General features: G+C 43.7%; 1 protein-coding gene across 1 annotated transcript; it reads right to left on the reverse strand.

The window, feature by feature from the left end:
- Window positions 1–4,852: 4,852 nt before the first annotated feature.
- Window positions 4,853–42,678, reverse strand: LOC110521416 (NUAK family SNF1-like kinase 1). Its single transcript, XM_021598948.2, has 7 exons — window positions 41,366–42,678; window positions 33,508–33,628; window positions 21,941–22,092; window positions 19,284–19,349; window positions 18,935–19,054; window positions 10,147–10,279; window positions 4,853–9,640 (listed from the first exon to the last, which is right to left on the reverse strand). The coding sequence occupies exons 1-7, from the start codon at window positions 41,654–41,656 to the stop codon at window positions 8,556–8,558; spliced, it is 1,968 nt and encodes a 655-aa protein (XP_021454623.2). The 5' UTR covers window positions 41,657–42,678; the 3' UTR covers window positions 4,853–8,555.
- Between the last annotated feature and the right edge of the window lie 13,453 nt (window positions 42,679–56,131).

The raw sequence follows: 56,131 nt of genomic DNA on the forward strand, positions 1-56,131 counted from the left end.
TAGCAGGCCACACCCCTGGACTGGTCACATCAATCATCATCATGACAGTTTGAAGATGTGCAGTCTGTCTTGATAAGGGCATGTAACAACAGCCATTTTTTCAGGAACAAGATGGCAAAGCGTGAGAAAGAGCGTCAGGGATGGAGGATGGAGGATATGACAGTACAGTACTGTACATTATCACATACCTGATCCTGGTATGACTAAAATCCTATAAATCAACGTAAATTGTGCTATGGAATCTCTATTATGATAACTACAACATTAACAAAGCTGGCACTTTTAGACTTGTTTCTGATCTCCTCTACCTTCTAATGAGCACATTCCCAAGCAGAAGTGTTGCAGGTCTATCCTTTGTTGTTATCCTGTATTTCAGGCCTAGTATCGTGAGTGGAGTTTCCTTCTCCAGTTTTGAGACTTAAACTTCAGCTGAAAAATTGCGTGTCAGAAAGGAAAATGTCAGTGAATGGAAAGAGGGGAAAATAGACTTTAATCACAGAAACACAGACCCAGAAAAAAGGAGAGGCAGACACAAGTGGAAACCAGAGGAATGCTAGCCAGCTGGGGGATGCATCTAGCCCATCTAGCCCATTCTGCTGCATTTTATTGGGAGGCAGGAGTGAGCTAGAGGATGGTGGTGGGGGGAAGGGAAAGGTCCCGAAACAAAAGCCAATTTGAAGGATGAGCTAAAACCAGCACAGCTAAAACCCTGTGGCCAGGACTGGGTCCCAGAGGTGCAGAGCTGCAAGCAGGTCGGCCGCACATCTCTGGGCCCTGGTCAAGACTCCTTTCCCTTTCTCAGCCTTCCCTCTGTTCTTCACACCCTAGGGAGGGGAGGATAGGAGAGAGGAGAGGAAAGGTGAGGAGAGAGGAAAGGAGAGGAGACTAGGGGAGATAGGAAAGGAGAGGAGACGAGGGGAGAGAGGAAAGGAGAGGAGAGGAGGGGAAAGGAAAGGAGAGGAGAGAGGAAAGGAGAGGAAAGGAGAGGAGATTAGAGGAGGTGAGGGGAGGGGAGAAAGGACAGAAAAGGAAAGGAAATGAGATGAGGGGATGGGAAAGGAGAGGAGAGGCAGATGGCAGGGCTGTTTAGTTACCTAACTGGCCCATCCAGCCGGCAGGATCGGCCACAGCAGCGTCTGTCTGACAGGCTTCCTCCCTTCTGGCCCGGGCCGGCCGGTCTCCACGGCCTAGCTGCATACTGGAGCTAACCCACATCCTCTTCTGCACTGGGAGCCAGGCCCACTGGGACACACATTGAAGGCTACATGCTAACAGAGCAGACTGTTCACATTTCATGCTCTCTTACTGTATGCACACACTATGTTAAGAGGAATATGGATGGGATTGAGAAAATAAACGCTTTCTTTTTCTCATCAGCTTGAGCATGCATAGGCTTACAATGCACAGTATTTAATTGACACTGCTATTCCAATTAAATAGTTATTTGCTGCTGTGCTCTTCCATTGTCATCTCCAGAAGAACTGAAAGGCTCCAGGTAGCACTGCTTTATGAGCTTGGCTGTCAGTCAAGCTACTGGTCATGCCCAAACCCCTTGCCCTTGGGAGGAATCCCTTCCCTTCTCAAACCGGATGAACTTTCGGGGACATTCTGAAGGGCTGGTCGATGGCATTGAGCATGTGTGAGAGGTATGTCCTAGGCTTTTCATTTGGCCTGAAGGAGAGAGATTCTACAAAACTGTTATCTGTCATGTTGAAACTCCCCACTGGGCAAAAACTGGTTGAATCAGCATGGTTTCCACGTCATTTCAACCAAATCGTTCTGTATGATTATGTTGAATCAATGTGGAAAGCGTATTGTATTTGAAAAAGGTAATCAGGGAATTTTGTCAATTTTTCACCCAACTTTTAACCTAAATCCAAAGACATGGTGACATATTTGTTTGATTTCACGTTGAATTTGCACTATTTGACAATTCAACCAATTGACTTCAATCGACTGCTGTATATTTATGTTTCTTGCAAAGTTCCCTTCAAACAACTGACATACTGTACACAAAAGTTCTGTTTGGTCAATCAATTAGTCAATGCTGCTCTACATTGACTGTTCTTGCAGAGTTCCCCAGCATTGTAGAGCATGTTCCTCTATGGTTTACTAGCCGCGTGGAAGAGATTTGGTCCACTGATGTAGCTGAGTGACATACAGTGTGTCTCTCTGCACAGAGACAAGCTACAGCGGATCTAAGCGATCCTGAACAACAGGTGGGCTGGATGTCTTTACTTCCACTGCAAACAATTTTCTTTGAAACTGAAAAGCTGATCCAAGACAGGAAGAATGTCACATTAGTGCTGCTTATTTTCTTTCATGGACCACACACACACGGCACACACACACGCACGCACACACGCGCACACACACGCACACACACACTCACACGCATGTGTACATACACATGCACACACACACACACACACACACATACACATGCGGCACATCCTCTTCGGAAGTCAATCATAAACAACATGAAATCATACAAGCATGAGTTTCCTCAAAAACATACAAACACTGGATCCAGAGACAGAAAAATAGACACATATGCACTTCTCCTTTTATTTTCTTCTGGGTCTGTAGCTCTGCGCTGGTGGAGAGGAAAGAGAAGGCGAGCAGAGCAGAGCGAGGGTCTGTAATCAGAGCCCCGGGCCGTTCGCCCTGCGCTGCGGCTCTGTAGTGGTTTGAGAGCAGGCCAGACATTCCTGAAGAGATCGCCGCCCAGACATCCAGCAGCAGCCAGTCAGCATCAAATTCCAGAATAGCAGCGCCGTCACTAAAAATAGTCCTCTGGCCAGGAGAGCCAGGGAGGGAGCGGGACGAGTGCAGGATAGGGGGAACAAAAGATGAGAGAGGATAGGAGGAGAGCAGAGGGAATGGAAAAGGGATTGAGGCTTATTCCACCTCCATTCACAATGTTATCACAGCAGCTCAGAGGAAAAGGAGTGCCGGGGAGATCTGAATGTGACCGGCGTGTATGTACAGTGGCCTTCACTCACAGCCCCTAGCTCCTTTTAAAACAATATGTGTCAGCTATCTGAGGAACACACGCTTCCCTGTACCCAGGCCTGCTCTAGGCCCTGCACTGTGTTTATTTTTCCTGCCATGAACGGGCAGCTCCGTTTACAACACCCAGCCTAAACCCTCAATGTTCCTGCCAGCTGCCTGCAACAGCAGCCAAACGCGGCAAATGGCATATCTGGATATGCCAGATCTCAACTGCTGTTTTTGCTCTATAGGTAGAAATGCTCCTCACTTGACCTCATTCAAAACCCTTTTTCTTCAGCAAAAGACTGGTAAACTTAACTGAAGTATTAATTAAACGTTATAGATTCTTTATATTCTAAAATCCTCTCTATGGGATGTCTTTTGTCCTTTACATTTCAGTTAAATAGAGTGGGAAAAGCAGTGGCCTCTGTAGAGTGGACCCTCCAAGGCAAGCTGAAGTAGGATCAAGCCCCTAATGTGTAGTTAGTGTGCCAACTTCCATCTCTCCAAGGCAGACTCAGGGTCAAAGTAAAGGACCGGATGGGGGTTTGAGTCTGGATACTCACAGGCTTACCTAAACAGCAAGGGGAGTAGTTCAGAAAGTTTGCCAGCTTCATTTTATTTGAGGGTGAAAAAGTGAACCTGATGTTTCTGAAGAATCCAGAAGGGAAGAAAATCCCTTTGAAACTCAGGTCAATATCATGTCAAGGGTGTAGTTACTGTGTGCAGTCCTGATTTGAAAATTGCCGTTTTAATCCATGCCATCACTGACTGCCTGCATTCTCTTACATAGATGACAGACATCCAATGTATTACACAATGCTTTATTATGCCTTTGTACTCTAAGTACCTAGCTACAGTGTTTTGTAACTTCCTATCTCTGTTCTGACCTGCCGTTCATTTCGGAAACCATTGGCTGAAAATTGCTCTTAGTGCACTGAGGTAAAGATGGCTCTAAGCCACAGGAGGTTGGTGGAACCTTAATTGGGGAGGACGGGCTTGTGTTTATGGCTGAGCGGAATGAGTGGAATGGTATCAAATGGTTTCCATGTGTTTGATGCCATTCCATTTGCTCCGTTTCAGCCATTATCATGAGCCGTCTTCCCCTCAACTGCTCACTCTGCTCTTGTTCATTCACCTCTTATTTTCCCTCTGAGGCTTTCCCAAACACATATTAGGTAAACCAGGAATCTCCACAACTAGAAACATATTAAAAAGACTGATTCATAGTGGTGTTTAATGAATGTTTGACTTTCTTACACTGTTTTCTGGGCACCGAAGGCTACAGTATACGAGGCACGAAACATAAATTCAACTATGTGAGAGGAATAACTACAGTACCTCTTTCTGTAGATATAATCTCACGTGACAGATTATACCCTGTTTAGAAATAAAGTTAGCTATCTACCTAGAATGAGATTTGGTTAGGGGTTCCTAGATCAGTGTAGATAAACCAAGTTTCTCTTCCTGGGCCTTTTGCCCTGTCTGGTCTGGACAACATGAGGCAGGTGTGCCATCTCACATATTAACACCGAAGCCCCAAAGACTCCTTACCTATGGCCAGATCAGCCAGCCAGCCAGCCACTCCCCCTAAAAGTAAATGTGGATCAAATTAGCCTAACAGCAGCAATGTTCTCTCTTGACTACCAACCACTTGTCTCTGTTCTGCTCTCAAAAACAGACTATTCTTTCTCCCCAAGACAGACAGACACGCTTACTCAATTTCCTGTCTCTGAAGTTTCTCTGAGATATTTTTCCAATTCTCAAAAGTAGATTACAGTAGGAGTTAAATGCCAATAAAAGCAAGAAAGATAGAAACTGAACAACACTGAATACACAAAGTCAGACAGGAAACAACTTCTTTAACGTGATCCATTTATTTGACTTGGTCCAGTACTACAGAAGCATGGTTTGAAGTAGAGGGATCAATGACGTTTGGTTCCTTCCAAGAACATTTCTTAAGACTTAGTCATATATAATGAAATCTGATTGGTATACTTGACCATGATATATTGACCAACGCTTTCACAATGAAATGTCATCTTCACTCCCTCAATGCTATACACATTGAAACAATGATATCTCTCCATTTATGCAGTCAACACACCCACAAGCAGGCCAAATCATGAACAGAGTAGCTTTATACGTCAAATGAAAATGGCTTAATCACCAATAAATACAAGTATAAAAAACACCTTGATAATAATTCTCATTCTCATAAAATTAAACATGATCATAAAAGATAGCAACGCCACTAAACTTAAACCACCTTAGCAGTCCAGGTTCATCAACTGATACCAAAACAAAATCATAACCGTGGCAAAAGCCAACAAAAATAATACTTAAATAACATAATAATACTATTATTACTGTCTTAATAACAATATCCAGTCAAGTTTTCCTATGCTTAGACTTTCTGCTACTAACTAATGTATATGCACCAGTTATTTCCAGTTTGGCAGATAGAGAGTTTAATCAGATTTTCTCCATTGTTTTCTCCTGATGTCATTCCTTCGTTTCGGATCTCCTTGCTTTGGTACAGATGGACTCTGACTACTTCTTTGGGATCAAACAAGGGGTTGTCAATGTGATAGCACATACATGTACGTGTTTATCTCTGTGTTGCTTAATATGTGTTATCATTTTAGAAAGATTACTATCATAATAACAACCCATGGATTTCCCCTTTGGGTGGTGTCAATGGGCACCTCTTTCTTTGGGAGGGGGTAGGTTTAAATGCCCTGTTCTCTGGGGTTGGGCCACCAGGCTGTATTAGTAAGTTGACTCTTGATTTGATATAAGTTCACAGGTAAACACTCTGCAACATGACTGAACTCAGGTCAGCTGCTCTGACCCCTCAGGTGTACCAAAAACAGGGGAAACACTGAGATCTCACTGACATCAGATCAGACCCCTGATCTCTTACGACCAAACTCAGGGAAGAAATACTTTCTGCCATAACATAAAGCAATATAAAGTTTCTATATTTTGGAGAATCAAAAACAGAAGCGTAATAAAACAAAATACTAACATAGTATAATTTCATCACTGTAAATCCAGTTGACAATAAAAGGCAATACAAAGGGCAATAAAATGCAATATAATACAGAACGGGTCTGTCGTTTCAATCAATAACCAGAACTTTGCACTAGCGGACCTTTGAAATCATTCAACATGTTAATTCTGTTGCTTGGGGGTTGCTATGGTTTTCCATACACATATTCTGATGATACAGTATAATAAATGTATCAGTCACAGATCTCCCTCTCCATCCCAGTTTAAAAGGCCATTCTAAACACACTCCATCGAACACACTCAGCCCATGACACAAGTTGCTTTGCCAGCCTCTAGCTTTTGGCCTAAAACAATCTCTTAACAAAAAAGTGACAGCATAATAAAAGCCTGTCAGGCTATTATTGTTGCAAAAATGAATTCATTTTCAGATGGGGTTTCCCAGCTATCATAAAGGTTCCAGGGGCACATACAGTACCCAATCCATTTCACCCCCTGCATCAATGAAGCTTCTTCTCATATTTGGTAAAAAATTAAATACAATACTTTCCATTTCCTTCCCTTCTACTCAGAACTCACTTTCTCTGTTACTTTCTCTAGTCTACATCACTGTTTCCTTCAACTCAGCAACTAAAGTCTTTCACCCTTTCCGAAAGGCTTCTCAAATCTCACCTTCACTAAGAACATTCTCTTTCACTCAAACACTTGTTTCCCTCTAAAATCTCTACTACTCTCTACCATTATTATGTTTCTCTCTACTACACTATACCGCCCTCTTATAAAAACAATAGCTGGCTAATGGTGCTTATTTGACAAAATGGCCCTGTACACACAGCTGGAAACCTGACAGCACAGACCACAGAACCCACCTGACCGGTGCGGATAACATCTCCCGCACCAACACGTCTCCAGCCATTGTCTGTGGAATGTGCAGTGTCATCAGAGCACTGAAACAAATCCTTCTACTAAGCCCTTTGTGGAGTTGGGGGATGGTTTAAACAAATTAAACTAGGCTATAACAATATCCACAGATAACAACCTGAGCATTGTGTACACGACTTGTATGGTTTCTCTGCCATTTCCAGCTGGTAGGACTCTGTAGCCAAGTTATGCCAATTGAGTGAGAAGGCCTCAGCAGAGGTAACTCCAGCACTGCACTACAGGCATACAGACAAAACAACCACAGACATGGCTGTTTATTTGCCAGGAACATTCCGGGACTATGAGAGGGTGTCTGGGCCATCTACCTTCTAAGGTGAGCAGCTCCAGACCCCTCGAGCTGGCCTGACCAGGCCTTGTGTTTAACCAAATCATCAAACTGCAGACACATCAAGCAAGAAAGCACTGCACGAAAAGCCTAATTGTTTAAGACTCTGTCATCTCTCTGGGCTTGGTTCTTGTTCCTGACAGTGTGTATTTTGGGATGGAGACGGGACTGATTCATCTCAACTGCTGTTTAATGTCTGTGTGACCCCTGACTTGTGACTGTGTAAGGCTATAGGCCATTGTGTGACCCCTGACCTGTGACTATGTAATGCAATAGACCACAGTGTGTTCCGTTAAGGTCCTGGGTCTCTCTCTCTCTCACCACATTCACATGTATAAGAATCAAAACAGCACAAATGGTGACAGGTTGGCCTGCATCCATCCTGCTCTACTTTCAGGAAATGACTTACATCATTTAATTTAGATCCTAAAAGGCACTTCCTACATATTCCCTAATATCATATGCTCATATATAGGACATACGCTTTGATGGTGATATACATAGCCACATTTTTTACATATGCAGCCATATTAATATATCATGTATACATGTTTCACTTCCTTGGGTAACATAACAATTATATATGTCAGTTCCACAATCCACACAAAGGGTTGGAGACATTGAGCTTTGGACTATTCCAGTACTGCCAGAACCCACCAGTTTTGTATTCATACTAAATCTACGCAAATATTAATAAATAGTTAACATCGTCAGTTATTATGGAGCAAGACCCTGGTTTGTTTTTTACATGAAGTAAAAGATCACAAAAACATGTGCTCTGTGTGAGTTTTAAGGTGCTTTTGTAAACTCAAACTCAATTCATGGTTCGCTTTGAGAGCCAACCAGTTTCTGGTTGCTGCGTATGTGATTCTAACTTGCCTTTTGCTGAACATGTAAACATTTGAACACAGCAAAGTCTACGGGCGGATGGAGGAGGAAGGCTGGGCGGCATTCTCTCATGCCAGTTGTTTATTCACTCCACTCACGTCGTTTGAAAACCCTGCTAACTGAATGTCCTTTGGCCTGAGAAGTGCATAATAGTCATGTATTGTATGTATGAGTGTGTGTATAATATAGTTTCCAACAAGGATTTGAACCCCAGTGAGAAAACTATAACCTTCCAAAAGGTTTAGGTAGGCTATCTCAGCAACATACGGGTCACTGGTCGTCAATGACATACACATACATGTACACACATACACACAGACACACACACACCAACAGAGACAGATGTTATAGCCTCAGCCTGGCCACCTGGCTGCCTCCTCTATCCCCTCCTCGGCTAGGTGAGGTTGCTGCTGATGTCCAGGGCTTGCTGGTACACCTGAGTCATGTCGTCCAGGTCCCCCAGCAGGGAGAAGCTGCCGTTGTCCCCCGGGGACCCCCGCAGTCTGGGGGTCCGACTGAACTTTGACCCGTGGAGCAGAGGGGCTGCCTGGAAGCCCTTGAAACTGGCCAGCTGCAGCAGGTTTTCGGCTGACACACAAGCCCTGATGTTGGGGCGGTGGGGGGCGGTGGGGGGCCAGTCGGGGGACAGCCTGGGGGATACGACGCCATCCTCCAACACCATGCTGGATGGACGGCTCTGGCTACGGGACAGGCCAGAGTCGCCCTGGGAGGGGTCCCCGAGAGCACCAGCTGAGGGAGGGCCGCTGTAGGTGGAATACTTCCCGTTGCGCTTCAAGATGCCCTTCCTCCCCACCACTCTCCTGGGCGGGGAGCTGCAGGCAGCAACCAGGGACATGGTGGCACCCACTAGCAGCTCGGAGGACTCACTGCGCTCCGGGGAGGAGTAGTACCCTGATTCCCGTTGTTGGTTGTTCTTCAGGATGCCCTTCCTGGGAAGGGTGGGCACCATCTTGGCCGGCGAGCCCCCTGCCAGGGCGGGCTCCTCCTCTTCCTCCTCTCTGTCGGGGCTAGAGCAGCCTGGTTCTCTCTCGGCTGGCCTGAGGCCGATCCTCGCTCCACCACTCCCCAGCTCCACCTCCTCCAGGCTGGGCGAATGCTGCTTCTCCATCAGCCGGGTCTTCAGGATCCCCTTGGGCCTCTTCAGCCCGGGCTTCTCCCCCTCCCCTCCACCGTGGGGCCCATCTCCCACCTCGTTCTCTTTCTTGGACTTCTTGGGGCGCTGGCGGAGGACCAGGGGCAGCAGGGCGGTGGGTTTGCCCGGCCAGGGCTCTGTGCGGTTCTGCCAGTCAATGAAGCGGGCAAGCATGGGAGAGGAGGTGCCATTGTCCCGCTGGGTCTCGCAGTCGCACACACTGCTCTTCCAGCCCCAGTTGACCCACCAGTGGTTGGCGATGTCTTCCACCGTTGCCCGCCGCTCTGGGTTCACCATCAACATCCAACGGATCAGACCACGGGCATCTGGGAGGGCAAACAGGAGGGGAGCATAGTTTAACATTCTGGATTTGAGCACAACAGGGGGTATGTAGGAGCTGGGTTACACTTCACTGTTGTTTTTTGCTGCAGAGCATTTATTATCTAATAATCATTATATTTAGTGTGTAGAGGGAAACTAGATCTTAGACCAGGGTTTCCCAATAGGCGTCCCGCCAAAATCTTTAAAAAAAAAGAATAGTTGTTGGACATAAAAGACTGTAAAATCACCAGAAAATCAGCTCAAAGTGATTTTAATTGAGGGATTCTGTTCCCAAGTATTCCCACGCATAAATAGAGAGGCATATGTGATCCCAATGGAATCAAGGTTTGAAATGATTCTGTTTGGGATTCTTGCACTCAATTTGCAGTGTACAAATGATTTATAACAATGTTGTGGCCCCCAACCATCCGCTCAAGGAAACTTCGGCCCACAGAGGAATGTAATTGGGTATCCCTGTCTCAAACTGTAGGTAGAGGGTCTTGATCTGTACCTGAGGACTGGGTGGGCTCTCTGTACTCTCCGTTGCTGATCTGGCGGATGAGGTTCTTGTGGTCTCCTCCATCGAACGGCATGGTCCCATAGACCAGGGTGTATAGGAGCACCCCCAGAGCCCAGCTGTCCACCTATAACAACAAAACACACACGGGTAACTACACAGATCAGGATCACGATCAGATAGACTGAATGTGAGAGATCAGTCAGTAAAATCCGTCACTGGAGACGCAGTTGAAAAAAATTGGAATCTCTCATTTCCCTTTTCCAATTCCCAGTAACTGGTAAATGAGGCTCAATGCCATTACTGGGTTAGCAACAGATCATTAAAACTTTAACAAGGAGCGTACTGTATCTGAACTGGAACGACATATGTTGTAGCGACAGCTGAAACAGTGTAAGCACTGCACAGCTATACACTCTAGAAAGGGTTCTACATGGAACACAAAAGGGTTCTACCTGCAACCAAAAAGGGTTCTACCTGCAACCAAAAAGGGTTCTTCAAAGGGTTCTCCTATGTGGAAAGCCGAAGAAACTTTTAAGGTTCTAGATAGCACCTTTTTCTTTCTAAGAGTGTACCATATTGCTCTACAACATAATATCATAGGAAATCTTCATTTTGGCACATTTTTGCAAAAAGACAAAAGGTTACTGTAATCTGATATTTTTTTCAACACATTGCAGTCAATTTGAAAAGATGAGTCTCTCTCTCCTTCCCTCTCTCTCTCCCACCTACTTTCCCTCCCTCCCTCCCCCTCCCTCTTTATCTCCCCTTCCCTCACTCTCCCCTTCTCTCTCCCTCCTCCCCCATTCTCTCTCCCTCCTTTCCCTGCCTCTCTTTCCTCTCATCTCTCTCTCTCTCCCTTTCCCTCTTCTATCTCCCTCCTCTCACCCACCTCTGTCTGTCTGTTGACTCTCTCTCTACTCTCTCCCCTTTCTCCCCCTCCCTCCCTCCCTCACTCCCCCAATTCTCTCTCCCCCACTTCTATATGTCTGTTGACTCTCTCTCCCCTCTCTCATCCCCCCTCCCTCATTCCCTCTCTTCTCTCTCCCACCTCCCTCTCCATTCACTCAGGTAGGCTGAGAGACAGAGTCAGACAAACAAACGGACACAAACAGGCAGACAGGCAGGCAAGTAGACAGACAGACAGACAGACAGACAGACAGACAGACAGGCAGACAGGCAGACAGGCAGACAGGCAGGCAGGCAGGCAGGCAGGCAGGCAGGCAGGCAGGCAGACAGGCAGACAGGCAGACAGGCAGGCAGGCAGGCAGGCAGGCAGGCAGGCAGGCAGGCAGGCAGGCAGGCAGGCAGGCAGGCAGGCAGGCAGGCAGGCAGGCAGGCAGGCTGGCAGGCAGGAAGGCCGAGAGAATGAAGGACCATGTTGAGGATTAAAGGGTTATTTCAGGATTTTGACAATGAGAGTCCGATGAACTCGTGGATACAATTTTATGTCTCTGCCAAAATCCCAAAGTAGCCCTTTAATTAAGACTCTTCCTGTTTCCACAAGAATCTGAACCTCAACCCAGGGCATCCCTACAAGGTTGTGTGCATGTCACGATCATTTAGAGATGGATTAGACCAAGGAGCAGCGTGGTAGGAGTACATTTTACTTGTATTTAAATGACACAGAAAAAAACGTCAAAATACAACAAAAAAACGAATGTAAAGCTACATGCAGTGCAGAAAGTAAAGGTGCAGAAACTAAAGGTGGAAAAAAGGCTGCCTAAGTATGATCCCCAATCAGAGACAACGATAGACTCTGATTGGGAACCATACACGCCCAACAAAGAAATAGAAAAACTAGAATGCCCACTCAAATCACACCCTGACCTAAACAAATAGAGAAATAAAGAGAGAAATAAAAAGTCTCTCTAAGTCTCTCTAAGGTCAGGGAGTGACAGTGCAAGGATGGATAGCTAGATCAATCACAGTCAATCACAGTCAACAGGGGCGTGGTTAATAGAGGGCTGTAGGTAATGCTTTTCTATGGAAGAAAGGCCTTGTTCTCTGTGGGACCAAGTTTTCACTGTTCATTTCTCATGGTCAGATGTAGGTTTGGGTTCATCTAAAGCGTCTGTTGAACGATTCCATACATTTAGTTTGTTCTGTTGATGTCACTCAAAAGCACACTAACTTTAGGTCAGGCTTCAAGGCCTACCTTTCTGCAATGTAGTGGAGGGAGGGGCAAATTAAATCATTGTTAATTGGATTCAGGTTTGGATTATGTCTTGAGGCCCTAACCCTAGCTTCATATCAACTCCCAGCTCAACCCCAACTCCAAGAGCCAAGAAGTGGAGGGCTAGGAATAGGGTTAGGGTTATGGCTAGGGTTGAGCTGGGATGTGGGCATGTTTATAGGTCTGTCTGTCCGTCCGTCTGCCCGTGTCTTTCACCAATTTACCCATTGTAGCTTTATCACCAATGTTTTTGCCTTGACTGCAATGTATAGACTTAGTATGTGCCAATAACCTTGATGCATATCATCAATATCCTGTCTGTGGAGGTGGGAAAGTTGAGAGAGATGGAGGTAGGAGAAAAAGGAGGTAGAGAGAGGAGTAAGATAAATAGTATAGAGGGGGGGTAGGGACATAGAATGGAGGGGGAGAAGGGGAGAGTAAGAGAAGGTGAAGAAGGGAGAAAGAGAGAAGAGAGAGAGGGAGGGAGAGAGAGAGCCATCGCCGCTCTATTTCTCATATATCCATTTGTTTTGTCTTGTTTCATACACACCTGGTTTTCATTCCATAATCACACTGCATGTACTTAGTCCTCTGTTCCCTTCCATGTCTTTGTGTGTAATTGTTTATTGTGAATGGTGTATGTTCACGCGCTATACTTTTGTATTCATGTTCCGTGTTTTTTGGGCACTTAGATGTCATGTTGTGACTATTTTATGACGGGAATAAAAGTGTGCCTGTTTACTCTACTCTGCTCTCATGCACCTGACTTCGCCTGCCTTACACAGCTTTAACAGAGCGAGGGAGGTGTCATGCCTGTGATGACAACTACAAATACTTAGGTGTCTGGTTAACTGTAAACTCTCCTTCCAGACTCTCCTTCCAGACCCATATCAAACATCTCCAATCCAAAGTTAAATCTAGAATTGGCTTCCTATTTTGCAACAAAGCATCCTTCACTCATGCTGCCAAACATACCCTTGTAAAACTGACCATCCTACCAATTCTCGACTTTGGCAATGTCATTTACAAAATAGCCTCCAATACCCTACTCAACAAATTGGATGCAGTCTATCACAGTGCAATCCGTTTTGTCACCAAAGCCCCATATACTACCCACCATTGCGACCTGTACGCTCTCGTTGGCTGGCCCTCGCTTCATACTCGTCGCCAAACCCACTGGCTCCATGTCATCTACAAGACCCTGCTAGGTAAAGTCCCCCCTTATCTCAGCTCGCTGGTCACCATAGCATCTCCCACCTGTAGCACACGCTCCCGCAGGTATATCTCTCTAGTCACCCCCAAAACCAATTCTTTCTTTGGTCGCCTCTCTTTCCAGTTCTCTGCTGCCAATGACTGGAACGAACTACAAAAATCTCTGAAACTGGAAACACTTATCTCCCTCACTAGCTTTAAGCACCAACTGTCAGAGCAGCTCACAGATTACTGCACCTGTACATAGCCCACCTATAATTTAGCCCAAACAACTACCCCTTTCCCAACTGTATTTAATTTATTCATTTATTTTGCTCCTTTGCACCCCATTATTTTTATTTCTACTTTGGACATTCTTCCATTGCAAAACTACCATTCCAGTGTTTTACTTGCTATATTGTATTTACCTTGCCACCATGGCCTTTTTTGCCTTTACCTCCCTTCTCACCTCATTTGCTCACATTGTATATAGACTTGTTTATACTGTATTATTGACTGTATGTTTGTTTTACTCCATGTGTAACTCTGTGTCGTTGTATGTCGAACTGCTTTGCTTTATCTTGGCCAGGTCGCAATTGTAAATGAGAACTTGTTCTCAACTTGCCTACCTGGTTAAATAAAGGTAAAATAAATAAATAAAAATAAATAAATATCTCCATATTGTGACGAAGGTCTTCCCCCATTGAAAGCAATTTATTCACTTAGGTCTCAACCCTGTGACACTCATTTTTTCCCCATTGACTGCAATTAATTGACATAAGATTAAATTGGTTAAAGCTCATCTTTTCCCTTTGATGGCTATGTATTGAGAAAAACATCAACCCTGTGACACATATTTTCCCCTTGACTGCAATGTATTAAGAAAAACGTCAGCTGCTGTTACATTTGACCTTTTTGCAAAAATGTGCCAGGATGACGTTTTCAGGCTGATAATGGGCTGTGCTCTAAGCCCTGATTTCCACTTCCATCCTCTCAGCCATAGAACCAGAGTCTGGAGTGTGTCAGTCTTTCTCTATGTGTCAACCTGCGCTTTGTGACCACTAATCTAATGCAATGTGACTGTCTCAGTAAATGGGTTATGCAAGACCAGTGTCTGGGGAATGTAGGGGGCAGGAGGGGGGACAGAGGGGTGGAGAGGGGTGTAATGAATTCAGCAGAGGTGGCAGAGCTGTGAGGCCCTGACAGATCTCAGGAGACACAATGCCGGTCACTGATTAGCCAGATGTCAGGCTTTGGAAGAGGAGGACTTCTGGAGGAATGTGGCTGCTTGTCGATGGCCAGGGGAATATAGCCAGCCCATGTCTGGGACTGAGCTCTGGGACTGGGGTCTGCGATTGGGCAGACTGGACTTCCTTTAGGGCCCATGCTTGGAATGTCTCACACTGGAGCCGCTCTGTCATTGGTTCAATGACTGAGAGCGCTCCTCTGTGATTGGTCGACTGCCAGGGCTGCAGGGAGGGCGAGACGGGGTGAATGCCATTGTTGTGTTCTGTTTTTGTTTCCAGTGTTAGCTGTAATTTGCGGCTTTTCCCCAACTGGATTCTGTAATTTTCATTACAGTTTTTTTTTTTAGCACACTGAAGAAAATGACAGTGAATTATACTAAATTGAATCGTTGGACATTTCAGTCTAAAAATACGACTTTTACTTTGCTTTATAATGCACAAGTTTTCTTGCAATTTGGAAAACTTCCTAAAGAATTGCTTTCAAATTAGTCAATAAATAGTTTTGGTGATGTTTTGTCACATTCTCTCTCCCTTTTTCTTAACCAAACAATTTCTCAATCCCACCCATCCTTGGAAGTGAAGTTGCTGAGCCTGTCTGTGTAACTCATTCATATTCTATTCAAATCAAACTTCATTTGTCACATGCACCGAATACAACAAGTGTAGACTTTACCGTGAAATGCTTACTTACAAGCACTTAACCAACAGTAGACGAGTTTACCAAGTAGACTAAAATAAAAAAGTAGTAATAAAAAGTAACACAATAACAATACCAATAACGAGGCTATATACAGGGGGCACCAGAACCGAGTCAGTGTGCGGGGGTACAGGCTAGTTGAGGTTATCTGTACATGTAGGTGGGGGTGAAGTGACAATGCATAGATAACAAACAAACAGCGAGTAGCAGCAGTGTACAAAAGAGATGGGAGGGTCAATGTAAATTGTCCTGTAGCGATTTTATAAAATGTTCAGCAGTCTTATGGCTTTATGGCTTTGGGGTAAAAGCTGCTAGACTTGGTGTTCCGGTACCGCTTCCCATGCGGTAGCAGAGAAAACAGTCTATAACTTGGCTGACTGGAATCTCTGACCATTTTATGTGCTTTCCTCTGACACCGCCTATTATATAGGTCCTGGATGGCAGGAAGCTTGGCCCCAGTGATGTACTGGGCCGTTCGCACTACCCTCTGTAGCGCCATATGGTCAGATGCCGAGCAGTTGCCATACCAGGCGATGATGCAACCGGTCAGGATGCTCTCGATGGTGCAGCTGTAAAACCATTTGAGGATCTGGGGACCCATGCCCTCTTCACAACTGTCTTGGTATGTTTGGACTATGATAGTTTGTTGGTGATGTGGACACCAAGGAACTTGAAATTCTCAACCCGCCCCACTACAGCCCCGTCAATGGGGGCCTTTTCCTGTAGTCCACGATCAGCTCGTTTGTCTTGCTCACATTGAGGGAGATGTTGTTGTCCTAGCACCACACTGCCAGTTCTCTGACCTCCTCCCTATAGGCCGTCTCATATTCTTTTGCAGAGGGAGGTGTTTAGTCCCAGTCCTTAGCTTAGTGATGAGCTTCGTGGGCACTATGGTGTTGAACGCTGAGCTGTAGTCATAGGTGTTCCTTTTGTCCAGGTGAGAAAGGGCAGTGTGGAGTGCAATTGAGATGGCGTCATCTGTGGATCTGTTGGGGCAGTATGCAAATTGGAGTGAGTCTAGGGTGTCCGGGAGGATGCTGTTGATGTGAGCCATGACCAGCCTTTCAAAGCACTTCATGGCTACCGACGTGAGTGCCACGGGGCAGTAATCATTTAGGCAGGTTAACTTCACTTCCTTGGGCACAAGGACTATGGTGGTCTGCTTGAAACATGTAGGTATTACAGACTCGGTCAGGGAGAGGTTGAAAATGTCAGTGAAGACACTTGACAGTTGGTCCGTGCATGCTTTGAGAACACGTCCTGGTAATCCGTCTGGCCCAGCTGTGAATGTGAATGTTGACCTGTTTAAAGGTTTTGCTCACATCGGCTACCGAGAGCGTTATCACACAGTCATCAAGGACAGCTGGAGGTCTCGTGCATGCTTCAGTGTTAATTGCCTCGAAGCGAGCATAAAAGGCATTTAGCTCATCTGGTAGGCTGGCGTCACTGGGAAGCTCGCGTCTGAGTTTCCATTTCCGTAACAGTTTTCAAGCCCTGCCACATCCGACGAGCATCAGAGCCGGTGTAATAGGAATCCATCTTAATCCTGTATTGACGTTTTGCTTGTTAGATGGTTCGTCTGAGGGCATAGCCGGATTTCTTATAAGCGTTTGGATTAGTCTCCCGCTCCTTGAAAACGGCAGCTCAAGCATTTAGCTCGATGCGGATGTTGCCTGTAATCCATGGCTTCTGGTTTGGATATTTACGTACAGTCACTGTGGGGACAACATCATCGATGCACTTATTGATGAAGCCGATGACTGAGGTGGTGTACTCCTCAATGCCACTGGATGAATCCCGGAACATATTCCAGTCTGTGCTAGCAAGACAGTCCTTAAGTGTAGCATCCCCGTCATCTGGCCACTTCCGTATTGAGCGAGTCACTGGTACTTCCTGCTTTAGTTTTTGCTTGTAAGCAGGAATCAGGAGGATAGAATTGTGGTCAGATTTGCCAAATGGAGTGCGGGGGAGAGCTTTGTATGCATCTCTGTGTGTGGAGTAAAGGTGGTCTAGGATTTTTTTCCCCTCTGGTTGCACATGTGACATGCTGGTAAAAATTTGCATTAAAGTCCCTGGCCACCAGGAGCACCACTTCTGGGAGAGCATTTTCTTTGCTTATGGCCTTATAGAGTTGGTTGAGAGCGGTCTTAGTGCCAGCTTCGTTCTGTGGTGGTAAATAGACGGCTACGAATAATACAGATGAGAACTCTCTTTGTTGATAGTGTGGTCCACAGCTTATCATAAGGTACTCTACCTCAGGTGAGCAATACCTTGAGACTTCTTTAATATTAGACATTGCGCACTAGCTGTAATTGACAAATAGACACACACCCTCACCCCACCAGAGGTAGCGTCTCTGTTCTGCCAGTGCATGGAAAATCCCACTAGCTCTATATTGTCTGTATCTTCGTTCAGCCACATCTCTGTGAAACATAAGATGTTAGATGTTACAGTTTTTAATGTCCCGTTGGTAGAATAATCTTCATTGTAGGTCATGAATTTTATTTTCCAATGATTGCAAGTTAGCAAGAAGAAAGGATGGCAGTGGGAGTTTACTCGCTAGCCTCCGGATTCTCAGAAGGCTGCCCGATCTGCGGCCCCTTTTCTGGCCTTTTTTTCTTCACTCAAAAGGCGTGGATCTAGGCCTGTTCCAATGAAAGCAGGAAATACTTCTCCTCGGACTCGTTAAAGGAAAACATTTCTTCCAATCCGCGGTGAGTAATCGCTTTTCTGATGTCCAAAAGTTATTTTCGGTCATAAGAAATGGTAGCAGCAACATTATGTACACAATAGTTTTAAAAATACGTAAAAAAAATAAAAAATAGCACAATCGGTTGGGAGAATGTAAAATGTCAGCCATGATCTTCGACGCCAGGATACTATGAGCAACAACAGCACTATAGTCTTCAAAGGGAGCCAAGCCACCATCTGTGGCCTTCCACTAAGGATGTGAGAGTTGCTGGGAGTAGTAACTGAATAGGGAGAATCCCATCAAAGAGGATACCTCATGCCTCTATAACCGGTGTGAAATTGCTAGCTAGTTAGGAGCGTTTCAATCGGTGACATCACTCGCTCTGAGACCTGGAAGTAGTTGTTTCCCTTGCTCTGCAAGGCTTTTGTGGAGCGATAGGTAACGATGCTTCGAAGGTGACTGTTGTTGATGTATGCAGAGGGTCCCTGGTTCAAGCCCAGATTGGGGCGAGTAGAAGGACAGAAACAATGCTGTTACACCTCCTCCCTTCCCTCCACTCCCTCCCTCTACCACCAACCTTGTCTATCTCTCTCCCTCCCTCTACCACCAACCTTCTCTATCTCTCTACCTCCCTCTCTATATCTGCTTTGGGACTCCCAACCAACAGTGCCAGGTCCTGGGGATTAGTAATAACTTCTCCCAGGGACAAAAGAAAACCAGTCTGTCTCATTGTGTCTGTCTGTGGCCCCTGACCTCTGTGGTGCCTGCCTAGTGCCTACCTCTGGGCCGCAGTAAGGTCTTCCATTGACTATCTCCGGTGATGCATAGAGTGGGCTGCCACAGAAAGTCTGCAGCAGTTTGTCCTTGTGGTAGAGGTTGGACAGTCCAAAGTCAGCAATCTGGCGGGAGACAGGGACACATCGAGGTTTGGTAAAACATCATAACAAATGTCATTAAAAGTATCATGGCATTAACATGGTTACAGATTCTAAAAAAGAAAGTTGGTTAGTAGTGCCTCCATATCTAAATAGCACTCAAAGTTACAGACTGTTTCACAATTACAGATTCAAAGGTTACAATGTACGGACAAGAGTCTGCAGAGTTGAATAAAAGTTGACTATTTCTTACCTTAATGTTACAGTTTTCATCCAGTAGCACATTTTCCAGTTTCAAATCCCTGTGCACCACCCCATTCTGTAAAAGACAAACAGTCCATCCGTTGGCTCTAGAAGAAAAATCACCAGACCGATTGCCGGGCTGTACAGTAGGGGAGCGTTCATTCACTATTCGTTCGTTCGCTTGATGGCGGTGAGGTGAGAACAAACTCCAGTGTTGTTCTCAAGGGATATAGTTAGAGTGGGCCAATTGGTCTAGTAGGTTTAATTGCCCTGCCTGGCCCTCTATCATCTGCGTGTTGACATCTGTAGAGATTTCCCTCTAACTCACCTCACATAAATAAGAGCCTATAATGATGGACCAGGATAATTTAGTGCCAGTCAAAAGTTTGGACACACCTACTCATTCAAGGGTTTTTCTCAATTTTGACTATTTTCTACATTGTAGAATAATAGTGAAGACATCAGAGCTATGAAATAAAACATGGAATGGAATCATGTAGTAACCATAAAAGTGTTAAACAAATCTAAATATATTTTAGATGAGATTATTCAAAGTAGCCATCCTTTGCCTTTATGCCAGCTTTGCACACTCTTGGCATTCTCTCAACCAACTTCATGATGTAGTCACTTGGAATATATTTCAATGAACAGGGGTGCCTGGTTCAAAGTTAATTTGTGTCATTTCTTTCCTTCTTAATGCGTTTGAGACAATCAGTTGTGTTAAGGTAGGCGTGGTATACAGAAGATAGCCGTATTTGGTGAAAGACCAAGCAAGAACAGTTCAAATGAGCGAAGATAAATGACAGTACATCATTATTGTAAGACATCAAGGTCAGTCAATCCAGAAAATGTCAAGAACTTTTAACGTTTCTTCAAGTGCAGTCGCAAAAACCACCATGCACTATGATGAAATTGGATCTCATGAGGACTGCCACAGGAAAGGAAGACCAAGAGTTACCTCTGCTGCAGAGGATAAGAGGATGAGTTCAATTGAATTAACTGCATCTCAGATTGCAGCCCGAATAAATGCTTCACAGAGTTCAAGTAGCAGACATCTCAACATCAACTGTTCAGAGGAGACTGCGTGAATCAGGCCTTCATGGTTGAATTGCTGCAAAAAAACACTAAATGACACCAATAAGAAGAGACTTGATTGGGCCAAGAAAAAAAGCAATGGACATTAGACCGGTGAAAATCTGTATTTTGGTCTGATGAGTCCACATTTGAGATTTTTGGTTCCAACCGCAGTGTCTTTGTGAGACGCAGAGTAGGTGAAAGTATGATCTCCGCATGTGTGGCTCCCACCATGAAGCATGGAGGAGGAGGTGTGATAGTGTGGGGGTGCTTTGCTGATGACACTGGACACTTTTTCAACAGGACAATGACCCAAAACACAGCTCCAGGCTGTGTAAGGGCTATTTGACCAAGGAGAGTGACGGAGTGCTGCATCAGATGACCTGGCCTCCACAATCACCCGACCTCAACCCAAATGAGATGGATTGGGATGAGTTGGACTGCACAGTGAAGGAAAAGCAGCCAACAAGTGTTCAGCACATGTGGGAACTCATTCAAGACTGTTGGAAAATAATTCCTCATGAAGCTGGTTGAGAGAATGCCAAGAGTGTGCAAAGCTGTCATCAATGCAAAAAGTGGCTACATTGAAGAATCTAAAATATAAAATCTATTTTGATTTATTTAACACTTTTTTAGTTACTACATGATTCCATATGTGTTATTTCATAGTTCTGATGTCTTCACTGTTATTCTACAATGTTAAAAATTAAGAAAAACCCTTGAATGAGTAGGTGTGTCCAAACGTTTGACTGGTAATGTATCTTCTCACAAAAAAAGCAACTATGTTGTTTAGTGGCACTTTCAATGCATGCATTAACATGTGGTATACACACAGCAACAGGAAACACAAGCAGCCATTTCAGGTCTGGAAGTGATGGGGTGACTTCACTACAGCTGTAACCCCCGGGCCTACACTGTACTGTGCGTCTCCAATTGGTTAGGATGTGATAGGGAACACATGTTCACATGCTTACAAACGGAGGTTATAAAATGAGGTGGGTCTAATCAGCACTCTCACAGTACACCTGCTTCCTATGTCAGTCAACCACACTATATCACCCCACTACCCTACACCATGGTACTCCACCCCTCAGTGCGGTTGCCCCTAGAGGCTCATCCCTACGCGTTGGCTGTGTGTCTGGTGCTCCCCCTTATGCTGGGACGATGACATCATCCCATCCCAGCTGTAGAGATGATGACTAGTGGGGAGCCCACCCAAACATCCCCCATCCCTGGGAGACCATGGTTTAATGAGGGAGAAGAGAGGGGTGGGCTAGGATCCATGTTATGGCGGGAGGGAGGGGGGGTGTCCTGGGGGAGCTATGAGGGGATCCAGGGATATGGAGTCATGACAACAGATGAGCAGGGACTGTGTGCACGATGGACAACACTGGTTTGTGTTAAGTCCCTTACAGTCCTCCTTAACACCAAGAGGCCACTAAAAGCATAGCTCATACTGCAGACTTCTTCTCTATGTGAAGAATATATACAGTTATAGTCATAAGGTTACGATATTTTGCGCTGCATCTGATTAGCAGAAATGTGTGGGTGTGTTTTTCGTGCACGTGTGCACGTTTCTCTGGAGAATTTTACCTTGTGACAGTGGTGCACGGCAGAGACTATCTGCCTGAAGAAGTGTCGCGTCTCTCTCTCGCTCAGGCGCCGGCGCTCACTGATATAGTCATACAGCTCACCCTTACTGGCATACTCCATCACGATCACGATCTTGTCCTTGTTCTCAAACACTGGAGGAGAATGGACACACAGTTAGAATGGACAAACAATTAGTGTGGACAAACAGTTAGCAACCATTTGTTTCACAGCAGAGGTTTCATCATAAACCATTCAGGAAGAGAAACAACTAACTTCATAGTTTCAGTGGACAGTATTATGTTGAATAAATGAGAAGAGTACCCCTCCCAGTTTCAGAGCCAACTGGCTGCATTCACACTCTCTCTGCACTGCTTCTATGATTACATTACATCACCAATCCCACCTCATGTGTCTGGCTTGAGTCTTAGCAACACAACTGGGAGGGAGGGGGTGGGGGGAGTGTTTTAGTAACACCCAAACCCCTTGGAGAGGAGAAGGCAAAGAGAGAGCGAGAGGGAGAGAGGGAGGGAGAGAGCGAGGGAAAAGAAGAGAAGAGAAAAGCATGGTGTCATCCTGACCTGGACAGTAAATCAACATCTCATCATGTCACTAACTTTCACCAGTCTCATTTAAATTTCAGGTTGTAATGCAGCAAAATAGGGAAAACGTCAAGGGGGATGAATACTTTTGCAAGGCACTGTATGTTGATATGCTTCAGTTTGCTGCCATATGACTGGTTTCACATTTGTCTCCAGCGATCATAAGGTAAAATAATTCAAACAATTGTCATTTATATTTACAATTCTTATCAATAGCTCTTATTAACTTGTAAATTACAGTGCATGGAGAATGGTGTTATTTCTATCGGAACAAAGAAAGTCGTTTCTGTTTCACTTGGAACCGACCGTTCGTTGGACCTTATTCATTGTTTCATCGTGCATAAAGGTGGTGGAATTACGAGGGAATTAAGTTAAGGTCAGAATACGGCCTATCTGTAGACACACCTCTGCCCCACCTTCCTTTCTGTTATCTCCACCCCAAAATAATAGCTGGCTGAAACATTTATTACTTCATGCCTAAGTTCAAGGTCAGAGTACGCATAGAGAGAAAAGTACATAAAAATTGAATTAAGTTCCATTTACGCGTGCATTACTTGGGTAAGAGATAGGAACGCCTTATAGACTAGACACAGGACAACCTGTCCTGTACTGTTCCACTATCTATCTAGCCTCCAATGTATCATTTCGCCTACTGCCAGGGCATGTTGCTGACCCATCAGCAGTGCATCATATGGGGGAAATGAGAACTGTTAGTCAGGCGGAGAGAGAGGGGATGATGACACAACCATTGGCCATGTTCTTCTTATTGTCAGTGTATTTTCCCACACTACAGGGGCTCCAGGGGTGAAGGCCAACTCTCTGCACCCATGAGTGAGCACCTCCACAGGCCCACCCATCCCCTCTCCTCTCCTCCCACCCTCCCCTCCCTTTCAGAGAATAATCCTGTGGTAGAAACATGTTGATGTTGATTGATGGCAACAATCCCTGATTGTGACTGCTCCGCTGGGCAGGGCAGGCAGCACGGGAACCGGGCCAGCCGACCTGGGGGTTGGTTCTGATTGGCCGACGGAGCCGTGACCCAGGACGACCCTTCCGGCGATCCGTGGTGGGGGTCCGTTTGAGAGCCCAGTGTGGGCACTCGTTACCTCTGACCCCTGCCCCTCGTGCCCCCCTCCCCCATGATTCACTGGGGTAATTACCTGGCTTACATAATGGGGTGCCCTCTCTGTCCATCACTCATTCGGTCTTTGTTCAATGGGCCAGCAGGCCTCAGATCACACTAATTAGCACCCATTGTCCCAATGCCCTGCTCTGCTATCTGCTGGGTCCACTAGGCTAGGCCTCTGAGCTGTTAACATGGGGAGGGGGTTGCTAATCACTGTCTTAGCAGAGTTAGATAGAGGACAATGAAGTTATTAAGAAGCAGCTTTTATGTAAAAAAATAAGAATTACTATATTTTAACATAAAAGCTAAAAAAAACACCCTGATAGTGTGTTAATGTCTGAATTGAGGCCTTTAACATAAACATTTAGGAGCCATTTTTACACCTTTCCTACGCACTTATCAGTACTTACCTGATTCAGTTGTGTAATGCGCTCTGCAGGTGTGGCTACCTTGCACACACTGAATAAATTGCATTAAACTGCTGAAACCCCTCCCACTTGCTGGCCAACAGATTTTCTTGTGGAGTTTTCATTCAATAGGGTTTTCAGTACATTTATCTTAAGACATCCCTTTAAATATGGTGTACATTTTAGCTTCAATTTTGTCAACAGACTCACTAGAATACAGTGCCTTGCAAAAGTATTCATCCCCCTTGACGTTTTTTCTATTTTGTTGCATTACTACCTGAAATTTAAATTGATTTTTAATTTGGATTCCATGTAATGGACATACACAAAATAGTGCAAATTGGTGAAGTGAAATTTAAAAAATAACTTGTTTCCAAAAATTCTAAAAAATAAAAAATTGAAAAGTGGTGCGTGCATATGTGTTTGCTATGAAGCCCCTAAATAAGACCTGGTGCAAACAATTACCTTCAGAAGTCACATAATAAGTTAAATAAAGTCCATCTGTGTGCAATCTAAGTGTCACATGATCTCAGTGTATATACACCTGTTCTGAAAGGCCCCAGAGTCTGCAACACCACCAAGCAAGGGGCACCACCAAGCAAGCGGCACCATGAAGGCCAAGGAGCTCTCCAAACAGGTCAGGGACAAGTTGTGGAGAAGTACAGATCAGGGTTGGGTTATAAAAAAATATCCAAAACTTTGAACATCCCACAGGGCACTATTAATTCCAATTATAAAAAATGGAAAGAATTGGGCACCACAACAAACCTGCCAAGATAGGGCCACCTACCAAAACTCACAGACCAGGCAAGGAGGGCATTAATCAGAGAGGCAACAAAGAGACCAAAGATAACCCTAAAGGAGCTGCAAAGCTCCACAGCCGAGATTAGAGTATCTGTCCATAGGACCACTTTAAGCGATACACTCCACAGAGATGGGTTGTATGGAAGAGTGGCCAGAAAAATAGCCATTGTTTAAAGAAAAAAGGCATGTGGGTGACTCCCCAAACATATGGAAGAAGGTACTCTGGTCAGATGAGACTAAAATGTAGCTTTTTGGCCATCAAGGAAAACGCTATGTAAGGTGCAAACCCAACACCTCTCATCACCCCGAGAACACCATTCCCACAGTGAAGGATGGTGGTGGCAGCATCATGCTGTGGGGATGTTTTTCATTGGCAGGGACTGGGAAACTGGTCAGAATTGAAGAAATGATGGATGGCACTAAATACAAGGAAATTCTTGAGGGAAACCTGTTTCAGTCTTCAAGAGATTTGAGACTGGGACAGAGGTTCACCTTCCAGCAGGACAATGACCCTAAGCATACTGCTAAAGCAACACTCAAGTGGTTTAATGGGAAACATTTAAATATCTTGGAATGGCCTAGTCAAATCCCAGACCTCAATCCAATTGAGAATCTGTAGTATGACTTAAAGATTGCTGTATACCAGCGGAACCCGTCCAACTTGAAGGAGCTGGAGCAGTTTTGCCTTGAAGAATGGGAAAAAAATCCCAGTGGCTAGATGTGCCAAGCTTATAGAGACATGCCCCAGCTGTAATTGCTGCTAAAGGTGGCTCTACAAAATATTGACTTTGGGGGGGGGGGGGGGGTGAATAGTTCTGAACGCTCAAGTTTTCAGTTTTTTGTGTTATTTCTTGTTTGTTTCACAATAAAACATATTTTGCATCTTCAAAGTGGTAAGCATGTTGTGTAAATCAAATGATACAAACCCCCCCAAAATAGGAAAAATGCCAAGGGGGTGAATACTTTCGTCAGCCACTGTATATGGAGAGAACGTTGAGAATATTAGGAATCAATGAAAGAAACCATCTAAATATATCCATATTTGTCTCTGTTTCAGAACCAATTTGTAGATAAAAAATACTCTGATCTTGTAGATTATTTAGGGTTAGGAAAGTGTTTATTAATCATAAAAAAACAGGTTTGGAGAGCATTTACACTAGACAGAAAGAAAACGGTGATTTGAATCATTCTGAAAACTGCCACATTCAGTTCTTCAACCCATGTTAATGTTGGAAGATTAGTGTACAACAGTAGGCTATACTATTGATCGCACTAAGCATGAAACTGTGTGATGAAATGGTCAAGTATTGCGCCGTGCGTCAGGTTCAAACTATTACGGCTTGGTCTGCTCCATAATGATTTAATTAGCTTATGTAGCACATGGAGATGTGTGAAGCTTACGCCTCAGCACAAAATGTCGCCACTTGCACCAGCGAATAGCTAGCTTTTCGTGTGGCGTCGACTGGTAAGACGCTTCAGGAGGGCGGTCATGTGTGCTAGCAAGGCAGAGATCCCGAGTTTGTGTCAGGTATGGGCCGAATCGGGAGGAAGAGGTACTCACAAAGCAAGCAGTGTGACGTCCTTTACACCTACATCTTCAAAAAATATGATGAACTGTTACTAATAATCCTCAGCAACAACCACACGGCCATGACAGCGTTTAGAGAGAAAGCAAATGAAGGTAAACTAAACAATATAATTAAATGGAAAGATAATTTAGGCAATACCAACTGTAGGAACTAACAGTAAATTGTCAGTTGAATATGTGTGGTTATTAGGTCTACTGACAGTCGATACTGATAGTGGCTAATAAACATCCTCTCAATGTCAACTGCGTTTACTTTCAGCAAACTTAACATGTGTAAATATTTGTATGAACATAACAAGATTCAACAACTGAGACATAAAGTGAACAAGTTACACAGACATGTGACTAACAGAAATTGAATAATGTGTCCCTGAACAAAGGGGGGGTCAAAATCAAAAGTAACCACTAGCTGCATTAAGTACTGTGAGCCGCCTAAGACAGCGCCTCCTTGCAGCATGCCTAAGGCACGTTCACGCAGATGAGCAGGGACTCGCCACTGCGAGGACAACCAGCTGTCCGTCCTGTCTCCCTGTAGCGCTGTCTTAGGCATCTTAGGCACAGTATGGATATTGCAATTTATTGCCCTGGCCACATCTGCAGTCCTCATGCCTCCTTGCAGCATGCCTAAGGCATGTTCACGCAGATGAGCAGGGACCCCGGGCATCTTTCTTTTGATGCTTTCAGAGTCAGTAGAAAGGCCTCTTTAGTGTCCTAAGTTTTAATAACTGTGACCTTAATTGCCTACCGCCTGTAAGCCCCTCTCTTCCACCAAGGCACCTGCAAGTTCCTAGACATTTCTGGGGGGATGGCCCTAGCCCTCACCCTCCTATCCAACAGGTCCCAGACGTGCTCAATGGGATTGAGATCCGGGCTCTTCGCTGGCCATGGCAGAACACTGACATTCCTGTCTTGCAGGAAATCACGCATAGAACGAGCAGTATGGCTGGTGACATTGTCATGCTGAAGGGTCATGTCAGGATGAGCCTGCAGGAAGGGTACCACATCAGGGAGGAGGATGTCTTCCCTGTAACGCACAGCATTGAGATTGCCTGCAATGACAACAAGCTCAGCTTGATGATGCTGTGACACACCGCCCCAGACCATGACGGACCTTCCACCTCCAAATAAATCCCGCTCCAGAGTACAGGCCTCGGTGTAACGCTCATTCCTTCGACGATAAACGCGAATCCGACCATCACCCCTGGTGAGACAAAACCGCGACTTGTCAGTGAAGAGCACTTTTTGCCAGTCCTTTCTGGTCCAGCGACGGTGGGTTTGTGCCCATAAGCGATGTTGTTGCCGGTGATGTCTGGTGAGGACCTGCCTTACAACAGGCCTACAAGCCCTTAGTCTAGCTTCTCTCAGCCTATTGCAGACAGTCTGAGCACTGATGGATGGATTGTGCGTTCCTGGTGTAATCCGGGCAGTTGTTGTTGCCATCCTGTACTTGTCCCACAGGTGTGATGTTCGGATGCACTGATCCTGTGCAGGTGTTGTTACACGTGGTCTGCCACTGCGAGGGCAATCAGCTGTCCGTCCTGTCTCCCTGTAGCGCTGTCTTAGGCGTCTAACATTACGGACATTGCAATTTATTGCCCTGGCCACATCTGCAGTCCTCATGCCTCCTTGCAGCATGCCTAAGGCACGTTCACGCAGATGATCAGGGACCCTGGGCATCTTTCTTTTGGTGTTTTTCAGAGTCAGAAGAAAGGCCTCTTTAGTGTCCTAAGTTTTAATAACTGTGACCTTAATTGCCTACCGTCTGTAAGCTGTTCGTATCTTAACGACCAGGTCCATGTTCATTAATTGTTCATGGTTCATTGAACAAGCATGGGAAACAGTGTTTAAACCCTTTACAATGAAGATTTGAGAAGTTATTTGGATAATTTTGACAAATTATCTTTGAAAGACAGGGTCCTGAAAAAGGGTGTTTCTTTTTTTGCTGAGTTTATTTAACATGATAAAAATAGGAAACTGAGTAAGTTGGGGTAAACTATAATTAAGACATTCGAGAGTGCAAGTTAAAAGGACTTACAATTTTAATTCGGCATAATGGCACAGCATTTCATAAACCTTACTGTGGGAAAGTTGATATGTTGATATGCTTCAGTTTACTGCCCTATGCCTAGTTTCACATTTGTCTCCAGTGATAAGGTAAAATAGATATAAACAAGTGTCATATATATTTACAATTCCCTTATCCAAACAGATTACACATTTACCTCTTATCATGTTGTAAATTACAGTGCATGGAGAATGGTGTTATTTATATGGGGAAAAATTAAGTAGACGCTTTTTCCACTTACATGCTTAAGTTCAAGTTCAGAATACGTGTATAGAGAAAAGTGCATTAAAAAAGAATTACATTCTAACTACGAGTGCTTAATTCAGGTCAGAATTCCCCCATTAGTGTTTTGTCTTATATTTTACATGGAGGGATAGTGACAGCACTCATAATGCAGTGCTTTTTCCATTCAAACCAGAAAATGAGTGGGAGGATGGGTACCCCCTCTAAAATCTATCCTTTCTCAAAGTCCTGTCTTCTCTAACCCAGAGGGGGGTCCTTATCCCTGTCATGCCAGGCTTGTTTTACAGCCTATAAGTGTGCTGGGGGCAAATAGCATTACACAATACACTACACAAATAGATGACGTGAATACCATTTAAACTGAATGAACCAAATTGACTTTCAGGAAGACCTCTCTGGAAAATGTTCATTTAAAATCCAGTTATGAGGTTTTGAATTGTGCTGGAAGTGACAAGCAAATGTGCTTTAAATGCTCACAGGTCTGCTGATCGATGCAGAATGGATGCAGAGCAAGAAAATCTCAGCGTTGCACATCTGGTTCAGCTTTGTTCCACACAAGCAGTTATCTGTTGACACGGGTGTTGCCGGATACACATACTGTATGGGCCTATACATTTGCAACACTTTCTGGGCAGGGGCCAGCCCACAACAGTAACCACTGGTTAAAGAGAAACACCAGAAATCAGGCAACCTCTGCAAAAAAATCGACCAGCAATGGTTGGTAGCAGACAGAGGGGCAGGCTGCACTTAACGCATAGGAGGGGGCAGCACCCCAACTCCTTAAAGGCCAGTTTATAAAAGGGAACAGCACCCCAACTCCTTATAGGCTAGTATGTAAAAGGGAGCAGCACCCCAACTCCTTATAGGCTAGTTTATAAGAAGGTGCAGCACCCCAACGCCTTATAGGCTAGTATGTAAAAGGGAGCAGCACCCCAACTCCTTATAGGCTAGTTATAAGAGGAAGCAGCACCCCAACTCCTTATAGGCTAGTATGTAAAAGGGAGCAGCATCCCAACTCCTTATAGGCTAGTATGTAAAAGGGAGCAGCACCCCAACTCCTTATAGGCTAGTTTATAAGAGGGAGCAGAACCCCAACTCCTTAAAGGCCAGTTTATAAGAGGGAACAGCACCCCAACTCCTTATAGGCTAGTTTATAAGAGGGAACAGCACCCCAACTCCTTATAGGCTAGTTTATAAGAGGTAGCAGAACCCCAACTCCTTAAAGGCCAGTTTATAAGAGGGAACAGCACCCCAACTCCTTATAGGCTAGTTTATAAGAGGGAACAGCACCCCAACTCCTTATAGGCTAGTTTATAAGAGGGAACAGCACCCCAACTCCTTATAGGCTAGTTTATAAGAAGGCGCAGCACCCCAACTCCTTATAGGCTAGTATGTAAAAGGGAGCAGCATCCCAACTCCTTATAGGCTAGTTTATAGGAGTGTTCTCCTAATCAGCCTTTCAGACACATACAGTGCCTTGCGAAAGTATTCGTCCCCCTTGAACTTTGCGACCTTTTGCCACATTTCAGGCTTCAAACATAAAGATATAAAACTGTATTTTTTTGTGAAGAATCAACAACAAGTGGGACACAATCATGAAGTGGAACGACATTTATTGGATATTTCAAACTTTTTTAACAAATCAAAAACTTAAAAATTGGGCGTGCAAAATTATTCAGCCCCTTAAGTTAATACTTTGTAGCGCCACCTTTTGCTGCGATTACAGCTGTAAGTCGCTTGGGGTATGTCTCTATCAGTTTTGCACATCGAGAGACTGAATTTTTTTCCCATTCCTCCTTGCAAAACAGCTCGAGCTCAGTGAGGTTGGATGGAGAGCATTTGTGAACAGCAGTTTTCAGTTCTTTCCACAGATTCTCGATTGGATTCAGGTCTGGACCATTCTAACATCTGGATATGTTTATTTTTGAACCATTCCATTGTAGATTTTGCTTTATGTTTTGGATCATTGTCTTGTTGGAAGACAAATCTCCGTCCCAGTCTCAGGTCTTTTGCAGACTCCATCAGGTTTTCTTCCAGAATGGTCCTGTATTTGGCTCCATCCATCTTCCCATCAATTTTAACCATCTTCCCTGTCCCTGCTGAAGAAAAGCAGGCCCAAACCATGATGCTGCCACCACCATGTTTAACAGTGGGGATGGTGTGTTCAGGGTGATGAGCTGTGTTGCTTTTACGCCAAACATAACGTTTTGCATTGTTGCCAGAAAGTTCCATTTTGGTTTCATCTGACCAGAGCACCTTCTTCCACATGTTTGGTGTGTCTCCCAGGTGGCTTGTGGCAAACTTTAAACAACAGTTTTTATGGATATCTTTAAGAAATGGCTTTCTTCTTGCCACTCTTCCATAAAGGCCAGATTTGTGCAATATACGACTGATTGTTGTCCTATGGACAGTCTCCCACCTCAGCTGTAGATCTCTGCAGTTCATCCAGAGTGATCATGGGCCTCTTGGCTGCATCTCTGATCAGTCTTCTCCTTGTATGAGCTGAAAGTTTAGAGGGACGGCCAGGTCTTGGTAGATTTGCAGTGGTCTGATACTCCTTCCATTTCAATATTATCGCTTGCACAGTGCTCCTTGGGATGTTTAAAGCTTGGGAAATCTTTTTGTATCCAAATCCGGCTTTAAACTTCTTCACAACAGTATCTCGGACCTGCCTTGTGTGTTCCTTGTTCTTCATGATGCTCTCTGCGCTTTTAACGGACCTCTGAGACTATCACAGTGCAGGTGCATTTATACGAAGACTTGATTACACACAGGTGGATTGTATTTATCATCATTAGTCATTTAGGTCAACATTGGATCATTCAGAGATCCTCACTGAACTTCTGGAGAGAGTTTGCTGCACTGAAAGTAAAGGGGCTGAATCATTTTGCACACCCAATTGTTCAGTTTTTGATTTGTTAAAAAAGTTTGAAATATCCAATAAATGTCGTTCCACTTCATGATTGTGTCCCACTTGTTGTTCATTCTTCACAAAAAAATACAGTTTTATATCTTTATGTTTGAAGCCTGAAATGTGGCAAAAGGTCGCAAAGTTCAAGGGGGCCGAATACTTTCGCAAGGCACTGTACAAACTAAGTTGAACCATATCAACCACAACACTCACTGAAGACCGGCAAGTTGCCATGACAAATAGCACCGTTTGACTGTTTGTTGGGTCAATAAAGATTGACAGACTTTGAACCCAATCGAAGCAGTGTCATAAGTCAGCCTGTTTAAGTAGTGTTGTTAGATCAACAGTTCTGATGACGTGGGATATAAAAACAGACACTAGATCTGATTTACCGCATCTATGTGCTTTAGGTTCAACTGCCCTTTGAGATGGAGGTTCATTTGTGGGTCAAACTGGTGATGGAAATTGTAAGGTAACCCACCTCCATCAACATCCTCTGTAAATCACACTTCCCCTCTCAAACTGAGATGTGGGGTCGAACCAAAAGAGCAGATATGCAGATATATACACAATATGAGTGAAGCCTTTGACTTTTGGAGGGTTGTCTAGTGCAGGGTTTCCTACATTTTTGACTCAGGTCCCCCTTCCAATATTGGGGAAAATATCGTGCCCTCATTGCTCGTGCGCGCAACGTCTTTTTCTATGGGCACAAGCACTGTTCATGACACAAACTGTTCACACCCCTCTTGTTGGCAGAGGTTTCTTGCAATTCTATACATTTTGCAATGTCTAATGCTAATGTGTATTCATGTGATATTTGAGTGACTCAAACATTAAAACAAAATCTATGGGTTAAAAAACCTAGCAAAAAACGCTAGCTGACATGGGCTAGTTGATCTGGACATTTCTGACAAGTTATAAATAGCTCTCTAAGGTCTGCAATGACTGACATGACAAGAGGAACTGATGATGCACTACCCAAATTAGAAATTGCACCTTGTGCATTCTACTATCACTACTTTCAAGAGTATGTTGAAAGCCGGACTGAGTTCCTGAAAACATATATAAAATAATAATAATAATTACAGTTTGGGAACAGTTTGGGAACCACTGGTCTAGTGGGACAGATATACTATATGCGGAGGAGGCTTTAGCGTGAGCTAAGGGCCTCTCCTCCCTGTCCATATCTATGGAGTCTGGCTCAGGGTTAGTGGGGTGGGGTTAGCCTCCTCTCTCTCTCCCCCTCTCCTCCCTGTGCATATCTGTGGAGTCTGGCTCAGGGTTAGTGGGGTGGGGTTAGCCTCCTCTCTCTCTCCCTCTCTCTCCCCCTCTCCTCCCTGTGCATATCTGTGGAGTTAGACTCAGGGTTAGCCTCCTCTCTCCCGCTCTCCCTGTCCATAACTGTGGAGTCAGACTCAAGGTTAGCAGGGTAGAGTTAGTCTCCTCTCTCTCCCTCTACTGCCCTCAGCCTCAGTCTGGCTCCCAGCTGGAGATCTCTCTAAGTACCAGCATATGTCTGGCCCTGAGATCAAGACCAGGGAAGACATAAGAAGAGGCCTCTCATGTGGGAGAGAGAGGCAAACCTCACGGACACCCCCCTGACACACACACACACACATACACACGTGAACGTGCACACACATACACTCTATGAAAGACAAAGAGGAAAAGATAAGTAACATCCAAAAGCTGAGGTCCGATCTTATTATGACATCCGCTTGTCATAACATGATAGTCCTACAGCGGGACGAGGCAAGAGAGAGTGAATTGGTGTGTGTGTGTGTGTGTGTGTGTGTGTGTGTGTGTGTGTGGACAGAGACCCACCTTCATTAATAGAGATGATGTGGGGGTGTTTTAGGGATGACATGATCTCTATCTCCCTGCGGATGTGAACCATATCCTGATCATCCTTGATCTTCTCCTTCCGGATGGACTTGATAGCCACCTGAGGACAGAGAGGACAGACACGTGTTCTGGTCAGTTAAAGTGGACTAACAATCACATGGATACAAGTATGACAAAATGACTAGTGCGGTAAGTCAATCAAAATCAGCAATACCTCCAAACTGATTGTGATGATGAACCAACTCAGGTGAGTCAACACACCCACACAGCAAATCACAGACAACGAATCACAGTGATCGCACATCAGCAAACACGTTTGGACAGCCAGGGAATGAAGAACACTCTGTTGACCATTGCAAAATGTCTTACATAACATAATCTAAATGAATACCCCCTGAACCTCCTCAACCACATAACCCTCCTCCCCAGAGCCCTATAGTGACCTGCCCACTGTGACCTCTGACCTCTATTCTCCCATTTATCCAGTCCACACAAACAGGAGGGGGTCAATTGACTGAGAGACACCGAGACTCAGTCATCACAGTCATCACAGGCTCTTGCCGTGTAATTTACTGTCTCTTTAGAGGAGAAAATGAAGGTGCTCTCTGAGGAAAAACAACTTGGCACGTGGTGCAGTAATGGAGGACTCCTTTGTAGTGTGTTCACCCTGGTATTATCAGACAGCTTGGTCTCTCAAGTCTGTGATGTGTGTGTGTGTGTGTGTGTGTGTGTGTGTGTGTGTGTGTGTGTGTGTGTGTGTGTGTGTGTGTGTGTGTGGAGCGGGGCGGGGGCAACTCCCCCTAACCTGACCCCAGTCTTATGGATATATCAGGTAGCACATCAAGAAGAATAGGGGGTTTCTGTGCTGTGGGTTTCCATGGCAACTGCAACTCCTGGCAGTGTATGTGTGTGTTCCAGCAGGGGAATTGGATTGATGAGCGAGCTGAACCTTCTTAACTTGTCCATGAAGACACTACGAGTGATTCTGGCAAACAGATGGTGTTGATTTATACCATACCTCTCACAAACACTTACACACATCGTACAGTGTGTAGGCCTACATCTACATCAGAGAGCTAATAATATTAATATCATCATATAATATAAACTCCACTAGGGCTGACCCCATTTAGTCCACAGGTCAAATTTTGTGGACTAATCCATTGTGGAGGCCAGGGGATAACACAACAGTATCACCAATAGTACATCTACCGGTAATTACCATCATTTCTAATCTACATTGTTTGTTTACCGTAATTTGCGTTAATGCATTCAATCTATTATTATTACAGTCTTACCGTTGTCATTGTCGAAGTGGACATCTTGTTAGCAGAGCGCACAACCCGGGCTACACTTGTGAGAAAAAGTGGCCTGCGCGCAATTGTAGTCTTATAAATTGTGCCCATTTGGGGATCTGATAGTTTTTTGATTGTCCTAACTCAACACCACTAATGAGCGCTGGAGATTCTCAAAGTCATTTCTTCTTCACCTCAAACAGCAAGTAAACAAAGTCTGTTTTTACATCATTTCAGAATGACAATAGTTCCTCAATGTAGCCTATTTGAAAAATCTTTCCAGCTCTCTCCCTTTCGATAACCACTCAGCATGAAAGGGGAAAAAAATGTAATGCTCTGATCTGGTGGAAACGACATAAAATAGGTCTACCTGATTACTTCGTATGTCTGTCCGGAGCTCACTGGCACAGGAACATTTGAGGGCCCAGAATACTTTATACAATGTTTTAAGTTCCTTGCAGACAAGCCATGTGTAGCCAATGTGATATTCTCTAACTGCAGGCTGCAATGTACCTATTTGTTGGCTTTATGTAGGCTATTTTTACATTGTTGGCAATGGCAATAGAAGTTACTTTTAGATTTGTATAATTTTCATTTAGGTTTAGATAAATTTGAACTCCAAATGGAAAAGGTTGCCGACCACTATTACTGACAACTTCGGGAGCGTAATGGCAGAATCTGCAAAGACCAGCAGCAGCCGGAGGAAGAGTTTAGAGAATACGTTTCTTTCTTCTGGTTAGGCTCTCTTGAGTCATTTGTGTGTCTTAATTATTTAATCACACTGTGCTCAAAGCATCAGACAAGCTCAGTAGCCTACATATAGTTGATTTTATTAAAACACATAAGGTGTGTCTATATATGGAAAAATATACGTTTTAAAATTTCAACCAGTGGATTGGTCAAAAGAACATACGACTCTTGGTCAACCAATATTTGTTTTAGTCGCAGACAGCCCTAGAATTCACTAATACGAAACATTCAGGTTTGAGCCCCATGGATTATTCTTACTACTGTATACTTGTACTGTATATTAATTTAGACTGCCTCTGTTAGCTAGGGAGGACAAAAACTTTCCTTACTAAGAGAAAGGTCCATTACAGTGAAGGCCAGGTCTACTCCAGGGCAAGGCAGGAGTAGAAACCACATACAGTCACTGTTCCAAACTAATTACGGTGTACCTTAATAAAAATAACCCAGGCCGGAAAAAGTCCTCATCCAGAGCATGACTTGATTACATAGAATTAAAAAAGACATACGTATTAACAAGTAAAGGCCCTGTTTAGTTTTCACATGCCGAGTGGTCGTCTTTAGTCTGTTAATTATTCACCGGTCTTTATTGTAAGTGTTGCACCTCCATTGTTTTGTGTTTTCCATTACCTCATGGGGTCATCAACAGCAATAGTACCGTATTCACGTCACGCCAAATCCTAAACTAGTAGGACTGTAAAGCCCACAGTCTGTCTCCATGTGAAGCAGCACACTGTCTGCACTGCAGGTCACTTTTTTCTCATTTGCATTCTTTTATTTAAAAGTAAGAGGGCGTGGTCTAAGTTCCTATAAAAATGCAGTACAGGAGAAGGTAGTCTACCTGGAGACGGTACGGTATCAATTCACAAAGGTCTGACATGACCCTAAAGCACGTGTCAAACTCATTCCACAGCGTGCTGAGTGTCTGCGGTTTTCGCTCCACCCTTGTACTTGATTGATGTAATAAGGTCACTGATTAGTAAGGAACTCCGCTCACCTGGTTGTCTAGGTCATAATTGGAAGGAAAAAACTCAAACTCGCAAGCCCTCCATGGAATGAGTTGGACACACCTGCCCTAAAGTCATGGGTACAGTGGTGTGTGTGGGGGGTTTAATTTCTACAGAGATATGTGGATGGGATGCACTTTCTCATGGCTGATAGTACAGTAGAGTACAGTATCAACAGACCCTGCTCTTTGACCCTCAAATTAGACTGTTTGTAAACTCATTAGCTTAGAGAGACAGCATCCCAACAATACAGAGAGCAGACAAAGATATCCATCCCTCCATCCACCTAGGCTCATCTTTTATTCCCCGGGATCCTGTTTTGTAGTGGGTCACTAAACATGCGGGCCTGTAGATTAGAGCTGGGCGATATGGACAAAATCCATATAGTGGTAAATTGCCTGGATTGATACGATAATGATAAACAGAACTAGCTCATTTTCCCCCAACATCGGACACCCCCTAACTTCAGACTCTCTCCAGCGGTTAGAAGATTAAATCACCTCGAGTTCAACATTTAAAAGGCCTAGAAAATAACGGTACATTTTGCTAGCTGACCACCGATTTTCATTGCAGTTTATGTAAATGAAGTTAGATTTTGATTGTTTCAAAAAAGTAATATATATACACATTGTGGGACACGCTGTATTTGTAAACTTTTACTGCCGACAGACCACACACATAATTTAATATCCAACTTTTTACCTAAATTATTCATATTCATGTTTATCTTAGTATTAAACTATTATCTACTTTCTCAAAACATAATATTAATCTGTAAAACAAAATAATGAGACATTATTTGGTTACAACACTGAAGAAGGTGTTGGTGGAAAACCATTTATAATAGTCTACAGGAGGGCGCACCGGGCTACGCAATGAAAAGTTGACAGGCAAGTATTTTCTTTTTACAGGAAGGCTAGCCAACTAGTCAACTATCTAGTAAACACTTTGGATACGAGGTTGGTGTCTCTTTTTTGAACAACATAACTGTAATTGAACAAAATAGTAAGGTGGCAAATAACTGCCGATAATACAGGACGTATTTCTTTTGCTAAACCGCGTATCAAAAAGCTGATAGTAGTAGTATTTCCACTGAAATGTCAGACATGCTAATTGCTAATCCATTAGCTAACATTTTTACGACATTAATAATCACAAAACATTGATGTCTTGATCACAAGATAACACTGTTGAAGGTAATATGTTTCTTAAATGCTGTTGAAAATGCCGATAATTTGGGGTGCTACGCTATAATTTTATAACATGAATGTGCACCACAGTTTATTTTGTATTATCCTTTAAACTATTTCTCTAGTATAGGCTACTTATCGTAATGAACGTTATCAGCAAAATGCCTGCGATAAGTGATCAGCATGGTTGGTGTCGATCATTTTCGGTTTATCGTCCCAGCTCTACTGTGAATCATCTATTTGCCAGCTGGCTGTCACAGTATAGTGCAGCCCTTCGCCTGTCTTTAAGTGGTGGGCTATTACTGTCAGTCAAACAGATCGCTGCCCTGCCGGCCTGGCCCAGCCAGCCTCTGCCAGGTACACTCCTCCTGCTAGGCTGTATGCTGCAGTGTGTTTGATGTGAGAGGCCACGCTCCGCTCCACTAGAGCCTGACAGCAGCCGGTGTTTTCTCAGACCATTAAAATAGATGAGGTATACATCACAAGTTCCCCCTTTCTCTCTGAAGATCATGTTCATGTGTGTGGATGGAGAAAGAGATAGTGTGTGTGTATTAGGGGAGTTGACAATAGCAGGGAGGACCCTATGACTGATTACGAAAGCAGAGCCATCTCTCAGTGTAGTATGTTTACCACAGAGCCAGAGAGAAGAAGAAAGAATGCTGATAACTGCACGACTACAGTCAATAACAGTGAATCTATGTATTTTTCTCCTCCCAGTTAATCCTCACTGAATCCACTGTTTGGGGTGAGGTAATCTAGTGCTTTAAACTCATATTAATGTGACTTTGTAACCCCTTAAGTGAAGCCCACCCCTACCATTATGGTGGAGTTCTCTTTAAACTGCTCTCCCTTCCCTCCATCCTTCCCCTACTCCCTCCTCCTTTCTCCCTGCATCACCCCTATCTCCCTACCTCTCCCTACCTCACCCACCAAACCCTCCCTCTTCCCCTTTCTCCCTCCCTCTGCTTTGGACCCCAACAGGATATTAACTTTCCATCCCAGTCTCATTTCCTGCAGGGGATGGCCTTTCATGTGTCACTGCTCCCTCTGGGCCCTGCTGTCACCACAACCTTTTCACGAACACACAGTACAAACGTGCGCACACCCATACATGCAAGCGCGCACACACACACACACGCACGCACACACAAGCACACACACCCCTCCGTACTGGCAACATCTACAGCATTACAAACGCACATGGGCACGTGCAAGAGTCAGAATTGCATACACATTTACATTTGCACATCCAAGCTCATGCCCACATACAGTAGTCCAATCAGACCAGACATACAGTAGTCCAATCAGACCAGACATACAGTAGTCCAATCAGAAAAGACATACAGTAGTCCAATCAGACCAGACATACAGTAGTCCAATCAGACCAGACATACAGTAGTCCAATCAGACCAGACATACAGTAGTCCAATCAGAAAATACATACAGTAGTCCAATCAGACCAGATATACAGTAGTCCAATCAGACCAAACATACAGTAGTCCAATCAGAAAATACATACCGTAGTCCAATCAGACCAGACATACAGTAGTCCAATCAGACCAGACATACAGTAGTCCAATCAGACCAGACATACAGTATGAGGACAGACAGTCTGACTTTCCATCCAAACCAAGCAGCCAACACACACAAGAGAAGGGTTTGCAGATCCTATGTCTACAGGCTCAGTCACTTTCACTAACATATATGCTCATGCACCCACACATCTAATCAATCTCTCTTTAATGACAGTCCCTTCCAAGCTTCTCTCTCACACACACGCGCACACACACACACACACACACACACACACACACACACACACACACACACACACACACACACACACACACACACACACACACACACACACACTCTTCTCAATCTCTTTCCCCTTCTGCTCTTCTCATTTCGTCTAGCTGTTAAAGAAGCCAGCACGCCAACCAGGGAAAGTAGAACAGGCAGAGCCAGAGCAGAGGGATTACATAACGGTCTGTCACCCAGTTTTAATCTCTATCATATGGACACCAGGGGCTCCTTAGGCCAGGGACAGTCCCTTCCATGTAAAGATATTTTACAGCGCTCTCTAAACACCAGGCCAGACACACACACTCTGGGGCCACAGTCTGTCTGTACACTCTCTCTCTCTGTCTCTGTCTGGGTGATGCTTAACCGAATGCACTCAAGTGTTGATTTACAAAGGGCACATGGCCACTTGTACTGCTAATAATGTTGTGACACATTCAATGGAAATGGTTCAGGTTGATTTATTATTAGCTACACACTGTTCCAGGATCAGCTCTGCTGCCTGCCATTTGAAGTGGAACCATTAAGGGCTGGAGAACTAAGCTAGGCCAGGCTCACTGATAGAGGAGGACTGCATGGGGATCAGGGAATACCATCACTCCATACATTTCTAGAATGATGTCAGGGCATGTGGAGATGGCAATGACATACAAAGTGGTATTGCAGAGGTTATTAAGGGATATAACATAATAACCTTAAAAATTTCACAAGATGTGATTAGGCTACTCAAGCAGACCCAAACACACCCTTAATTTTCAAAACATCCAAGCACCCTGTGTGTTTAATGAGTGGAGAAATGTGTCATAAAGCACTGGCTGCCATAAAGCACCAATCACCAGCCAGGCAGGCCATCTGAAGGAGCTATTTGAGCTATGGGTTTATGGTGCCCCCACCAAGCATGCATGTGTGTGTCAGGAGCTTTGGACATGTTGAGCCTACTGAGTTTTCCTTCTGGCATTCTGAATCTGAACACACATATGGAAAGTTCATCTCATTCTGCCAATGGGGCACATGGGTCAAATTCTGCAGCACGAGAAAAAATTGGGTCTCCAAGTATGGTGCATGAGGGCAGATGGCGAGCATTCAATGACAAAAAAAGTCATAGAGAAACATGAAGAACATATTGATAAAAACAGCACCAAGACACAAACAAAAACCAAACAGTTAAGGGGCATTGGTCAAAATGACAGGTCATTCAGGACGCTATTATTTTAATATGCAGTCAAATGAAGAAACATAGTTGTTGTTCTAGGCCAGGTCTCACGTCTGAGTTTGCCAAACTAGGAACCTCTTCAACTTACAGCAATACCTTGCACAATTCCAGCCCATTCAACATGAGTAGGGGGAAGTATCTTGGAGGACTGTTGGCCGGTTTCAATGGTGCACATGGTTGGGTTCATTTAAGCTGCATCAATAAATCAGTAGCTAGTTGAACATCTGCACTTAAGCATCCGGTCGCGAGGTACTGCTGGGGACAGCACGCGTGCTGCAGAGATTCCCAGGGCCTCTAGGGCCCTATGAGCACGGGGGAATTCCCAGAGAGGGAAAAAGACTCACAAGCCTAGAGCGCAACAAAGAAGCTATTTGGGTATTTAGGGCCTCTTTGTTGTAGCTATGTTTTCTATGACTCCGGATTGGGCCTCAACAGTAGCCTGCAGTCTGTAGGCCTAAATTATATGAGCCGCATTCTAAGAACCTGAACAGAGGTTATGTACAGGGTGCTTCAAACCCCTATGCGGAAAGAGCGTTTTTAACCCCTACCCCTATCCATAAAGAGAGTTGTAAAGTGTCTCACCTCTCTCCCTGAGTGCCGTTCAATTGCCTTCTTTACTTTGCCATAGGTCCCTCTTCCTAAAGTCTCGAGCAATTCGTAGCGATGTTTCAGGTTATGCTTGTGGTGGTGTTTCTTGAAGCCTGAATTTCTCCTGCTGCCATTGCCAGCTGCCGGTGTCTCTGCCATTGAATGACCGACAGGTAGCGGTGGAGGGGACAGGTCACCGCCAGATGGTTTACCCGATGAGGTGAGGGTTTGTTTGGACTCAGGACGGGTCAGCCCTCGGTGGGCCGAGAGAAAAGCTGTATCCATCTTCTCTAGGGAAGTATTAAAACTAACTTCCCGAAGATAAAGATCTTAAACTAAGCTATATTTTACAAATATTGATATTATAGTAATACTTTATTATAGGCCTAATAATAGTCGTAATAAATACAATAAATTACAAGGAACAATGCGTAAATATTATATTAATAAACATATACATTATTCCGATTGTCTAATGATCACTGCCTTTGTTCATTTTTTTCTGATCAAAGAATTCTCTCCACATCTATTCATCCATTTGTCGCCTTATAAGAGTGAGTCATTATTATATGATTAAATAAAAAAGCTAAATATTACAAAGGAGACATCATCTATCTTGACGCGTCTGATACATAATGTAATGTAAATTATGTATGTCTAACTATAAAGGTATATTCTAGGGCAACCGTCCTCTGAATATGTATTCAGAATTCGACAGACCAATGCATGTCAGAAGCTGAATCCACTTTCGATTGATGTCTCCTCGGGTATGGACAATGGTGCTCAAAATTGAGCAATCCAAAAAGAAAACATATTTAGGTTAATTAAAACATCGGGCTATTCCATTCTCGTTATCCGTATAGTAACTGGCATTATCTATCTCGCAGTCTTTCGTTTATTCTGGGTCGTTCACATAATCTACCGTGAAAGTGCTGCCAACATTGTTAACTCTAAACTAACAGGCGAAACCTTCAGCGTCATTGCCTCCCGAGAAAGCAGCGACGAAACCGGCGTTCTGGATGAAGATCACCCTCATTTTGTCCTCAGGTGCAACGTCATTCAGCTGCTGAACTCTGTGTATGGTGCGAGTGCTCCATGCCCAAGTCGACTTTAGAGATGCGCTATGATCAGATATGTCAAGCTCAGACGTTTTGAATATTGCCATGGTCGTTTTGCTCTCCTTAATCGTGTGCCCTTCGTCTCTCTTTCTCTTTATTCTCTAACGTGAGGGGCTGTGAATAAGGAATGTGAGATGATCGAGTCCGGAGGCGGAGTTACAGTCCTCCTCCCCTCTGTCCCTCTCTTTGTGCTCCCTACCTCTCCCCTCCGTTAGCGACTGCTGCTGACTGACTGACTGCTTTTCACCCTGAGGCTGTGGAAGTATAGCCCTCTCTCTGGCAAGCTACAGTCATTTTACTATAGCCTAAACATTAGAGTTCAGTTTTTAAGGGCAACTCAGACAGAGTCAAAGTTTAATATATTCGTTTAATTATTAATATTGCTGAAACCTTAATGAAGCCTTATGAAATGAATCCTGCAAGTGCAAACTCTGACTGGTAGATTTTTTTCATCAATAATATAACAACTGTGCCATGTACTGTGGGTCAGTCAGTCCAGAGTCAGCAGCTATAACAACAAATCCGTATGGAAAAACAAGAACAGGTAGTCCAATGCAATGTTATCACTAAATAAATGTTGCATAAGTGCATTCATCCTCTCTGATGACATTGATGGAAGACATGCAGTGAGACACATTGAGAATCTGGCTCTGCAGAATTCAGAATTCAGAATCTGGCTCAGTGTTCCTGTCTGTCCCTGGGAACAACTTAGTATTATGTCATCATGCACAATGAATTAGATTTTTGTTACATCTGGTTCTTAGAATGGAATGCAACAGAATCTCAGAAGAGATTATCTAATTAATAGACCATTTTGCTGAAGGCTATGTTGGATAATACTACTGAGCACTGCATGCAAGAATATATATTGTTATTACATGGCCACTTAGTGGAGATACATTGTATTAAATCAAATCAATTAAGTAGCCGAGGTCAAACGGAGGAGTGGTTTTTGCCTATTTAAATACAACTAACACATATTATATTTCTACATTTTTTTTATTCACTATTACATTTCAAATGTATTAACTATTTCAAATGTTCCTACTACCTTTATTATAGAAAACATGTTACTGTAATGTCTCTTTGCCAATAATAGGCTACTTCTCTCCCCGGGTCCCTCATCCTCCAGCCAACTGCAGCATCAGATGGACCAGTGTCAATCTGCCTCAGGAGCCTCACCACCAGTCCACTGGGAGTGTATTCAACAGTCACAATGTTGCAGCTAGAAATTAAATCTACCTTCAATTCTACTTGACAGGTGATCATAGTTCTACACAATACATATATAGCCGACTGTTATATCCAAGTGTTGCACACCCCTGAACAGACCTACTATGCCCAGAGCTCCTCAACTCACTTCTGGTCCTAATCTAGACCAAGACTCCCAGAGGTTACCAGGAAATGACCTGATGGAGCCTGCAGCCTCCTCACTGAATCATCTCATTGGGTTTACTGTAATGGCTCTTGTTATAGCTGTGTTGTGTATGGTGTAATTTATACAGAGAGAGGGGAAGTTTATGTCAAACAGCATCTGATTAGAGTGACCCGTTTTACTTTGATCTCTACAATAGATTTATACATTTAAAACATTTGTGGTATTTTTCTCTCTCTAAACATGGTCATCGGAGTATCCATTTATAGCAACACGGACTCAGGCAGAGATGTGTATCTGATATGATGCAAAGATGGCCTTATTTGCACTCTCAGACAATATGTTCTTCGACAAATATAATGTAAATACTGCCCTCTACTGTGGAGAGGTATGGAGACGTCCCATAATCTCATCTCAACATTTCCCAAAGTCAACCAAGAGGTCCAGTCTTTACATAACTAATGGTCATATTTTTCTCCTGACGCAATTTCATTCAAAACAATATCAGCAGTTCCAAATAAATATACATTCCTCTCCACTAGGGTTTTTGATTTACAAATGTATGATTTTAGAGTTCCCAGACTGTCAGAACTCAATGAATTCACCATCAGACAGACGAGCATGGCTGCCAAACGACCATAAAAATATATTCTGGGCAGCACCTGTGGAAATAAATGTAATGGCTTCTACATAAAAAAATAGAGATGTTAATATTATTGTATTTGTCGCAGCCGCCTCTTGGAACATATGTACCATTATATCATATTTTACAAAGAATATTCTAAAACAGATGTCACTATAGATCATTTTCATAACACTGGAACATGATAAAGAAGTCTTAAGTTTCCATGCCAGTGTGTTCAATAATAGTAAGCTATGACACTTAACACAAGGACACTTGTCCTGTTCCAAATGTCCATTTCCTTTTTCTCTGCAATGTACTCAACCAAAAAGTTATAAAACTTTAACTTCATGGTTACAAAACACCAAATAAAATGAATAAGTAATCATTTCTAAACTGCAATTTCACATTGTGCTCTTGGTGAATCTGAAAAACATATCTCTGAACTCTGAAGCATCGATCTCCTTGAAGTGCATGGTTACATGGTTACATCCATGGTTACATCCTATAGGTCTATAGTGCGCTACTTTTGAACCGAGCCCTATGGGCCCGGCTCAAAAGTAGCACACTATATAGGGAATAGGTGTCACGCCCTGATCTGTTTCACCTGTCCTTGTGCTTGTCTCCCTCCTCCTCCAGGTGTCACCCATCTTCCCCACTTATCCTCTGGGTATTTATACCTGTGTTTTATGTCTGTCTGTGCCAGTTTGTCTTTGTCCTGTCAGCGCATGTCTTTTACCAGCCTCTCTTTTTCTCGTCCTCCTGGTTTTTGAACCTTGCCTGCCTGACCACACTGTCTGTCGTCCTGTACCTCTGCTCCACCTCTGGATTACTGAACTCTGCCTGAGCCTGCCCTCTGTCCTGTACCTTTGCTCTTACTCTGGATTACTGAACTCTGCCTGAGCCTGCCCTCTGTCCTGTACCTTTGCTCTTACTCTGGATTACTGAACTCTGCCTGAGCCTGCCCTCTGTCCTGTACCTTTGCTCTTACTCTGAATTACTGAACTCTGCCTGAGCCTGCCCTCTGTCCTGTACCTTTGCTCTTACTCTGGATTACTGAACTCTGCCTGAGCCTGCCCTTTGTCCTGTACCTTTGCTCTTACTCTGGATTACTGAACTCTGCCTGAGCCTGCCCTTTGTCCTGTACCTTTGCTCTTACTCTGGATTACTGAACTCTGCCTGAGCCTGCCCTCTGTCCTGTACCTTTGCTCTTACTCTGGATTACTGAACTCTGCCTGAGCCTGCCCTCTGTCCTGTACCTTTGCTCTTACTCTGGATTACTGAACTCTGCCTGAGCCTGCCCTCTGTCCTGTACCTTTGCTCTTACTCTGGATTACTGAACTCTGCCTGAGCCTGCCCTTTGTCCTGTACCTTTGCTCTTACTCTGGATTATTGACCACTGCCCACTTTGATCTGTCGTTTTCCTGCCCCTGTTTCAATAAACATTGTTACTTCACACAGTATGCACCTGGGTCTTACCTTGATACCCGATAATAGGGTGCCATTTCAGACACAGCCCATGTGTTCCTGGCAGGTGTTTACTATAGAACCCCTGGGCCACTGGCAGAGGTCACTCAGAATAACAATTTCAAGATCAACACAACTACTTCGGCACACAGTAGGCATCCAAAATATAATATTTCTCATAATATGACTCTTCTTTCCTTTTTTTTTCTCTTTAAGAAGCTAGACCACCATTAAGAGGGAACAAAAATGCTGTATTAAGAATGCCCAAAATAGGGACAGATCCACACTTCAAGAACTCGGAAAACTTTGCATTACATTGGATATCCGGGATATTGTTATTTGTAATGAGAAATCTGCGGCATACAATCTTGACTCCTACTGACTCACCAAAGCACCTCATAAATTGGAGATAGTGAATGTCCCGCTTGTCTTACATGGTAAAGCTGAGAGAGAAAGAGTGTGAGCGAGAGAGATGAGATTCAGAGGCGTATTCAAATATATGTACAGGGGTGCAACTTTCACTGGGGACGGTGTGGGTCATATTCCCCCACATTCTGAAATTGCTTTTTCTTTAACAGAATGAAACAAAACAAGTGTTTTTTTTTCCGCAGTGCTGAGCTAGTATTGTAACTGACATGTAAAGTTAGCTAATGTTTCATCCTCTCGACTGAGGTGAATTAATTAGGTATGCTAGGTAATATCTACCACAGCCAGGTCAGCTCTAGCCTCTAGTTATTGGTCAGATAACGATATGAGGAGGCTAATATTACTACCCAACAGCTTTTGTTTGTATGGAAATGTTTTGTAGCCTTTGTTTTGTTCCGTTTCAGAAGTAAATTAACTTAGCTAGCTATCCCCAGTTGATGTACCGTGAGAGAGAGCTGGCCAAAAGTTGGCTAACGTTAGCTATAATGTTTTGCCTCAATCACACTAGACCGGAATCAAATGATATAACCATCAGCCAAACTATTGAATATTCTGTTTTTTCATTGCAGTGTGAGTTTTATGAATCAGTATGGCAATGTGACGTTAATGATCTGTCGGTTTCCCGAGCTAATTCCCTACCTTTCACACTGACATAGTAATAAACAGCTCTAACGTTACAGGATTCAAGGTCATGGTATACAGTAGAGGTCTGCATGGGACCGATTTCTTCATCCAGCTCCCGCTTGCATCCGCTGGCTTTCTGTCCGACTCCCACCCGCTACTGCAAGAACTGGTCCCAAACCTAACCACATTCCCGCAATGTCATTTTAGGCATATGTGATGCAGCTCACTTGCCAGCCATGGTCCCTGCAATGTTGTGCCCTATAGTCAATATCAAATGTGGAAAAATAATTTACGAAATAGGTTAAATTACAAGAGATTCTCACATGGCCCCTATATTGTATTACTGGGCTATAGCAGCCAATATGATAGATATAAAAATATAAATGCAACATGCAACAATTTCAAAGATTTTACTGAGTTACAGTTCATTTGAGGAAATCAGTCAATTTAAATATATTCATTAGGCTCTAATCTATGGATTTCACATGACTGGTAATACATACAGTTGAAGTCAGAAGTTTACATACACTTATGTTGGAGTCATTAAAACTCATTTTTCACATCACAACTCCAGTGGGTCAGAAGTTTACTGTTGACTAAGTTGACTGTGCCTTTAAACAGCTTGAAAAATTCCAGAAAATGATGTCATGGCTTTAGAAGCTTCTGAAAGGCTAATTGACATAATTTGAGTCAATTGGAGATGTATCTGTGGATGTATTTCAAGGCCTACCTTCAAACTTAGTGCCTCTTTGCTTGACATCATGGGAAAATCAAAAGAAATCAGCCAAGTCTCTATACTGACGCTTTTCTTGTTTGATTGCCTTGCAGAGGTAATAGATACAGTGCCTTGCAAAAGTATTCGGCCCCCTTGAACTTTGCGACCTTTTGCCACATTTCAGGCTTCAAACATAAAGATATAAAACTGTATTTTTTTGTGAAGAATCAACAACAAGTGGGACACAATCATGAAGTGGAACGACATTTATTGGATATTTCAAACTGAAAAAAAAGTAAAAAATTTGGCGTGCAAAATGATTCAGCCCCTTTACTTTCAGTGTAGCAAACTCTCTCCAGAAGTTCAGTGAGGATCTCTGAATGATCCAATGTTGACCTAAATGACTAAACTTTCAGCTCATACAAGGAGAAGACTGATCAGCGATGCAGCCAAGAGGCCCATGATCACTCTGGATGAACTGCAGAGAACTACAGCTGAGGTGGGAGACTGTCCATAGGACAACAATCAGTCGTATATTGCACAAATCTGGCCTTTATGGAAGAGTGGCAAGAAGAAAGCCATTTCTTAAAGATATCCATAAAAAGTGTCATTTAACGTTTGCCACAAGCCACCTGGGAGACACACCAAACATGTGGAAGAAGGTGCTCTGGTCAGATGAAACCAAAATTGAACTTTTTGGCAACAATGCAAAACATTATGTTTGGCGTAAAAGCAACACAGCTCATCACCCTGAACACACCATCCCCACTGTCAAACATGGTGGTGGCAGCATCATGGTTTGGGCCTGCTTTTCTTCAGCAGGGACAGGGAAGATGGTTAAAAGTGATGGGAAGATGGATGGAGCCAAATACAGGACCATTCTGGAAGAAAACCTGATGGAGTCTGCAAAAGACCTGAGACTGGGACGGAGATTTGTCTTCCAACAAGACAATGATCCAAAACATAAAGCAAAATCTACAATGGAATGGTTCAAAAATAAACATATCCAGGTGTTAGAATGGCCAAGTCAAAGTCCAGACCTGAATCCAATCGAGAATCTGTGGAAAGAACTGAAAACTGCTGTTCACAAATGCTCTCCATCCAACCTCACTGAGCTCGAGCTGTTTTGCAAGGAGGAATGGGAAAAAAATTCAGTCTCTCGATGTGCAAAACTGATAGAGACATACCCCAAGCGACTTACAGCTGTAATCGCAGCAAAAGGTGGCGCTACAAAGTATTAACTTAAGAGGGCTGAATAATTTTGCAAGCCCAATTTTTCAGTTTTTGATTTGTTAAAAAAGTTTGAAATATCCAATAAATGTCGTTCCACTTCATGATTGTGTCCCACTTGTTGTTGATTCTTCACAAAAAAATACAGTTTTATATCTTTATGTTTGAAGCCTGAAATGTGGCAAAAGGTCGCAAAGTTCAAGGGGGCCGAATACTTTCGCAAGGCACTGTACACTGTTTGTATTCGGTCATGTTACTGGTCGCCTTGCCCTGATTAAAAGCAGTGGTTCGCGCTTTCAGTTTTGCACGAATGCTGCCATCAATCCACGGTTTCTGGTTGGGGAATGTTTTAATAGTTGCTGTGGGTACAACATCACCATGCACTTGCTAACAAACTCGCTCACCGAATCAGCGTATTCATCAATGTTGTTGTCCAAATCTATGCAGAACATATCCCAGTCCCATCCCATCCCAGTGTGTGTGTGTGTGTGTGTGTGAAGAAATACAATTACAGTAAAAAGATTTTTAAAAATAACAGTAGCAAGGCTATATACAGACACAGGTTAGTCGGGCTTATTGAGGTAATATGTACATGTAGGTATGGTTAAAGTGACTATGCATATATGATGAACAGAGAGTAGCAGTAGCGTAAAAAGAGGGGTTGGCAGGTGGTGAGTGGCGGGACACAATGCAGATAGCCCGGTTAGCCAATGTGCGGGAGCACTGGTTGGTCGGGCCAATTGAGGTAGTATGTACATGAATGTATAGTTAAAGTGACTATGCATATGTGATGAACAGAGAGTAGCAGCAACGTAAAAGAGGGGTTGGGGGGGCACACAATGCAAATAGTCCGGGTAACCATTTGGTTACCTGTTCAGGAGTCTTATGGCTTGGGGGTAAAAACTGTTGAGAAGCCTTTTTGTCCAAGACTTGGCACTCCGGTACCGCTTGCCATGTGGTAGTAGAGAGAACAGTCTATGACTGGGGTGGCTGGGGTCTTTGACAATTTTTAGGACCTTCCTCTGACACTGCCTGGTGTAGAGGTCCTGGATGGCAGGCAGCTTTGCCCCAGTGATGTACTGGGCTGTACGCACCACCCTCTAAAGTGCCTTGCGGCCAGAGGCAGTGCAATTGCTGTACCACGCAGTGATGCAACCGATCAGGATGCTCTCGGTGTTGCAGCTGTAGAACCTTTTGTTGATCTCAGGACCCATGACAAATCTTTTTAGTTTCCTGAGGGGGAATAGGTTTTGTCGTGCCCTCTTCACGACTGTCTTGGTGTGTTTGGTCCATTCTACTTTGTTGATGATGTGAACACCAAGGAACATGAAGCTCTCAACCTGCTCCGCTACAGCCCCGTCAATGAGAATGGGGGTGTGCTTGGTATTCATTTTCCTGTAGTCCACAATCCTCTCCTTAGTCTTGGTACGTTGAGGGATAGGTTGTTATTCTGTCACCACCCGGCCAGGTCTCTGACCTCCTCCCTATAGGCTGTCTCGCCGTTGTCAGTGAGCAGGCCTACCACTGTTGTGTCGTCTACAAACTTAATGATGGTGTTGGAGTCGTGCCTGGCCATGCGGTCGTGGGTGAACAGGGAGTACAGGAGGGGACTGAGCATGCACCCCTGGGGAGCTCCAGTGTTGAGGATCAGCGTGGCAGATGTGTTGCTACCTACCCTCCCCACCTGGGGGCGGTCCGTCAGGAAGTCCAGGATCCAGTTGCAGAGGGACATGTTTAGTCCCAGGTTCCTTAGCATAGTGATGAGCTTTGAGAGTACTATGGTGTTGAACGCTGAGCTGTAGTCAATGAATAGCATTCTCACATAGGTGTTCCTTTTGACCAGGTGGGAAAGGGCAGTGTGGAGTGCAATAGAGATTGCATAATCTGTGGATCTGTTTGGGCGGTATGCAAATTGGAGTGAGTCTAGGGTTTCTGGGATAATGGTGTTGTGAGCCATTACCAGCCTTTCAAAGCACTTCATGGCTACGGACGTGAGTGCTATGGGTCCGTAATCATTTAGGAAGGTTGCCTTTGTGTTCTTGGTCACAGGGACTATGGAGGTCTGCTTGAAACATGTTGGTATTACAGACTCAATCAGGGACATGTTGAAAATGTCAGTGAAGACATCTGCCAGTTGGTCAGCACATTACCGGAGCACACGTCCTGGTAATCCGTCTGTCCCCGCAGCCTTGTGTATGTTGACCTGTTTAAAGGTCTTACTCATGTCGGCTACGGAGAGCGTGATAACACAGTCGTCCGGAACAGCTGATGCTCTCGTGCATGCCTCAGTGTTGCTTGCCTTTGTAGTCTGCAATAGTTTACAAGCCCTGCCACATCTGACGAGCGTCGGAGACGGTGTAGTATGATTTCAATCTTAGCCCTGTATTGACGCTTTGCCTGTTTGATGGTTTGTCGCAGGGCATCGATGTGTCTGCTTGGGGGTGGATATATACTGCTGTGATTATAATAGAAGAGAATTCTCTTGGTAGACATCAGTCAGAAAGTTTAAGCTTGGTCACAAATGGGACTTCCAAAAAAGTTGTGGCATAATGCCTTAAGGACAACCAAGGTATTGGAGTGTGCGAGCAAGGAGGCCTACAAACCTGACTTGGTTACACCAGCTCTGTCAGGAGGAATGGGCCAAAATTCCCTCAACTTATTGTGGGAAGCTACCCAAAACGTTTGACCCAAGTTAACAATTTAATGGCAATGCTACTAAATACTAATTGAGTGTATGTAAACTTCTGACCCACTGGGTATGTGATGAAAGAAATAAAAGCTGAACTAAATAATTCTCTCTACTATTATTCTAACATTTCACGTTCTTAAAATGAAGTTGTGATCCTAACTGACCTAAAACAGGAATTTTTTTCTGCCTTACTCAGAACACTGATTTTTACTTTGTCAGCTCGGAGATTCGCTCCAGCAACCTTTAAGTTACTGGCCCAACGTTCCTCCCCACCAGTGTACCTGCCACCCCTAGTAAAACTAAATGTTCCTGTATTTTATATATATTTTCACACTATGAGGTTGGAAAAATACTGTGAAATTGTGAAAATGGTGATTATGCCACTTTAGCGTTAGAGCTTTTTGAAAATACCAGAAATGTCTGCCTGTTTTGGTGGGATGGCATTTTGGCCTTCCATGGTGACATCACCATGCTGTAAATTTCTTAATAGGTCGTTATCAGTAAAATGCCACAATAAGGTCCAGAGCGTTCCGATTAGCAGTGACATCTGCGTTCCGTTTTCAAGGGATTGTTAATATAAATATATGTTAACTATTTTGTTGTAGCATCACCTCTAGATGAGCATTGTCAAACTACACATTTCAGATTATTCCATGCAAAACAATTGCGCACGTTTAGCTCTGTCAGATTATTCCATTCAAAACAATAGCACACAGTTAGCTCTAGCATCAGAGTTATACAGCAAGTAACTGCATGCTTTTCATCCTCTGTCCTAGCCGCAGGAAGATGTTTGGAGGTGGTGATATTTTTTTTGCCTGTGGTATATCGGTCTGCTAATACACTACTAGTAAATGCCCAGTGCACTACTTTTGTGAAGAAAAAATCATATATTTTTGAATTTACCTTTATTTAACTAGGCAAGTCAGTTAAGAACAAATTCTTATTTTCAATGACAGCCTAGGAACTGCCTGTTCAGGAGCAGAACACCAGATTTGTACCTTGTCAGCTTGGGGATTTGAACTTGCAACCTTCCAGTTACTAGTCCAATGCTCTAACCACTAGGCTACCCTGCCACCCCAGGATATGTGACCAGTATGTAATTTCAGATATGTGAAGGTAGCCTCATGATATCGCTCAATATTGTCCACCATTAATTGGATATTTGAGTGATATAAAATTGAACTGTACCTGACAAATATGAGTGGTTAATGTCCTGTCCTTTGTGGGCTCTGCCTGTCAAGCAGCAGAAGGGAGCATTTGCCAATATATTGTTAGCTGACAATGTTTACTTTGCAAGATACCGGTAGAAGCTTTGTACAGTTGGCTGAACATAGTGGTTGGTAGGTAGACCTAATGTACTTTTTTCCCCAACCTAAGTAGGCCTATCTAGCAAAGTTAGCTAACATTATCCCATTTTCAACATTGTTTTTAAGTGTTTAATCACAATTGCTGCTGACAGACATGACAGGCTACAATGATTGATGGACCAAGTCAAATTGGCGAGATAGGTAATAACAGATTACATCAATATGGCTAGTTAACAAGCTAACTTTCATTGTATAAACTATGCTGAACAAAAAAATAAGCGCAACAAGTGTTGGTCCCATTTTTCATGAGCTGAAATAAAAGATCACAGAAATTGTCTATACGGTCAAAAAGCTTATTTCTCTAAAATGTTGTGCACAGGTAACAGTACTCTTCTTTTGTTATGTACAATCAATCATCAACACGAGCTCCAACTTGTAGCACCAGTCATGGAGCTTTATTCTGATAGAAACAGCACAAAAGTGCACGTCATGCAATGCACAGCTCACCATCCAACTCTGCACGTGATGCACTGTACAAAATATACGAACCCCCCACCAGACACAGTAAGTTGCTAGCTAGTATTAGCTGGAATTCTCTACAACAAAATGCATAACAAATATGCACCAAAAAACGCTGCATCTTATGTGTGATGTTCAAATAACATTTACAAACAAATTGATATAAATTGTACATTTAAATCATCACTTGGGAGTATAAAAATCACTTTTGACGTGCAGTGCTTTGCAACCAACAACTTACCGCTGGCTTGGTGCTTGTTCACTGGGATGATTCTAATGAAACATCCTCCCTCGTAAGCAAGCTATGCAAACCAGCCAATAAGATGCCATGTTGAGTAGGTGAAGGCAAGACAAAACTAAAACCAAAAACCCATTGGCTTAACAATAAAGTGGCAAGGGGAATCACCAATATAACCCTGTTACACACAAATATGTTTACGTCCTTGTTAGTGAGTATTTCTCCTTTGCCAAGATAATCCATCCACTTGACAGGTGTGGCATATCACATAACATATCATTACAGTGGTGCACCTTGTACTGGGAACAATCAAAGGACAATCTAAAATGTGCAGTTTTGTCACACAACACAATGCCACAGATGTCAAGTTTTGAGGGAGCGTGCAATTGACTTTCTGACTGCAGGAATGTCCAACAGAGCTGTTGCCAGAGAATTGAATGTTCATTTCTCTACCATAAGTCACCTCCATTGTTTTAGAGAATTTGTCAGTACAACCGCAGACCACGTGTAACCACGCCAGCCCAGGACCTCCACTTTCGGCTTCTTCACCTGCGGTGATGGGGAGGGGGAGTGCTGAGAAGTATTTATCTCTATAATAAAGCCCTTTTTTGGGGAAAAACTCTGATTGACCTGGCTCCCCATTGGGTGGACCTGGTTCTCAAGTGGGTGGGCCTATGCCCTCTCAGGCCCCCCATGACTGTGCCCCTGCCCAGTCATGTGAAATCCGTAGATTAGGTCCTAATTTATTTATTTAAATTGACTGATTTCCTTCTATGAACTGTAACTCAGTAAAACCTTTGAAATTGTTGCATTTTGCGTTTATATTTTTGTTCAGTAAAGATGGCAAAATCCAAATATTGTTTGATTTGCTTTCTATCTATCATGGTTATTGAAATAATTTTGTCTGACAACTTTACCAGGAGGAGGCGTTGCCAATGTCAAGCTCTTTCCAAAAGCCTAGCTAGATGCCAAATGGATAGGCTACCCACACATATCTGAAATTACATAATCAATTCATGTTTACTGATTATGAAAATAATGCAATTACTTGCTGTGTAACTCTGATGATAGAGCTAACTGTGAAATGTGCATTTCTGACTATGCTCTTCAAGAGGGGATGATATTAAAACCAAATAGTTATAGAATTTATTTAACAATCCATTGAAAATGGCATAAAGTTGTCAATGGTTTTAGTGGAGCTGGGGTTTCTCCTTGCCCCCCAGCATTCAAATCGAACGGTCTATACCGTATTGTGATGTTTCATTGATAAGGACATAGAGATCCTTTTATTACTAGAAGGGATTTGTCATAAACCCTCAAAGTTCTATAATGGGGTTAAAATGGCAGCCATCTTGGTCAGGGCGAAATCCAAAACCAGTCTAATTGGAATTAATGGCAGTAGAGGCAAATGTTGGGGCATAGAGTTTGCGGATACAGCATGATGTGGACAATCAACATGTCAGTCGAGTGTTCATGTAGAGCAGGGGTGTCTAACTCATTCCATGGAGGGTCTAATGTAAGCAGGTTTTTGTTTTTTCCTTTCAATTAAGCCCTAGACAACCAGGTGTGGGGAGTTTGTTACTAACTGATTACTTTAATTCATCAATCAAGTACAAGGGAGGAGTGAAAACACGCAGACACTCGACCCTTCGTGAAATGAGTTTGACACGTGATGTAGAGTATCATCCTGAAAGCAGGTCACAGGCATGGGGAGGCAGGTCACAAAGAGGGGGAGGCTGGTCGCAAGAAAGAGGAAGCATGAACAGGGTGGAGGCAGGTCACAAGAAGGCGGAGTGAGGATGAGATTTTCCCCTCTCAAACAGCCATTTTCCTTTATATGATAAGTAATTGCTTGTTTGTTTCTATATAATCCAGGTACCTGCTTAGTTATTCTTTTACCAACTCTAACAATAATTTAAATATATCTAATAATTTCATCCCGTTCAGTCTATACTTTATTGTGAAATTGTTTCATGTGTGTTTAGTTTTGTTTTGTCATCCAGAGTCACATTTATTTTACAAGCTATATCACACAATGTTTGACATACAGTAGGTTTTAAAAGGACCAAAGAATCTGGTCTGCTTTGTGTTTTAATTTGACCATGGAAAATATATTGTGATACGTTTATTGTCCCGGCTCTAGCGTTTGAACACATGCGTTCTAATGGTGTCCCACCAATTTGGCCTGCTGATTAAATGCTGGTGGGTAAGGGTGCTAGTGGATAAGGGCACATGTTTGAGAGAATGTCTGAGAATGTTTGAGAGAATGCAAGGATGAAGTAAGAAGTGTTTGCACATTTTTAGACTCCTATTTGTTTGACTTTTTATCATTGTTTTAGCCATTTTAATCTGCCTGTTTTATGTCCAAGTATCTATTCATATTTATTGACAAAAAACTCAAGATGTTGAGGAAATAATGTTCCAGTCATA

The sequence above is a fragment of the Oncorhynchus mykiss genome, chromosome 30, assembly GCF_013265735.2.
Source record: "Oncorhynchus mykiss isolate Arlee chromosome 30, USDA_OmykA_1.1, whole genome shotgun sequence".
NCBI classification, from domain to species: Eukaryota; Metazoa; Chordata; class Actinopteri; order Salmoniformes; family Salmonidae; genus Oncorhynchus; species Oncorhynchus mykiss.

Excerpts from the sequence above, each read along its gene's own strand:
- LOC110521416 (XM_021598948.2), bottom strand. The coding sequence starts at position 41,656 with ATGGATACAGCTTTTCTCTCGGCCCACCGAGGGCTGACCCGTCCTGAG. Across the intron at positions 33,629-41,365 it reads AACGGCACTCAGGGAGAGAG|GTGGCTATCAAGTCCATCCG; the intron begins GTGAGACACTTT and ends CTCTGTCCTCAG. Across the intron at positions 22,093-33,507 it reads CATCATCTCTATTAATGAAG|TGTTTGAGAACAAGGACAAG; the intron begins GTGGGTCTCTGT and ends ATTCTCCTCCAG.